Source organism: Heteronotia binoei, chromosome 18, assembly GCF_032191835.1.
Source record: "Heteronotia binoei isolate CCM8104 ecotype False Entrance Well chromosome 18, APGP_CSIRO_Hbin_v1, whole genome shotgun sequence".
Classification (NCBI taxonomy): domain Eukaryota; kingdom Metazoa; phylum Chordata; class Lepidosauria; order Squamata; family Gekkonidae; genus Heteronotia; species Heteronotia binoei.
The window spans coordinates 1,363,941-1,435,005 of NC_083240.1; positions in this window are offsets into that span (position 1 = coordinate 1,363,941).

The following is a 71,065-nucleotide window of genomic DNA, read 5'->3' on the forward strand; positions in this document are numbered from 1 at the left end:
CTTAACCTGAAGTGCCTGAGTAGTAGTTAACCCTGCCCCGATGGTATCCAAAGTATTTGGGGGCTGTAGACTGAATAATGTTGTATCTCTGTACTTTCTCACACTGACACCCTTTGAAGCCGAATCGTGTGGCCTTCAGAGTAAGGAGGCAACGTCTTTGCTGATAGCACTGGTGGGAAGACAGATGTGCCTGTAACGGTGTGAATTAAAGCTTTGTGGGTTGTTTGTTTTACTATATAAAACTGGGCCAGTGCTGGCTCTCGCCATCACTGTTATCTTGTACCTTGTATCTAACAGTTCTTAGTTCTCTCTAATAAAATCCTAGCTTGGAAACTAAGTATGGGATCTGCCTGGAGTTCTTAAGTTCTGACATTATAACAGTGATCCCATTGTTTCGGAGCTTATCTGAACTGGAAACCCGGCCCGATGGCTGCAAAGGTTCCAGACAACGGAGAGCCCACCACTCCAACGGAGGACCCGCCGCTCGACCCGAAGGTGACGGGGGTGAGGCGCAAGATTAAGGTGCCCGCACCTTTCTCGGTGGACGCGTTCGCCGCACCCCGATCCTGGAGCCCGCGGAAGTCCACGGCGGCGATCGACGCGGCGGAGCAGCGGTACAGAAGTATGCTGGGCGACGGGGCAAGCGGAGACGGAGACGACGACCAGGGCGAAGGTCCAGAACCGCGAGGCGGGGACGACCCGGTCCGGAGCCTCTGCAACGACCTGTTCGACTATGTACGGGAAATTCACAACGACGTACACGCCTCCCGAGTTATGATGGCCGAGGAGATGCAACAGAACCTAGGCGCGATCTACGACCAGCTCCGCACCTTGCAGACGGCGGTCCTGGGGATCCCCGTGGGAGGGCTGCCGCTGGGGCAACCGCCCGTGGCTCCACCGGCCCCGCTGGCTCCCGCGCCGCCGGTGGTGCCCGCTCCAGCCCCACCGGCCCCACAACCAGTGGCGCCTCCGGCCCCGGGGGCCCCCGCGCCGCCGGTCCCAGCGCCTCCGGCGCCGCCAGTTCCGGCGCCCCCGGCGGTCCCCGTGCCCGCACCGCCAGCGCCGCCGGCCCCAGCTGCACCAGCCCTACCGGCCCTGCCGGCCCCGGTGCCCCAACCCGCGGCACCCCCGGTCGCAGGGGGGGGGAGAGAGCTGAAAATTACATTCGACGGGAGCCCAGAGGACGTGGAGTACTTCACCATACAGTGCGACACGTTCTTTACCCACTGGGGTGCGGACTACCCGACCGAAGCCAGCCGAGTGTACCACATTGCGTCCCGACTGAGAGGTCCAGCCCGCAAATGGTACGTCGGGCTGTTCACCGCGAGGAAGCCCGAGCTAGCAACTGTAGCGGGGTTCCTGCACGCCATGCTCCGCCAGTACGGCGACCCGCTCCGCGAGGAGAAAGCCATCGCAGCCCTCCAGCGCATCGAACAAGGCAACCGATCCATTCGCGAGTATGCCACGGAGTTCCTGGGCTACTGCGCGGCAGTGAGAGGGTGGAACGAGATTATGAAATATACTGCTTTTTGTAACGGGCTGAACCCGAACGTCCTCGACCGCTGCTACAGCCACGGGCGACCCGACACCTTGGTCGGGTGGATCCAGCTAGCCGGAGAGGTCGAGACCAACATCCAGCACGTGGGGCTTCGCCGACAGCAACTGGCGAAGAAGGGGTTGAAATCCACACCCACCAAGGCGGAAGGGCGACGGGCCCCGACAACCTCGACCCCCACCACTGCCCGAAAGTGTTACCGGTGCGGCGACCCGGACCACCTCGCCTCCAACTGCCCAGCCAAAGCGGGGTCCACCCCGCCGACAGCCAGGCCAACCGCATCGGGGCCCAAGAAGAAAAAGAGTAGTCGGCCGAAAGAGCCCGGACGGGGCTCCGTCGCCACCACCTTGGCGACTGACGAGGATTTTACCGCCGAACCAGAAACCGTGGAAGAATCGACCGGGGAGTCGGACGACACCGAGTCGGCGGGAAACGACAACGACCTGCTTTAATGGGTGCCGCGAAGCAGGTCCAGCAACAGCCGGCACTCCTCACGGTGAGAGCCACTGGGGGTTTATTGTTTATGGCCGTAACCCTTCTCAACCCGAACCTAAAACGGTTCATGCATGCCCGAGCACTAATCGACTCGGGGTGCAACCGGGACTTAATCACCCCCCGCCTAGTAGAGGCGCTAGGATTAGCCACGTCCCCCCTCCCGCTACCCATGCTTTTCCAGCAGATGGACGGGGGGCCCATGAGGGGAGAGCCATGTAAGCTAGAAACGCAGGCGGTCCCCGTTGGGACCGAAGAGCATTGGGGGATCGAAACTTTTGTAATTGCCCCCTCTTGCTCGTTTGATGTGGTGATGGGCTCGGGTTGGCTCGCCCGCCACCAGCCAGACATAAGGTGGGAGGAGCAGATCGTCCGATTCCCGGACTGGAGGTGCGAACACCACCATTGGCGCCCCGAATGGGGGCCGCATCCGCCTCCCCGGAATGAGCGAGCCTGCCTCACCCTCGAGGAGGTCGCCTCGATCCCCAAAGAATACCGGGACTTAAAACTGGCCTTTAGTGAGAAGGAGGCGGATGAGTTACCACCTCACCGCCCCACGGACTGTGCAATCGAACTGATCCCGGGGCAGCAACTGCCAAAAGCGAAACTGTACTCCATGGGTTGGGCGGAGAAAGCGGAACTCCGCAAATTTTTGGACAAAAACCTGAAGCGGGGGTTCATACGACCGGCAACAGCCCCCCATGCCGCCCCCGTCCTCTTCAGAAAGAAAAAGGATGGGTCGCTTAGACTTTGCACAGATTTTCGCTCGATAAACGGGATTTCGATGTCTAATGCCTACCCGATCCCATTGATTAAGGACCTATTGAATACTGTGGCCACAGGGAAAATATTCACAAAACTCGACCTCCGAGACGCGTACTTCCGAGTCCGCATCAGGGAGGGGGACGAGTGGAAGACCGCGTTCAATACCCCGCTAGGACAATTTGAGTACTTGGTTATGCCTTTCGGGCTACAGGGGGCCCCTGGGGTATTCATGAACTTTATCAACGAGGTTCTGCGAGAGTTCCTGTTTAAGGGGGTGGTGGTGTACCTTGATGACATCATTATCTATTCGCCAGATCTCAAGTCACATGTACCACTAGTCAGAAAAGTGTTGAGCACCCTGTGCAAGCACAAGTTGTATGCCAAACTATCAAAATGTGAATTTCACAAGACTGAACTAGACTATCTAGGCTTCCGAGTATCGGGGGAAGGGTTGTCAATGGACCCAGCAAAGGTTCAAGCGGTGCTAGACTGGGAGCCCCCACGAACCCGCAAACAGCTCCAAAGTTTTCTCGGGTTCGCAAATTTTTACCGCGACTTCATAAAGGGGTTCGCCACCATCATGTTACCCCTTACGGAGCTCCTTAAAACAAAGGGGAAGGGGGCAGAGGCAAAAAAGCCGGGCGCGCGCCTAACGTGGACGCCCGAGTGTCAAAAAGCCTTTACAGAATTGAAACGCCTCTTCACCTCGGAGCCCGTGTTGGCCCACCCTGACGAGTTAAAACCTTTCGTGGTTCAATGTGATGCTTCCGACGCCGCCGTCGGAGCCATATTAATGCAAAGGGGGGACAACGGGGTTCTGCGCCCCTGCGCCTACATTTCACGAAAGTTCTCGAACGAGCAGAAAAATTGGTCAGTGTGGGACAAGGAGGCTTTTGCAGTCATGTTTGCCTTGAAAACCTGGCGCTCCTGGCTTGAAGGGGCCAGAGTCCCATTTGAAATCTGGACTGACCACAAAAATCTCGAGGCATTGACCGGGCGCCGCAAAATGACTGCAAAACAAATCCGGTGGGCTGGGTTTTTCGCCAAATTCGACTTTGTACTGAAACACATCCCAGGTACCAAGAATTTCTTGGCGGACGCCCTCTCCCGCCTGCCACAGCATGAGAGCCTCCGCGAGGAGGTGGTGGACTCCCTTATCCCCCCTTCGGCCATCGCGGGGGGGGTCACCACCCGCTCCGGGAAGAGGATCGGTCCCCCGGAGCCAGACCTCTTGTCTCAGTTAGTTGCGGAGACTGCTCGGGAAGCAGACCAACCACCGAACCTCCGTAAAAGCGAGGACGGCCTCCTGTTGCACAACGAAAAGATCTATGTGCCCTCCTCCCTCCGCAAGCAGATTTTAGAGCATTGTCATTCCAGCCGCCTGGCGGGCCATTTCGGCTATGTCAAAACCCTCAACCTCCTTACCCGACAGTTTTGGTGGCCTAGGCTCAAAAGAGACGTCTCCGAATTCGTCCTCTCATGTCCCACCTGTCTGATGGCTAAACGAAGAGGGGGTAAACCTCCCGGCCACCTAGTGCCCCTCCCAACAGCCACCCGGCCTTGGTCGGTAGTGTCTATGGATTTCATTGTGGAGCTCCCGCCGTCGCAGGGCAAAACTGTTATTTTGGTAGTGGTCGATACATTCTCCAAACAAGCCCACTTCATCCCCTGCAAGCAGCTCCCCACGGCTAAAAAACTTGCCCAACTTTTCTTTACACACATTGTACGCCTACACTCGTTCCCAGACAAGGTCATTAGCGACCGCGGGACGCAGTTCGTTGCCAACTTCTGGCGGGAGTTTTGCAAACTTGCGGGTATTGAGCAGGGCCTCAGCTCAGCCTACCACCCCCAGTCGGACGGACAGACGGAGAGGGTTAATAGCCTTCTAGAACAGTACCTCCGCTGTTTCATTAACTTCCAACAGTCCAACTGGGTGGACCTACTCCCATTCGCTGAATACGGCTACAACAACAGCCTTCACAGCTCTACTAAAACCTCTCCTTTCCAAATCATAAATGGCTATGAGGGCAAGCCTTTCCCAACGCTTCCCCTCCCTGCCACCCCCTCAGAACCCACATCGTGCCAACAATGGTGGGAAGGCCTTCGGGAGAGCTGGAAGGGAATTCAGGAGAACCTGGAGGAAGCGAAAAAGGCTTACAAAAAACAGTTTGATAAAAAACACTCTCCTGAATGGGAATTGAGAGTGGGAGACACTGTCTTTTTGTCCACAAAAAACCTCCCCCTTCCTCAGCCCTGCCGCAAACTTGCGTTGAAGTTTCTTGGGCCTTTTAGGATCAAACGAGTAATCAATAAGGTGACTGCAGAACTCGAGCTGCCCAAGTCTCTAAGCAAAATCCATCCTGTTTTTCATTGCAGCTTACTCCGGAAAGACCCTGGTGCCACGTCCTTCCATCCCAGGGCTCCGCCGCCCCCTCCGACGACAGTGAGGGGTCAGAGTCACCATGAAGTCCACGAAATCCTGGACTCCAAAGTCAAACGGGGGAAACTGTATTACTTAATCAGGTGGAAGCACTTCCCCCCGAGCTGTGATGAATGGGTCGAGTCTCAGAACGTAGCTGCGCCGCAATTGTTAAAAAAGTTTCACCTGCTGTACCCGCACAAGCCCAAGCCGCCACCCCCCGGGGGAGGGCGCTTAGGGGGGGCAGTATGTCAGAACTTGTAACTTTATTATTGCTAGCTTAATGTAGAACCAGTATAATTGATGGTTGGCAAGTATGCATAGAGTGGACCTGAGCGTTGAACCAGACCGACCCCATATTGTAACCTTTCTTAACCTGAAGTGCCTGAGTAGTAGTTAACCCTGCCCCGATGGTATCCAAAGTATTTGGGGGCTGTAGACTGAATAATGTTGTATCTCTGTACTTTCTCACACTGACACCCTTTGAAGCCGAATCGTGTGGCCTTCAGAGTAAGGAGGCAACGTCTTTGCTGATAGCACTGGTGGGAAGACAGATGTGCCTGTAACGGTGTGAATTAAAGCTTTGTGGGTTGTTTGTTTTACTATATAAAACTGGGCCAGTGCTGGCTCTCGCCATCACTGTTATCTTGTACCTTGTATCTAACAGTTCTTAGTTCTCTCTAATAAAATCCTAGCTTGGAAACTAAGTATGGGATCTGCCTGGAGTTCTTAAGTTCTGACATAGAGTTGCCAGGCCTGACTCAAGAAATATCTGGGAACTTTGGGGGTGGAGCCAGGAGACTTAGCAGTAGTCTGTGCAAAAAGGATCTCGGGGTCTTAATGGACCATACGCTGAACATGAGTCAACAGTGTGATGTGGTGGCTAAAAAAGGCAAATGCAATTTTGGGCTGTATCAACAGAAGTATCGTGTCCAGATCATGTGATGTGATGGTATCGCTTTACTCTGCTCTGGTAAGACCTCACCTGGAGTATTGTGTTCAGTTTTGGGTACCACATTTTAAGAAGGATCTAGACAAGCTGGAATGGGTTCAGAGGAGGGTGACGAAGATGGTGAGGGGTCTGGAGACCAAGTCCTATGAGGAAAGGTTGAAGGAGCTGGGCATGTTTAGCCTGGAGAGGAGGCGGCTGAGAGGTGATAGGATCACCATCTTCAAGTACTTGAAGGGCTGTCCTATAGAGAATGGTGTAGAATTGTTTTCTGTGGCCCCGGAAGGTAGGACCAGAACCAATGGGTTGAAATTAAATCAAAAGAGTTTCTGGCTCAACATTAGGAAGAACTTCCTGACCGTTAGAGCGATTCCTCAGTGGAACAGGCTTCCTCCTTGGGAGGTGGTGGGCTCTCCTTCCTTGGAGGTTTTTGAACACAGGCTAGATGGCCATTTGACATCAATGAAGATCCTGTGAATTTAGGGGGAGGTGTCTGTGAGTTTCCTGTATTGTGCAGGGGGTTGGACTAGATGACCCTAGAGGTCCCTTCCAACTCTATGACTTTGTGGGTGGAGCCAGGAGATTTTGGGGTGGAGCCAGGAGCAAGGGTGTGACAAGCACAACTGAACTCTGAAGGGAGTTCTGACAATTACATTTAATGGTATCACCCTCCTTTTAAATGCCTTCCCTCCACTTGGATTAATGAAGGATAGGGGCACCTTCTTTGGGTATTCACAGAATTGGACCCCCTGGTCCAATCCTTTTGAAACTTGGAGGGTGTTTTGAGAAGAGGCATCAGATCTATGGAGAAAATTTGGTGCCTCTACCTCAAAACACAGCACTCCCCACTGAGCCCCAAATACCCATGGATCAATTCTCCATTATACCCTATGGGAACTGGTCTCTGTAGGGAATAATGGAGTGCCCAGCAGACATTCCCCCCCCCCCCCGCTTTCTGATGACCCTGAAGTGGGGGGAGGATTCCCCTCCAAGCTGGGGAATCCCCTGCCTGCACATGGATATTGGCAACCCTACCTCAAAGAAGGGCATAAAAGCCATTGTCTGTGAGGCAAGTATCTGGGCCAGATGCCCACCTGCAGGGGGATCCTACCAGGTGGCAAGAAGGGAAGGCTCACATTGCTTCCTGCTGTTTGGGAGGGGGGTTGTTGCCACAAACTTTTGACTTGGGGAGGTGCCCACTTCAGCCCCAACTTGCCCACTGCAGCCCCAACTGGCTCAGGCCACAAGTGACCACTGAATAACCTCTGACCAGGATTCCGTGGCAATGGAGCCCCTGCAGAAGAAAAGAAAGGGGATTTGCAGTGTGGTGGGTCAGAAGGGTGGGCTGAGCCTACTTGAAAATTTAGCTACTCTCAGGCTGCAGACTTCTCTTTCCTTCCTTGAAGTGTTTTGGAAGCATCAAGCTTGTCAGCGAAGGGCAGGGGCTGTGGCTCAGTGGAAAAGCCTCTGCTTGACATGCAGAAGGTCCCAGGTTCAATCCCCAGCATCTCCAGTTTAGAAGGACATGGCAAGAGGTGATGTGAAAGACCTCTACCTGAGAACCTAAGAAGAAGAAGACTGCAGATTTATACCCTCCTTTCCCTCTGAATCAGAGACTCAGAGCGGCTTACAATCTCCTATCTCTTCGCCCCCCACAACAGACACCCTGTGAGGTGGATGGGGCTGAGAGGGCTCTCACAGCAGCTGCCCTTTCAAGCACAACTTTGTGAGAGTTATGGGTGACTCAAAGCTATTCCAGCAGCTGCAAGTGGTGGAATGGGGAATCAAACCCGGTTCTCCCAGATAAGAGTCCACACACTTAACCACTACACCAAAGTGGCTCTAGAGTGCCACTGCTGGTCTGAGGAAACAAGACTGGCTTTGAAGGGCCAAGTGGAGTCTGATTCAGCAGAAGGGAGCTTTCTGTGCATTTTGGGAAGAGGCTGTGGCGCGGTGGTAGAGCGTTTGCTTGGTGTTCAGAAGGTTCCCAGGTTCATTTCCTGGCACCTGCAGTTAAAAAGGACCAGGCAATAGGAGATGTGAAAGGCTTCACCAGAGCCTCTGGAGAGGCGCTGACTGTCTGAGTTGGCAATACTCCCCTAGATGGACCAGTGATCTGATTGCGTCTAAGGCACTGTTATGCGTAGTCATGTGTAAAGTTCCACTCTAGATGAAATGTGCTGGCAAGGCGTCATGTGTTCCAGCAGGCTGGAAAGAGAACCGTGTCGAACATGGGGTCTTGGGAGGATTGTCTCTTGCTGCAGTATGGTGGGGGGGGGCATCTTGAAGCCCTCCATCTGCAACAGGACACTTTTGCCAACCAGTTCAAACAGATGCTGTGCTGCCAACGTATTCCACCCACCTTTGCTATGGTTGGTATTGCTTGTGGGAAGACAGGCTTCTCTTTTTGAGATATCCCCGCTTTCTCTCACTTCTCACCCCTCAAGTGTGCGATCTACAGAGTGGCATTTGTCAAAGTGTGGCACCAAAGTGGCATTGTCTCCTGGCACTCACCCGGCGGGTACCAGCTTGTGATGAATAATCTTCCAAACTGGGAAGAAGAAACGAGGCGCAGGGAGGTGGCACCCTCTTCTTTGGTTCCCTTCCCTTCTCTCTCTCTCTCTGGTGTGTTTGTGGCGGCATTTTGTCACTTGCTGACAGCTTGATGAAAAGTCAGGAGAGGGAAGTGCTGAAAGTCTATTTCTACGAACAGAGGAGAAGGAGAAAGATGGTGGTGGTGGTGGGGGGTGACACCAAGTGATGGGGAGGGACTTTGTCCAGTCTCTTCATTTTTATCTCTTCTCTCCAAGGAGCTGAGAGGGCCATTCAAGTTTCCCCTTCCTCCATGACCATATGAGGCAAAAAGGTCAAGGTAGTCCCCTGTGCAAGCACCAGTCGTTTCCGACTCTGGGGTGACGCTGCTTTCACAACGTTTTCACGGCAGACTTTTTAAGGGGTGGTTTGCCATGGCCTTCCTCAGTCATCTACACTTACCCCCCAGCAAGCTGGTAGGCAGGGCTAAAAGAAAGGGATTGGCCCACAGTCCCCCCTCTTGGGCATCATGGGGATTTCAACCCAAGACTCCCTGGTCATTGCCCAGCTGTTGCATGGTTATACTGTGTTGGCTGCCTTGGCCTCCTGGGGATCCCAACCCCTTTTCTGAGGGGGGGGGAGGTGTTCTCTGCTTTGCTTTGTCCAGAGGATTTGCACCAGGGCCCCAAGGAAGGGGAGACAAAAGAATAAAGTGTTTCAGAGACAGGACTGCTCTGCAGAGAATGATCTTTCTGCCGCCCCTTTGTGCCCTTAAGATATGCTAGAGGCTCAGCTCTTTGTGGGGGGTCTGTCTTCAGGGGCAAAATATAGAACCAGAGGGCTGGAAGGCCCCCACTCCAGGATCCCTGGCCCAATCTCTCCCCCGCTCCCCTGCAATTTCCCATCTCTGTTTGCTGCTTGCTTCAGAGCCCTGTTTTTCATGTTTGGGACTCCCTTCTCCTTCTCAGAGGGATTAGGGTTGCCAGCCTCCAGGTGGGGCCTGGAGATCTCCAGCTTTTACAACTGATCTCCAGCTGTCAGAGATCAGCTCCCCTGGAGAAAAGGGCTGCTTGGAAGGAGGGACTCTCGGGCCCCGCACCATGCTGAGGCCCCTCCCCTCCCCAAACCCCGCCCTCTCCCGGATCCACCCCCAAACTCTCCAGGGATTTTCCAAACCAGACTTGGCAACCCTTAGAGGCCACTCTGAGATCAGGCAGGGAACGCGATGACATCATGACGTGACAGTAGCCAATCAGGAAGGGCTGCCTGCTGACATTGCTTCAGGCAAAGGGAGCCCTTTCGGAGCGAGGGCGCCGCTTCCAGAGCGGGCCAAGCATTTTGGCCCTCTTTGACCAAAGGCCCGGCCGAGGACTGCCTGGGGAAAGGGCGGCATTTGCAAAGGCTCCCCCTCCCGGCTGAGCCCCCTGCTTCTTCTTCTGGCTGGGCCTGCGAGCCAGCAGGGAGGCCGGCTTGTGGGATGCGCGAATGGCGGAGCGGCGGGGCCTTCACGGGGAGCGGCCCCGAGGACCAGGCGGCAAGAGGCGCGGCTGGCCTGGCCTGGGATTTGGTGCATTAGGCAGGCGCGGCTCATCTTTATGTTGGGGAGGAGCGCAGCCCCCCAGTCCGACGCTTCCCTTTGAATGGCCCACGGGGGTTGGGGGGGGATGGTGATGGGGGAGTTTCGCACCCCTGATTGTTGTCCCGCGGGCGGCCTCCCGGTGCCGACGGGGGCTCAGGAAAAGGCTTGCAAAAGAGGGCCGCGCCTTTGGAGGGGGAGGGGCGCATGCCGAAAGAGAGGGCCCTACAGACTCCCAAATGCAACCTAAATGCAGCCGGGTTGGTTGGTCCAGTAGTTAAGAATGCCCAGGGCGTGTTGTGTGAATCCTGGCGATGCGCGTCATCACTGGGACACGGGATCACCGTCTTTTCATCTCTCCAATCCTGACACGCCTTTCCAGATGCGCGCACACCACTTGCTGGAGGCACATGGAGCCATGAGGGTCCACACAGGCCCAGTTTGGTGTAATGCGCGGACTCTTATCTGGGAGAACCGGGTTCGATTCCCCACTCCTCCACCTGCAGCTGCTGGAATGGCCTTGGCTCAGCCATAGCTCTGGCAGAGGTTGTCCTTGAAAGGGCAACTGCTGTGAGAGCCCTCTCAGCCCCACCCACCTCACAGGGTGCCTGTTGTGGGGGGAGAAGATACAGGAGATTGTAAGCCGCTCTGATTCAGAGAGAAGGGTGGGGGAATTTGCAATTCTTCTTATCTGGGAGAACCGGGTTTGATTCCCCACTCCTCCATTTGCAGCTGCTGGAAGGGCCTTGGATCAGCCATACCTCTCTTAGGAGTTGTCCTTAAAAGGGCAGCTTCTGGGAGAGCTCTCTCAGCCCCACCCACCTCACAGGGTGTCTGCTGTGGGGGGAAAAGATTTAGAAAATTGTGAGCGGCTCTGTGTCTCTGATTTAGAGAGAAGGGAGGGGTATAAATTTGCAGTCTTCATCCCTCTGGCCCGCCCTCCCCTGGTGCTTCCCGGGCAACTGCCCCCCCCATCAAAGCACACCGCAGACCCCCGCAGATGGCTTTCTCCCCAAGCCCCCCTTTCGGATTTTGGCTGCTCCTCTCATCATTCAAGGGTGGGGTTCGGATCCTGCCACTACACGCCTGCAAAAGGCTCCCATGGCATGAGGGGCCAGCGCCCCTTTTCTCACGGGGGAGCGTGCCCGTGTCCCCCCGCCCAAGGCATGCTCTACATCATTGTCGCGCAGCCTCCTCGCCCAAGGCAGAGGCGGCGGCGGCGGCGTTATTATTTTTACAATCTCTCTCTCTCTCTCGCCTTCGCAGGATCCGCCGGGGCTATAAATAACTCCCCCAGACGACGCTGCCAGCCCCCCCTCCCCTCCCGCCATCCTTCTGTCGCTCCTGGCCTTTCCCTCCAGCCTGGCACCGCCAAAGGCCGCCTGCAGCACAAACCCGCCCGGCTGGCCTCGCACCCCTCCTCTGCCCCGCCCAGCACGCCCACATTGCCTGTCGCCACCCCCCCCCCCCGCGCCCTGCCAACCGCCTCTCCTCCCCCAGCCTCTCCAGCCTGCTTGGAAAAGCTCCAGAATGGCTCTTCCAGCCTTGCAGGGGGGGGGGGGGTCTGGCAGCGGTTCCATCCCGGGCTTGACCCAGGTGCCTCCTGAACAAAACCGGGTCAGGACAGGCCTGGAGAGCGTGCCCAGGTTCCTTCCTTCCTTCCTTCCTTCCTTCCTTCCTTCCTTCCTTCCTTCCTTCCTTCCTTCCTTCCTTCCTTCCTTCCTTCCTTCCTTCCTTCCCTCCTTCCCTCCTTCCCTCCCTCCCTCCCTCCCTCCCTTCCTTCCTTCCTTCCTTCCTTCCTTCCTTCCTTCCTTCCTTCCTTCCTTCCTTCCTTCCTTCCTTCCTTCCTTCCTTCCTTCCTTCCTTCCTTCCTTCCTTCCTTCCATTGGTTTCTGGTGGGCCTTTCTCCCTGGGATGACAGCTCTCCTTTTCCAGCCAATTGCTTTCCTGGGGATGGGGGCGGGGTTGTCCCAACTCACTTGCTTCTATTCAAAGGCATTTTGTCACGCATTTTATTGCCTCATGAAGCCCTTTTCAAGTCATTTGCCTCTCAGTTCTACAACAAGATGACATTAGAAAGTGCACACTTTTCATGGGGAAAATCTGGCAGGAGGAAAAAGAAAATGGGACAAATTAACTCCCTCCCTCTAAATTTTAACTTTAAAAAACTGGGAGGTTCAGTTTGTACCTGCAAGAGAAAGAACTGGAAGCTGGACTTTTCTAGTTGAAGCCAGGGCGGGGGGTTGTTTTCAAAATCCAGTAGCCACTTTAGCTGGAGGGGGTTGCCTGTGACTGAGCAGATGGTGGCTGCGGTAATGGCACGCTCCCTTGTGCCAGCACGGTTCCCTGCATGCAGAAAAGGAGGTGCTCAAGGGATGGCTGGGTTGGCATCCTTTTCCTGAATGTGCTCTTTTCCTTGGGGTGTGTGGAAATGTAGGGCCCTTTAGCCCTGCCCCTCCCACACTGGCTGAATTGTCTCCTGGCTTCAAGCAGTGCCTCAGGGAGTGTGGGATCGCTGGCCTCAAGAGCTGTGTGCACAGCTGCAAAGGGCAGAGGAGTGGGCAATACTGGCTGGCAGCACCACAAAGCCCAGGGAAATATCAGGAGTTCTTCTGCTTGTTTGTAGAGCTGTGATTTAGCCTCTTAAACCCAGTCCTGGATAAAAGGAGTTGCTTCATTCTAGGCCTGGATTCAGGTTCCACCATCTTGCTCCTTGGAGGTCTTTTGAAAATAGATGGAGGCTCCATAGTATAGAGGGCATCTTGGTTGACACCTTCCAAAGGGCACCCAGTTCAGTCTCTGGCTTCTGTTTTCTGGATCTCAGTAGCCATGTTGGGAATGACTTGCCTGGAGTGCTCTGGGCTTCAGCCAGCCAGGGGAGCTGGAACAAAGGGGCCCCAATCCGAGGATTCCCTGCTTAAAGAGGCCCGCTTGGCTCTGTCCAGGACTCATGCAGGAAAGAAGTTAAAAATGACTTCTCTTGTTGGATGTTTAGTGGTGAAATGGCTGCTTAGGATGATGAAGAAGATATTGGACTTATATCCTACACTATACTCTGAATCTCAGTATCAGAGTGGCTCACCATCTCCTTTATCTCCTTCCCCCACAACAGACACCCTGTGAGGTAGGTGGGGCTGAGAGAGCTCACACAGAAGCTACCCTTTCAAGGACAGCTCTGCAAGAGCTATGGCTGACCCAAGGCCATTCCAGCAGCTGCAAGTGGAGTGAGGAATCAAACCTGGTTCTCCCAGATAAGAGTCTGTGCACTTCACCACTACACTAAACTAGGAACCTGGCTGGGCCCAGGGCGTTTGGCAGGGAAGGAGAGAGAAGCCAGTTGTGGCTACAAACCCTGCTGCTGGATGGGCCAGGCTGGGTCATATCTGGCCCGGCCTGGTCAATGCTTGCATGAGAGACCACCAAAGAAGTCCAAGGGTCACCACATGGAGGTAGGCAGTGGCAAGTGGCAAGCCACCTCTGAAGGTCTCTTTCCTTGAAAAGCCAACAGGATCACCATATCCCCCTTGCTAAGTTGGACCTCCATGTTTAGAGGTAGTGAACCTCTGAAGGGGCTGGGGCCAGGGCTGGATTAAACCCTGTGCAATCCTGTAGGCAGTCATAAGAGAAGCCATGTTGGATCAGGCCAACGGCCCATCCAGTCCAACACTCTGTGTCACATAAGAGAAGCCATGTGGGATCAGGCCAGTGGCCCCTCTAGTCCAACACTCTGTGTCACATAAGAACATAAGAGAAGCCCTGTTGGATCAGGCCAATGGCCCCTCCAGTCCAACACTCAGTGTCACATAAGAACACAAGAGAAGCCCTGTTGGATCAGGCCAATGGCCCATCCAATCCAACACTCAGTGTCACATAAGAACATAAGAGAATCCATGTTGGATCAGGCCAATGGCCCCTTCAGTTCAACACTCAGTGTCACATAAGAACATAAGAGAAGCCATGTTGGATCAGGCCAATGGCCCATCCAATCCAACACTCTGTGTCACAGAAGAACAGAAGAGAAGCCCTGTTGGATCAGGCCAATGGCCCATCCAGTCCAAGACTCTGTGTCACACAGTGGCCAAAAAACCCAGGTGCCATCAGGAGGTCTACCAGTGGGGCTAGAAGCCCTCACAGTGTGCCCCCCCTGAACCAAGAATACAGAGCATCACTGCCCCAGACAGAGTTCCAACAATAGGCTGTGGCTAATAGCCACTGATGGACCTCTGCTCCATATGCTTATCCATTCCTCTCTTGAAGCTGGCTATGCTTGTTGCCTCCACCACCTCCTGCGGCAGTGAATTCCACGTTAATCACCCTTTGGGTGAAGAAGGACTTCCTTTTATCTGTTCTAACCCGACTGCTCTGCAATTTCACTGAATGCCCACGAGATCTCATATTGTGAGAAAGGGAGAAAAGTGCTTCTTTCTCTACTTTCTCCATCCCATGTATAATCTTGTAAACCTCTCTCATGTCACCCCGCAGTCCATGTTTCTCCAAGCTAAAGAGCCCCAAGTGTTTTAACTTTTTTTCATCGGGAAAGTGTTCCAACCCTTTAATCATTCTAGTTGCCCTTTTCTGTATAGTCAAAATCTTGGGAGTTCCCTTGGAAATTATCTCAGAGTTGGAGCACTCACCCCACCACCCACGGCCCCCGCTGCAGCCTGCAGGCCCCTTCTCAAAAGCCCCTTTAACAAAGCTGTGGCACACGGAGAAGTAGAGAGAGGTAAACTTGGAGACGACGCCAACAGCAGCCACACCAGGCAAGTCGGGCACAGAGCAGCTCAGTTGCTGGCTGCGCATGCAGAGGGCTGGGAGGGCTGCAAGCAGGGGGGAAACGGGGGTGGGGGAGCCAGCCCAGGAACCCTAAAGGTGTGGGGGCCCATAGGCCAATGCCTACTTGGCCTAATTATTGATCCAGCCTTGGCTGGGGGCCTGTAGCAGAAGGTCCCAGGTTCTGTCCTTGGTATCTGCTGCTGCCAATGAGAGCAAGCAGTGCTGAGATCGTCCCCCCTGACTCAATCGGAGACCATTTTGTGTGTCCTGAGCCAGGGGAAGGCAGCTCCCCCTGTGGGCATTCTAGAAGTCTAGAAAGTACCGTAGATGCTGCACTCCTGGTTTGATCCTGTGGGGCTGCTTGTATTTTCTGAAGATGCAGCATAAATCTGTACTGGAAAGAAACAGCCGGGTCTCCATTCGCTGCGAATATGTGGTGCAACAGGCCCTGTCGACTGGGCTTCCCCCGTGCTCTGCTTCCAGCAAACGGCTTTGGGCTCCTGGAGCTCCCTGAGTGAGGTGGTGGGTTTGCTTTCTGTTCTGGCTGGTGGGGTCACCATAGCCCCCTGCCCAGCTTTTCCCAAACAGGTTTTCCTTTTGCCTTCAGGGACCCTCCTGGGCGTAAACTTTCCTGTGCTGCTCTCAGGCCCATAAAGCAGATGTACGTCGGCTTGGCTTCGTGCCGACAGAAATCATATATCCTTGGCCCTTTTTGAAGCAATCGATCGTTCCAAGCTCTATAAAATAATGATTTCAGGTCTGGCTGGACAAATATGATCTTTTCTCTTTCTGCATGTCTAGCGGCAGAGCTGTAAGTGGGTGTGGGAAAGAGGACCCCCCCACACACACAACCACACACACCGGGGACAACTTGCAGAAAGTAGTGTGTGTGGCGGGGGACTCTGGCTCAAGTGATGCGGTCTGAGTGTTTCTCTGATGACGGCTGCTTAGGAGCCACGGGGAGCATCTCTCAAGGTTTTGCTCACTTTGATGCATCTTTAGGGGGGGCCCCAATTCGACTGCAGAGCCTCTGGGTGTGTGTTGTGTGCTCTACTTCACCATTTCCTCACCAGCTACTTCCCTGCCCCAAAACACCTGCCTCCTGGGATCAAGGTAGGAGTGCAAATTGTCTGTCTGTTGCAAACCTTGGGCTGGGTCACCCCATCTCAGCCTGGCCTACCTGCCTGGGTTATTGCGAGACTAAAGCGGAGGGGGGGAGACCACTGGGAGAAAGGCACGGTGATGGTCCGCTCACTGAAGAGCACCAAGTGCAAATGATACCATTTAGGAATAACAATGAGTTTTCCCCACTCTCTGTGCTCTATGAATTTGGATCCCACCCTTCTTCTTGCAGGCAGCGTGAGGGGGCATCCCTTGTCTCCTCCATCTTCACAGCATCCCTGTGGGGTAGAACAGGCTGGCACAAGGTGGCTCCATGTGTTTGGTGGGTGGCTGAGGAGGGCCCCCTGCCAGTTGGGTGTCGGGGTTATCTGGGAGAACGGGGTTTGATTCCCCACACCTCCCCTTGCAGCTGCTGGAATGGCCTTGGGGCAGCCATAGTGGTTAAGTGAGCGGACTCTTATCTGGGAGAACCAGGTTTGATTCCCCACTACTCCCCTTGCAGCTGCTGGAATGGCCTTGGGTCAGCCATAGTGGTTAAGTGAGCAGACTCTTATCTGGGAGAACCGGGTTTGACTCCCCACTCCTCCACTTGCACCTGCTGGAATGGCCTTGGGGCAGCCATAGTGGTTAAGTGAGCGGACTCTTATCTGGGAGAACCGGGTTTGACTCCCCACTCCTCCACTTGCACCTGCTGGAATGGCCTTGGGGCAGCCATAGTGGTTAAGTGAGCAGACTCTTATCTGGGAGAACCAGGTTTGACTCCCCACTCCTCCACTTGCACCTGCTGGAATGGCCTTGGGGCAGCCATAGTGGTTAAGTGAGTGGACTATTATCTGGGAGAACCAGGTTTGATTCCTCACTCCTCCACTTGCAGCTGCTGGAATGGCCTTGGGTCAGCCATAGTGGTTAAGTGAGCAGACTCTTATCTGGGAGAACCGGGTTTGATTCCCCACTCCTCCCCTTGCAGCTGCTGGAATGGCCCTGGGTCAGCCATAGTGGTTAAGTGAGCGGACTCTTATCTGGGAGAACCGGGTTTGATTCCCCACTCCTCCTCTTGCAGCTGCTGGAATGGCCTTGGGTCAGCCATAGTGGTTAAGTGAGCAGACTCTTATCTGGGAGAACTGGGTTTGATTCCCCACTCTTCCACTTGCAGCTGCTGGAATGGCCTTGGGTCAGCCATAGTGGTTAAGTGAGCAGACTCTTATCTGGGAGAACCGGGTTTGATTCCCCACTCTTCCACTTGCAGCTGCTGGAATGGCCTTGGGTCAGCCATAGTGGTTAAGTGTGTGGACTCTTATCTGGGAGAACCGGGTTTGATTCCCCACTCTTCCACTTGCAGCTGCTGGAATGGCCTTGGGTCAGCCATAGTGGTTAAGTGAGCAGACTCTTATCTGGGAGAACCGGGTTTGATTCCCCACTCGTTCACTTGCAGCTGCTGGAATGGCCTTGGGTCAGCCATAGTGGTTAAGTGAGCAGACTCTTATCTGGGAGAACCGGGTTTGATTCCCCACTCCTCCACTTGCAGCTGCTGGAATGGCCTTGGGACAGCCATAGTACTGAAGTGTGCGAACTCATCTGGGAGAACCAGGTTTGATTCCCCACTCCTCCCCTTGCAGCTGCTGGAATGGCCTTGGGTCAGCCATAGTGGTTAAGTGAGCGGACTCTTATCTGGGAGAACCGGATTTGATTCCCGACTCTTCCCCTTGCAGCTGCTGGAATGGCCTTGGGTCAGCCATAGCTCTCCTGTAGGAATTGTTCTTGAAAGGGCAGCTTATGTCAGAGCTCTCTCTCAGCCCCACCCATCTCACAGGGTGTCTGTTGTGGGAGAGGAAGATAAAGGAGATTGTGAGCTGCTCTGAGTCTCTGATTCAGAGTGAAGGACAGGGTATAAATCTCCGGTCTTCTTCTTCTTCTCCCCTCCCCACGTCCCAGGGCAACTGTGGGCAGCTGGGAAGAGCAGCGGCCTTGGGGCCCGAGCTGGGCTCTGGGGAGGATCCGGCTGGCCGCTGGGCAGAGAAGCCGCCCTCCTTGGTCGGGAGGGGGCTCGATGCGCTCCCCCCGCCCCGCCTAGGTCTTATTGGAGCACTGAGACTGGACTGATGGCAGAGGCGGCTGTGGAGGGGGAGGGGAGGAGGGAGGGCGAGGCTGGTGCCTGCTGCCTGCCCTGGCATCCGACAGCACCCCTCCCCACCCTCAGAGGAGGCCTGCAAAATCGGGGCCCGGGGGAATCTGCTGGGGCAGATGGAGGGCAGGTCTTGGAAGCTCCGGAACGCTTTTGCCTCCCTCCCCGGGAGGTTTGCGCTGTCAGCCGGTGCCACGTCCTCTTCTCGGTTAAGCGCCTCTGCACTTTGCACATGTTCAGAGGCTGGTGGGATGATGACGCCGCCTTCCAACGTGCAGTGCCTGGGGCAGTAAAAACTCCGTCTCTCTCCCCTCCCGCCGTTGCATTCAAAGCTTCAGCCCCGGGGACTCTGCAGTTCTTCCTGCTCCGGGTTTTCACATTTCCCAGCAAGCAAGAAGGAGAGCACCCCCCCCCCCGCCCCGGGGAAGAGGCAAATGAATTTCTCGTCCCCCCCCCCCCCGGCCCCCCTCCCGACTAGTCCCAAGTGGCTGCGGAAAGTTAGACAAGCATCGTGTTTACTGGATTGTCATTTTTCTATTTTTCAATTTGGCCGGGGAGGCTGTTAATCAATTCTCGGCGGAGCGCGCTCTGATGCAGCCCCGCTGGGTGCTTCTGCGGTCGGGGAGGCCGGATCGGGGATGAAAGTGGGCCAGAGCCTCCGCTTGCTCGCCCCCACCCCCAGTTCCTATCCGGGCTATTTCAGGGCTTCCTCGGGTGCAGAAGAAGAAGAAGAGATTGGATTTAAATCCCGCCTCCACTCCGAAGAGTCTCAGAGGGGCTCACAATCTCCTTTACCTTCCTCCCCCACAACAGACACCCTGTGAGGAGGGTGGGGCTGAGAGGGCTCTCACAGCAGCTGCCCTTTTAAGGACAACCTCTGCCAGAGCTATGGCTGACCCAAGGCCATGCTAGCAGGTGCACGTGGAGGAGGGGGGAATCAAACCCGGTTCTCCCAGATAAGAGTCTGCTCACTTCACCACTATGGCTGACCCAAGGCCATTCCAGCAGCTGCAAGGGGAGGAGTGGGGAATCAAACCCGGTTCTCCCAGATAAGGGTCCGCTCACTTCACCACTATGGCTGACCCAAGGCCATTCCAGCAGCTGCCAGGGGAGGAAGGGGGAATCAAACCCGGTTCTCCCAGATAAGAGTCCGCTCACTTCACCATTATGGCTGACCCAAGGCCATTCCAGCAGCTGCAAGGGGAGGAGTGGGGAATCAAACTCGGTTCTCCCAGATAAGGGTCCGCTCACTTCACCACTATGGCTGCCCCAAGGCCATTCCAGCAGCTGCAAGGGGAGGAGTGGGGAATCAAACCCTACCAGATGTGCACTGCAGCCCACCAAGGCTGGACGTGGAGGGGGGGGGGGCTAGAAAATTCACTCTGAAAGTCGAATGCGGAGCCCAAGCCAAGGGAGGTCTCCTTCTCTGGCAAATCTGGGAGGGGCACCAAGCAGGATTGGATCTATATGTTTTTTGAGGGGGGGGCAGAATTAAAAAATGGCACCCCCTTATGGGCCATTCTATGTTATGGTCCCATAGAATACAATGGACTCCATACCCAATTTGGGCCCCCCCTTCTGTCAACACCTGGGGCAAGCCCTCCCCTCTGCGCCCCCCTAGATCTGGCCCTGGCGCCACGACAGTTTCCAGAATTCCTGCTCTCCCGGTATGAGGCGGCCACACCCTGAAGGCCTGGCGTCCTGAGCCCCTGGAACAGAGATGCTGCCCACCTGTGGCTTGGAGCAGCCGCACTTCTGGGGAAAGTGCTGCACCCTCAGAGTTCTTCTCCAGAACAGATGTTGGCTTTGCCTTTGTTTAGGATATGCTCAGGAATCAGGTGCTTCTCTGCAGACCCGCTCGAGGTTCTCACAACTCAGGCCATGCAACAAAGCCCATTTGGACCTCGGGAAGAGTCCCTTTCCCTACTCTCCCAGTGTATTGGTTGTTGATGCAGCAGGTGCCCGCAGAGGGGTTGTGGCAGAGCATCTGCTTGGCTTGCAGAAGGTCCCACCAGGTTCAATCTCTGGCTTCTCCAGGTGAAAGGATCAGGTAGGAAGTGTTTGGAAAGACCTCAGCCTGAGACCCTGGAGAGTTGCTGCCAGTCTGTGCAGACAAGACTGACCATGATGGACGGAGGGTCTGATTCAGTATAGGAAAGGAAAGGTCCCCTGTGCAAGCACCAGTCGTTTCTGTTGGGGTTTACATATACCTTTAGCAGAGTAACGTGGAGAGAACCACACAAAGCAGCCAGGCACACGGTTTAGCTTAAGAATAAAAGTAGTTTGCTTTTCTAATGAGGAAAGGGTTAAGTGGGATTTCTAGAAAACAAAGGATTCAATATCCTTTCTACCTTCTAGACTACATCTGGACTCTCTTGAGTCTTAACTTCAACTGCATGGAGATCCAAGGGCTTAACACAAAGGGCTATAAAACTGACCAAATGGTTTCTCTCAGACCACCACCCAAATATATGGATTAGCCTATTAGGGCTCTCCCTGAATGGTCACTATGCAAATTGACACCTAGCCTTGGCGGGAAGTACGTGCACACATTCTTATTGGCTCTACATACTCACTGGCTAAACATCAGCATGCATATACAAACATTTAATTAACTCATGACAACAGGAAGTGAAATTGCATCAGAAACCCAACAGTTTCCGACTCTGGGATGATGTTGCTTTCACAACATTTTCACAGCAGACTTTTTACGGGGTGGTTTGCCATTGCAAATGTGAAAATGTGAAAACAACGTCACCCCAAGAGCCTAAGCTCTGCTCACAACCTAAATTCGCTCCCCGGTGGTAGCTGGGTTTTCAGGTAGCTGGCTTGAGGTTGACTCAGCATTCCAACCTTCCGAGGTCAGTAAAATGAGTACCCAGCTTGCTGGGGGAAAAGTGTAGATGACTGGGGAAAGCATTGGCAAACCACCCCGTAAAAGGTCTGCCGTGAAAAAGTTGTGAAAGCAATGTCACCCCAGAGTTGGAAACGACTGGTGCTTGCACAGGGGACCTTTCCTTTCTTTGCCATTGCCTTCCCCAGTCATCTACGCTTTCCCCACAGCAAGCTGAGTACTCATTTTACCAACCTCAGAAGGATGGAAGGCTGAGTCAACCTCGAGCCGACTACCTGAGCCCAGCTTCCACCAGGACCGAACTCATGTCATGAGCAGAGAATTCAGACTGCAGTACTGCAGCTTTACCACTCTGCGCCATGGGGCAGTATAAGGCAGCTTCATATGTTAATATTGGACAGGGGCAGACCCTTCCACCCATATCTTCACTTACCTTTTCCCCTCCCCCATTCAGATGCCCTGCATCAATGACACCCAAGGCAACCCAGGGAATGTATCTCTTGATGCCAGCTGTTCTGGGAACTAAAACTGGGCACCTCACCCTGAGGCAGGGAAAGTCATTGGGTCTATTGCCATGCCATCTAGAGTAGTGGTGGGAGGGGACTGGAGCTGTCAGAATCTGTGGTGCTCCCAGCATTCCTGGGAACGCTGCTGGGCTCTGCGCGCTCTGAGAGCTGTGAATTGGGGCCAGGATAGCCCAAGGTGAGCATGATGCTAACTGACTGTAGGCCACTTGGGTAGCATCACCAAGTTCTATACAACATCTGTCCTCCTGGTACAAAATGAATTCCTTTTCCCAAGGGAGTTTTGCCAGCATTATTAGATGTCTGTTGTTCATGCTAGTTTTATGAAAGAAAGGTTGCTGGTCTTCTGAATTCCCTCAGTAATCGTCAAGCTGTTTTTGCCTGGAGAGACATTTGGCATTTGTTCTGAATTTCATTGTCAGCCAGGTTTCACCGACAGTTTAGGAGTGTGCAAGAACTGTCGCCAGAAATCTTTTTGCATACGTCCTTAGCCTGCATAATCACATTTGCGCGTACGGGAAATGCTTTGATATTGTTCTCCTTGCCAGAGTGCCTCATGCTGTCCAGTTTTAAGACTACAGTACCCACAATGCCATGCAACTCCGTATTGCTACAGACTCTGTCATGCCACATCAGTGCAGAATAAATTTGTCATAACAGACATGGCAACCGCCTTGGGGGGTCAGCTGGGCGTGGAAAGTGTTGAATGGTATGACCCCCCCCCCCTCAGAATCCCGCCCTATGTTCCTCCTCCAGTAGTCGCACCCAAGGCCTCCTATGAATGTCGAAACCTCCCTCTGCCTGACAGCGGGGACTGGGAGCTGATTTAAAATCCAGACCCATCTGCCCAGAACAAGCAGATTTAATTAAACATAACCTTCCCCTCAGCAAGAAACTAAAATGCATTCTCCTGATAGAACAATTAGTATTTACCACTCCAGCCCCCTCACTCTTTTGTTCTGCCTCCTCCCTCCACCCCTTTTCCCTTTTTAATGCTTCTCCTTTTATTATCTCTGACTTGGAACAAGCTGGATCTGATTAACATAAATTAGCAGAGAAAACTCTGGAGGGAGAAATGGGGGAGGGCAACTCCCGGGAGGGGGCTTTGGTGGTCTTGCGGCTGAAGGGCTGCATTGGAGCACTAAAGGAACACCTAGAATCAGAGAATCCTAGAGTTGGAAGGGACCTCCAGGGTCATCTAGTCCAGCCCCCTGCGCAATGCAGGAAACTCACAAACACCTCCTCCTAAATTCACCTCTTCAAATTCACCTCTTCATTTCCCATTTTCCATTCCTTGGGGGGGGGGGGCGGGAATGGAACCCGTGGGGGGAAGGAGTTTTGATTCTGATGGGAAGGCCCAGAGAATAGTGGGAGGAGAGGCTGTGGCAGAAGAACACCTGCGTGGCATGCAGGAGGTCCCAGGTTCTACCCCCGGCAGCAGAAGGATGAGGTTTTTGAGCAGGGGCTAGATGGCCAACTGACAGCAAGGCTGATCCTGTGAACTTAGGGAGGGCAGGAAAGGATGACCCAGGGCTGGACACTCATTGCCTGTTCTGACACACCCAGGGGAATGCCAATTGCGACTTTGGGGTCAGGAGGGAGTTTTCCTCCAGGCCAGATTGACTTAGGGGTCCTTTTGCATAGAGCAGGGGTCACGGGGCGGGGGAGTTAGTTTAGAATTCCCTGTGTTGTACAGGAAGGGGATTCCTTGAAGCCCCTTCTAGCTCTGTGTTTCTGTGATGGGGAAAGCGGATGGGGGGGAGGGATGCACACGCCTGAGGTTCTGGTTCAGAAGAAGGTAGCATCATGTCCTTATCTCACAGGGGCCAGGAGCCCGCTTTAGATGTTCAGTCCTCACTCAGCATCCTCCATTCAAAGGGCCCCAGCCGTTGTTTGCTGGAAGTCGTGTCCTGTTGACTGTATCGAATGGCCCCCTGTAATCCACCTTGAGCCACAGTGCGAAAGGCAGACTGTGAGCGACAGAAATAAAGACATTTGCAAACAAATAAAGCCCTCTAATGGAGCCTGTGCTGGGGATACATACTGCTCAGTCATATTAAAGCTTATTATTTATTAAGTTTAGTATTTACTTAATTCATGGACTGCCTTTCTGGCTGACGCTCAAGGTGGGTGACAGAACACAAACAACAACGTATTCGCCCGGCAGAAGACATCCCGTTCGCATTGCCTTCTTACAGAATTAAGACAAGACAAACAACAAACTGCCGGAGGACAGATATACTCGAAACAGTGCAGTAATTGGAATTCCAAAGGTGGAAGCTGGAGCAGTCAGAACAGGCTAAAACGAATAATAAGCATTGGAATAGCTGATAACCCTGTTCCTTGGATAAAGAGGTGCCCTCCTGGGCAATGCCCATCCAGCAAGGGCAGGGAGGCAAAGAGTTAAAACTAAGGACTAGAACCTTGTCCAGAATGGGTTCTATCATTTCTGTTGGTGGCTCAGGTTTTTTTGATGTGCTGCATTTGAACGTGTTTTGCATACAAAACAAGTTAATATAAGTAAGATGATCCCCTTTTAGCCACTGATGACAACGTTTCAACTACTGCCTAATATAAAACCTTCTGAAATGTCCAAGGTAGAATTTGGTGCCCCACATAAATGCCCAGTGGAGATCTTGAACAATGTGAACCCCAGGTCTGGCTCTTCTTGGGTAATCCTTGTGGGTATACTGGCTTATTTAAAGGGAGGATTGGTTGTTTTCCTCCTCCGAGGGCCCCCGCAACAAGCATGAGTGTGTTTGGGATATAACTTGGTGTGAGAGTTTGGCAGGAGCCTTCCTATCGGGTAGAGACCCCCCTCCTGCCCTCCCTGCCCCCTCTCGTTTCCCACCCCCTGAACGTGTCCGTAGTCTCTGGCTTCAGAAGCAGTTATGCCATCTCAGCAGGGAAAGAAATGTTTGAGCTGAGAAGTGGAGAGATGGTGTTTAAAGACGTGAATGTGATTCGGGCTGAATGTGTGAATGAAGCAGAGGTGAAAAGAAGGGGAGAAACGGGGACTGTGTGTGTGTGTGTGTGGGGGGGGATTACAGTGTTTAAAGTTCACGTGGTCTCCAGGGCTCCTTAAGGCAAAGCAGCTTTGCCCGGGCCGGGCAGGGAGCCAATGAACTCTGTTTGTTTGAACGTGCTGTAAAATATTATCTTCTTGGGAGCGGCTAATTCCTCCTTGGGCAGGAGAGAGGAGAACTGCTGTGTGGCGCTTCTCCTGTTTGAGCCTACAAAATGTCAAGCCCGAAGCGAAGGGGCGTTGTGCCACTTAGCCCTCTGTATGACACCCGTGGGGACCCCTTTGCTTCTGGGGGAGCTCTGGACAGGTGCTGTTCCTTGAGAAATATGGATTTGTTTGATGGCAAAGGGAGAAGAGCTTCGTGTCTCTGCTCTAGATTTATATCTCTGCTTTTCACCATTAGGTCAAGCAGATTTCAAAAATCACATTTACTCCCTTTATCCCCCGCCTTTCTCACCAGTGAAGACCCAAGACGGCTTACATTCTTCTCCTTTCCTCCATCTGCTCTGTACAACAACCTTGCAAGGGATGTCAGGCTGAGAGAGAGTAACTGGACCACCATCACCCATTGGGCTTCCATGGCAGTGTGGGGATTCGAACTTGGGTCTCCCAGATCCTGTTCTGAGACTCTGACCACTACACTGCACACTGTCACAGGCAGCGGTCATTTTGTAGAAAAATAGGTGGTGGAGCTCATCCAGGGATTGTTATGCAGCTGCACCTACTATTCAATGGACAAGGAGGTGGAACTCTCAGAAGGAGGAGGAGGAACTCTCAGAAAGGTTCAGGAGCTGTGCTCCTGTGAGCTCCCACTGAATCTGAGGCCTGGTTACAGGTAATGAAGACACACTGTTACAGGTACACACTGTCACAGGTAATGAAGACATTGTTTGTATGCGCAGTGTCTGTTGTTTGGTCTGACCTGGAAGGCCTCACTAAGCAGGTTTGGCTGAGGAGAGTTCGTGGATAGGAGACTCCCAAGGAAGTCCAGGGCTCTAAGGGAGAGGCAGGCAACAGCAAACCACCTCAACGTCTCTGTCTTGAAAACTCTCAAGACATTGCCTCAAAAACCCTCTGGAGTCAGCTTGACTTGATGGCAAGCGGGAAAGAAATAATAAAATGTGTTGTTTATACCCACCGTCTGTAATGCTGACCTGCAATTATCACTGTGTACATTTTAGAGGAAAAACTGGAGCAGGCAAACGGAAAATGGCACGGTAATGAAGGTGCGCTTGGATCCTTCCACTCACGGAGAGGCTTTTTGCTGACGGAGGGAGTCTTCCCTGAGGAGAGGCAGAAGCAGAGAATGGTCTCTTGGGCCCAGACAAAGTCTCTCGGAATTTCAGCAGGAATCTGGCCCACATCAACCCCCCCCCCCACTCAAAGACCAACCCAACATGGGAGGCCCCAATGCCTCCCCCCTTAGCTGGATTCCAGTTCCAGCAGAGATTCCAGTTCCACCCCTGGAAAGGTAAGACACCTGGGCCACGTCATTCCCCCCCCCCACACTTGGATCTCATGTCTTTTATTAAGCAAGCAATGTGGGAGGAGCTTGGGAATATCTGCCAGAGCCTCACTCACTCCTTTCCTACTAGGGGGTGTAGGAGATCCAAATCTGGTTTAAGATCCCCTGTAAGATCCCCCTCCCCTTCTGCCAAGTGCTCCATCAAAGAGTGGATCTGGGTGGGTTTGCCTTTTATGGAATAGCAGCAGTTCAGATACATACAGGACCCTGGGCTATCAGGGAGGGGGTGTGCTTATGTGTTCATGGGCATGTATTCACATTTGGGTCAAGAGCATTACCCCCCCCCCCCCCTTCAAGAGCTGAAATTTCACTGTAATACCTGTTATTGTGTGAGTGTGTCTGTGGGGGGATCTCATTCAGGAGAGAGGCCCCACACACAGTGGTGGAGCATGTACTTTGTACCGAGAGGCTTGGGTGTGAAGGACCCTGGCTGAAGGAGGGGACAGGGCAGAACTTTGGTGTAGTGGTTAAGTGTGAGGACTCTTTTCTGGGAGAACCGGGTTTGATTCCCCACTCCTCCACTTGCAGCTGCTGGAATGGCCTTGGGTCAACCATAGTGGTTAAGTGAGCAGAATCTTATCTGGGAGAACTGGGTTTGATTCCCCACTCCTTCACCTGCACCTGCTGGAATGGCCTTGGGTCAGCCATAGCTCTAATAGAGAGCCAGTTCAGTGTAGTGATTAAGTGTGCGGATTCTTATCTGGGAGAACCGGGTTTGATTCCCCACTCCTCCACTTGCAGCTGCTGGAATGGCCTTGGGTCAGCCCTAGTGGTTAAGTGTGCGGACTCTTATCTGGGAGAACCGGGTTTGATTCCCCACTCCTCCCCTCGCAGCTGCTGGAATGGCCTTGGATCAGCCATAGCTCTCGCAGGAGTCGTCCTTGAAAGGGCAACTGCTGGGAGAGTCCTCTCAGCCTCATCCACCTCACAGGGTGTCTGTTGTGGGGGGAGAAGATAAAAGGAGATTGTAAGCCACTCTGAGGCTCTGATTCAGAGAGAAGGGTGGGGTATAAATCTGCAATTCTTCTTCTTCTTCTGACATGAGAAGCCTGGCTCACAGGTGGCTGAGGGTGCTCGGCTCTTTCCCCCAAAGGCCAAATCAGGGCAAGGAGTGATTTCCCTGGGGAGGTTTTAGAAGAGGAGGTCTGAACGTGGCCTGCTCTTTGGGACATTTGGCATTAAAAGCTTAGCCCTCAAACCAGCTGAGAACCACATGCGCCAAAGACCCTCTTCTCGAAATGGCTGCTGCAGGCTCTCCCTCTCCATCTCCCAGAGTTTACTTGTGGAATCCAAAGGCTCACAAGTCTATTTTGAGCATTGCTGGGAGGACCTTTGTTTTGGGGGCTCACTGACCCATGGATCTCTTTCCCATACATGCACATTCAGTTCTCTCTCTCTTTTAAAAAGCACCCATTTCTGTCCTCCCTTTGCTCCGATAATCCTACTGAACGCTTCTTTCCCTCCATACATAAATCCCCACAGCTGTTAAAGCTTCAGAAATCCTTGATCCATCAAGAGTTTTGTGGGGGGTGGGGGTGGGGGGAGGAATGAGAAGGCCACCGTGGCAAATGCAGCGGGGGAAAAACCCAACCCAAACACTGACAATGGTGTTAATACGTTAACCAGTGAAATGTCTGGCATTCGGCGTATCATTAATCTGTCTAAAGTGGCTTTGATCTTCTCAGCTTTAATTAACTTATAATTATAATGTGATGATATTTTTTGTCAGGAGGAAATGGGGAGGGGGAAACAGCCTTCTTGAACACGGCAGTGTTGGAAAGCGACGTTTGCAGAGATGGGCATATCTCCCCACCCTGCTCTCTCTCTCTCTCTCTCCCCCTGTCATCAGGAGTTATTGGGCATGGTCACACATGGAAGGCTTATTGGAGGGGCATGTGTGAAAGAGACGGGAAGCAGCAGCGGGTGGGGAGTGGGAGGCAATTTGGGATGCCCGTTTCGTTTCCACCACGCATTTCCTGGGCAGGAAGGGGAGTTGCTGCCAGGGTCCCTCTGAAGCTGCCAGGGTTTCAGGCCTGGGGGATCAGCTTCAGGGATGTTGAAGGGTCCATCTGGGAGCGAGCTGGGAAACCAGGAGGGTTTTTGCAGCCTCACTTTTGGCTGCTGGTTGGTCTTGGTAGCCAAATGCGCATTGCATTTCAAGGGGAGGGAGAAGGCTGGTCTCAGTAAAAACTTGTGAAATTTACTTGGAAGGCCCTTCAGATTCTTCAGCTGCCAGTCAGCTTTACTGAGAGTGAAACTTGAAAGAGCCCAAGATCTTGGGCACGGGGCCTGCGGGGCTTCTTTCATTTCATCCTGGGGGGTGGGGGAGGTGTCCGTTGTCTTCCCTAAACCAGGCTGGAGCTTCCCCCAGCGCCATTCAAAGCCCTCCAGATATCCTGTGGGCTGTGGGTAAAACCCACTGCGAAGGAACTGCAGTGTGTCCATGCTTTGCCTGCCTTGTGTGTATCCATGGCTTCCTTCGAGAGTCAGTTTGGTGTTGTGGTTAAGAGTGGCAGACTTTAATTTGGGAGAACTGGGTTTGATTCCCCGCTCCTCTTCTACATGCAGCCAGCTGGGTGACCTTAGGTCAGTCACAAGTTCTCTCAGAGCTGTTCTCTCAAGAACAGTTCTCAAAAGAGCCCTCTCAGCCCCACCTACCCCACAGGTGTCTGTTGTAGGGAGAGGAAGGGAAGGGGATTGGAAGCTGCTCTGAAACTCTATGTGAAGAGTAGTATGTAAACGGTGGCCAGGTCCGACTCAGGAAATATCTGGAGAGTTTGGGGGTAGGACCAGAAGACTTTGGGGGTGGAGCCGGGAGCATGGTAGCAATAAGCACAATTGAACTTCAAAGGGAGTTCTGGCCATCATAAATGTGATACATTCCTTTTAAATGTCAGTTCAGAGTAGTGGTTAAGTGTCCGGACTCTTATCTGGGAGAACCGGGTTTGATTCCCCACTTCTCCACATACACCTGCTGATGTGACCTTGAGTCAGTCACAAGTTCTTGCAGAGCTGTTCCTCTCACGTGCAGTTTCTGTCAGAGCTCTCTCATGCCCACCTATCTCACAAAGTGTCTGTTGTGGGAAGGGGAAGGGAAAGGAGATTGGAAGCTGCTCTGGGCTTCTTTGGGTCGTAAAGAGCAGGGTATAAATCCAATCTCCTCCTCCTCTCCTTCATGAGGATGGTGTGGGAGCAAGGTCTGTCCTCTTTGCCATGAAAGCCTAAAGGTGGGGGCGGGGAGGCCTGATGCTCTTTACGCCACCTTCCTCCATAGTCATTGCCCCCCTCCCCCGTACAACAGGGCTCAGAGAAGAAGAAGAAGATATTGGATTTATATCCCACCCTCCACTTCGAAGAGTCTCAGAGCGGTTCACAATCTCTTTTACCTTCCCCTCCCCACAACAGACACCCTGTGAGGTGGGTGGGGCTGGAGAGGGCTCTCACAGCAGCTGCCCTTTCAAGGACAACCTCTGCCAGAGCTATGGCTGACCCAAGGCCATGCCAGCAGCTGCAAGTGGAGGAGTGGGGAATCAAACCCAGTTCTCCCAGATAAGAGTCCGCTCACTTAACCACTATGGCTGACCCAAGGCCATGCTAGCAGGTGCAAGTGGAGGAGTGGGGAATCAAACCCAGTTCTCCCAGATAAGAGTCCACGCACTTAACCACTATGGCTGACCCAAGGCCATGCTAGCAGGTGCAAGTGGAGGAGTGGGGAATCAAACCCGGTTCTCCCAGGTAAGAGAACTATGGCTGACCTAAGGCCATTCCAGCAGCTGCAAGTGGAGGAGCAGGGAATCAAACCCGGTTCTCCCAGATAAGAGAGGTATGGCTGACCCAAGGCCATTCCAGCAGCTGAAAGTGGAGGAGCGGGGAATCAAACCCGGTTCTCCCAGATAAGAGAGGTATGGCTGACCCAAGGCCATTCCAGCAGCTGCAAGTGGAGGAGTGGGGAATCAAACCCGGTTCTCCCAGACAAGAGTCTGCACACTTAACCACTACACCAAACTGGCTCTCCAGAGCAGGTAACAACAGTATTCATAAAGCAACATCTATAAAATTGAACTATGAAACTATGACCTATGAGAACAATTCTTGAGAGCGGCAGCTGGTGCCCTTCGTTCCCAGCCAGCCCCCCCCCCCCTCCCTGTGTTGTCCTCTCTCCTCCGGCAACCTTTCCTTTGTCTCATTTCCTTGAGGCAGCAGGGTGGGGGTGGTGGCAGCCTGTCTTTCTGGCTTGCAAAGCTGTGCCCATGGGCAAATAACACCCCTTGACGGCCTGGTCACCCCACTGAGAGCCTGATGAGGAGGGAGGGAGCAGCAGAGGGGAGAATTGGCCTGGCTTTGAACTTGCCTAGATGCTTCCAGCCTCTTGATAGGGTTGCCAGGTCTGTGTAGGGAAATACTGGGAGACTTTGGGGGTGGATCCAGGAGAGGGAGGGGTTTGAGGAGGGGAGGGGCCTCAGCGTGGCGCAATGCCACAGAGTCCACCCTCCAAAGCAGCCATTTTCTCCAGGGGAGCTGATCTCTGCCAGCTGGAGGTCAGTTGTGAAAGTGGGAGAGTCTGCAGCTTCCGACCTTGCCTGGGCCTTTCCCAGTGGTGGCTCAGGCCTGTTTTCTTTGGGGCCAGCCATGAGGAGAAGGGGGGGGGGAGAGGTGTGTGTGATTTGGAGGCGAGGCGAGAAGCACATTCTCCTGAGAGAGCTTCCCGAGATTGGAATGACGGCCCATTAGGCATGGAGTGCTGAGGCTCCAGGAACTGGCTGTCCCCTTGCGCCTCTTATGGGAACCGAGTGTGAAAAATAGTCCCCCCCCTCCCCATCGCAGCGCGCCTCCCAGGGCCCATCAGCTTGCCTCTTTCTTTTGCAGCCAGGCAGGCTCATTTCTCTCACCCCAAACTTTTGTGCTGAGGCCGGAGAAAATGGTGGGATTCCTTGCAAGGGCTTTGGTGGGCACTTCTGCCAAAGGTGGAGAGTTTTGCTTGGGAGGGGGAGAAGATTTTGTGAAGTTTGCCTCTGAGGAAGGTTTGGAACCAAGAGTCTGGTCAGAGTTTGGGTTTTCCCCACACATGCATCAACCGCGCAAATCTTTCGTTTCACACCATTTCCTGTTTCCTCATGTCTATTTCTTTTAATGGTTAAGTGCATTTATTTGGTTTTTAATCTTATTTATTTACTTTATTTCTATCCTAGCTGTCATTTCCATGGGGACCCTAAAGTGACTGACATCATTCTCCTGTCTTTTGTTTCATCTTTTCAACAGCCCCGTGAGGTCACTCAGGCGGAGAGTTTGTGACTGGCCCAACATCACCCAGCAGATGTCCACAGCAGAGTGGGAATCTCAACCTGGGTTTTGCGAATCCTAGGCCGACACTTTACCCACTACACCATGCTGGCTTTCAGTTTGGTGTGGAGAGCCAGTTTGGTGTAGTGGTTAAGTGCGCGGACTCTTATCTGGGAGAACCGGGTTTGATTCCCCACTCCTCCACTTGCAGCTGCTGGAATGGCCTTGGGTCAGCCATAGTGGTTAAGTGAGCGGACTCTTATCTGGGAGAACCGGGTTTGATTCCCCACTCCTCCACTTGCAGCTGCTGGAATGGCCTTGGGTCAGCCATAGTGGTTAAGTGAGCGGACTCTTATCTGGGAGAACCGGGTTTGATTCCCCACTCCTCCACTTGCAGCTGCTGGAATGGCCTTGGGTCAGCCATAGTGGTTAAGTGAGCGGACTCTTATCTGGGAGAACCGGGTTTGATTCCCCACTCCTCCCCTTGCAGCTGCTGGAATGGCCTTGGGTCAGCCATAGTGGTTAAGTGAGCGGACTCTTATCTGGGAGAACCGGGTTTGATTCCCCACTCCTCCACTTGCAGCTGCTGGAATGGCCTTGGGTCAGCCATAATGGTTAAGTGAGCGGACTCTTATCTGGGAGAACCGGGTTTGATTCCCCACTCCTCCACTTGCAGCTGCTGGAATGGCCTTGGGTCAGCCCTAGTGGTTAAGTGCGCGGACTCTTATCTGGAAGAACCGGGTTTGATTCCCCACTCCTCCCCTTGCAGCTGCTGGAATGGCCTTGGGTCAGCCACAGTGGTTGAGTGAGCGGACTCTTATCTGGGAGAACCGGGTTTGATTCCCCACTCCTCCACTTGCAGCTTCTGGAATGGCCTTGGGTCAGCCAGAGCTCTGTCTGTTGTGGGGGGAGAAGATATAGGAGATTGTGAGCTGCTCTGAGTCTCTGATTCAGAGAGAAGGGCAGGGTATAAATCTGCAATTCTTCTTCTTCTTCCCCTTGCCCTGAACCTGGCAGGTGTCCCTCCTAAGGAGCAGGGAACTGGCGGCCACCTCCTTCCTTCTGCTGCTGGTGTTTCTCTGGCCTCCCCCCCCCCCCGCAAGGATCTGTCTTTCTGTCCCCAGAAGCTGCTGCTGGCCTGCCAGTCTCCAGAGTCTTCGCATGAGGAGCTGCTGGAGGGAGCCTGCCTGCCTGCCTGCCAACACCCCCTGGGCTCTGCCAAAGGCGGAGGGGAGCATTCTTTCCTTTCCTTCAAGAAGCATCCAGACAACTGCCACCGGGATCAATATGTCAGCACGAGTTATGGAGCGAAATCGCTGGCCGGCTTTTGACAAGGTGTTAGACAATGAGTATATTTACCCCAGGACGTCAGCAGTCAGATTGATTGATGGTGAACAATGGGGGGAGGGAGGGGGTTTCTCTGAGCGCGCCAGCAGCGGGGCCCTGGGCTTTGTCAGAGGCCTGCAGGGCTGGGTCTGCCGGTCACAGCAGAGTGGCCAATTTCCAGGTGCTGGCTGGAGCTCTCCTCCGATTGCAGCTGAACTCCAGACTGCAGGGATCAGTTCCCCTGGAGGAAATGGCAGCTTTGGAGGGCAGATTCTATAGCAGGGGTGGCCACACTGTGGTTCGGGAGCCAAATGGGGAGGGACGGTGGCTCACTGCTAGAGCATCTGCTTGGTAAGCAGGAGGTCCCAGGTTCAATCCCTGGCATCTCCAAAAAAGGGTCCAGGCAAATAGGTGTGAAAAACCTCAGCTTGAGACCCTGGAGAGCCGTTGCCAGTCTGAGAAGACAATACTGACTTTGATGGACCAAAGGTCTGATTCAGTATAAGGCAGCTTCATATGTTCAAATGTGGCTCTTTCACACAAATTGTGTGGCTCTCAAAGTGTGTGTTGGCCAGCTTCGAGAAGGTGTCTGTCCCTTTAAATCACTTCTCCAAGCCAAGTCAGCTAGTGGCTTGAAGGATGCATTTAAAGTTGCTTTCCTTCCTTCCTTCCTTCCTTCCTTCCTTCCTTCCTTCCTTCCTTCCTTCCTTCCTTCCTTCCTTCCTTCCTTCCTTCCTCCCTTCCTCCCTCCCTCCCTCCCTCCCTTCCTTCCTTCCTTCCTTCCTTCCTTCCTTCCTTCCTTCCTTCCTTCCTTCCTTCCTTCCTTCCTTCCTTCCTTCCTTCCTTCCTTCCTTCCTTCCTTCCGGCTCTCAAACATCAGATGTTTATTCTATGTGGCTCTTACATAAAGGAAGTTTGGCCACCGCTGTGCTATAGCATTCTATCCCCCCCCTCTATTTTGGCCTCACAACAGGCCTTTGAGGTAGGCTAGCCTGAGTGATCAGTACTGGTCCAAGGGCATTGAATGACAAATGGGGGGTGGGGGGGCTGAGCCAGCATCTCCTTCGTTCTAGCCTCAGCCCCCAGCCACTGCACCATGCTGGCTGTGTAGCCACCTCTCCATGTCTTTACTGCTGCTGGCCACAGAAGTCTGTCCAGAGCTCTCTGCCCCCTCGGCAAAAGCTATAACAGCAAAAGCTGTAAGTCTGTCCAGAGCTCTCTGCCCCCTCCCTTCACCTTTATGTTGACTGCATTGCTTTGGCTTTCAAAATGCAGCCATTTGTCTGTTGGCTAAAAGTTCTTTTTCATAATTCACCCAGAATGTCTCCAATGGTTTTGGACCACCATGAATTTCATCCCTGAAGTGAAATCTCTTCTTTCACCCCATCAGAATTGTACCTTTTCCAAGCAGGAAGGGTAAAGGATGCAAACGCCCCTGCTCCTGAGCTCCAGTGTGACATCCTTGTGGGTTCTCCGGATCATAGAGTGAAGAGGCAGGAAGGTCCCTACGAAGGCTCCCATTTAAGAACCTTGCGATGAGACCATCTAGGCCAGCACCTTGTTTTCAACAGCACACTGAAAGAGTTTTAAACTTAAAGCCGATATGGTAGAATTGATTCTGGAAGCACATTTTGGAGAAGGAGAATGCCACTTGCAAATTCAGACACCCCCCTCCCCAGTTTATGTTGGCTGTGGTGCAGCTCAGAGAGCAGAGCCGGGTGGCGCCTTTGAGAGGCCGTGCAGAGCAGCTTGGCAAAGGGCTCCGGTTGTGGATGTGCAGAACTTCCGGCCACCTGGATGTGTCCTTGGGAGGCAGCGTATTAGGTGAACTGAGGTGAGGTTGTGCTGACAGCAGGCAGTCTCCTGCTGGGGAGTCGGTAAGACAAAAGAGCAAAGTGTATCCACACAGTTTTACTTGTAGGTAATTGATTGGTACATGATCCGTGTGAGAGCAAGCATTGAAAGCCAAAGCCCAGAGCCATTTTAAAACAACCAGAATGCAGTCTCCCAGACAGCAGATGAGAAGGTCAGCTGAGGGGGGAGACATCTCATGGAAGGAATGCCTTTTAAAAGGCATTAATACTTTTCTGTCCCCAGACCAAGGGAGGCCAGACAGTGCTCTACATGGGCTAGGCCAGGGCCTTCTCAGTGGCAGCACCAACAAAGTGGAACGCCCTCCCAGAGGCCATAAGAGCCCTGCGGGATCTCTCCCAATTCCACAGGGCCTGTAAAACTGAACTATTTCGACAGGCCTTTAATATCTAAATGGGAGAAAGCTGCCACCCTACATTGCTGAGTGACATCCGTCATGAGGAATTATGATCACTATAGGATCACTGTCAGAAGAAGGAACATTATGATCCTGCCTATACTGAAGTTTTTAGCAGTATCATGAAATGTATTTTCATTGTTATTTTATTGTTTTAAATTGTAATCTTAAAATTGTTTTAAATTGACTGTTGGCCGCTCTGAGTCCACTTGCGGAGACGGCGGGATAAAAAAAAAAATCTAAGTAAAAAAAATAAAATATAGAAGAACATGTGAACAAACCAACATCATAGGTTTCGAGCCTGTTTTTCTCTTATGTGAGCTAAGTTTCTGGGAGCAAGATATTTTTGTTGTGGTTAGGTTTGGTTTGGAGGGTTCTGGCCATTCATTTGGCCTGCCAGGAGTCTGGCGTTTGGAGATCCAGAGTGAGGCAAAAGGCTGTAAGAATGACTGGGGGGGGGGGGAGTGTTTGGAATGTCTCTTCCCTGCAGGACTTCACCCCAGTCCCCCCTCCCCATTTTGAGTTGCTGCAAATTCAACCTGGGATTCCCAATTCTTGCGTTATTTTCTGGTTTCCTCCCGGTGGGGTTTTCTCTGTGAGATGTATCATTTTTTCAGCATTATTTGAAAGGGGGAGAAGAGGAGACTATGAATGACTATCAAGGACCCAAAGACGGGACCCTCACATAATCCCCAGGCCCATGGTGATCTAAGCGTGGAGGCTGGCATCTCATGGGGGGGGGGAGGAAGCATGGCCTCCCAGTCTCGGCAATGATAACCTCGCACCAGATGTTCCCGGAACAGCTGCTGAGTTGGCTGGGGAATGTGTGCAGCGCTTGAAAAGAGGCCAACAGCTGTTGCCGGAAGCTCTTGGAAAAGGTGGTTTAGAAGTCGGGGGTTCAAAGCAGAAGATGAGGGATATTCAAGACACTTTTTAAAAAGAGGGGGGTCTATTTGGCTTCACCCTGTTGGGCAAACAGACCGAGGACTAAGCTGCCGTCCAGAGCATCATCTGCGTGACGCTCACTTGTGCTGCATTCATTTCTGCTGAGTGGAGTGGGGCAAAGGAGAGGTCTGTTCCCTTTGACTGGGCCTCGAAGCTCTCCTCTTGTCCTGATCTCCTCCTCCTCCGCTTTGGAGACTGAACAGCTTCACTGTTGGTTTCTGCTCTCCGGATCTCTCTCCCTCTTCTTTCCTCTCTAATCTCCCTTCCCTTCTCTCCACAGGCCCCCAGGCACCGGGAAACAAATTAAATTAATACCTATTCATTTTTGTCACTCCAACAGACCCAAGGAACCAGGCATTTTCAATCTCTGTTTTTTTTAAAAGAAAACTGTTTTCAGACCAATGCACACCCCTGCCTCTTGAGAGACAGCCCCATGGTCTCCTGGGAGAAATCCTACTCAGTTTCCCCGTTGAGAGCTCTGTCTGAAGCTGTGAGTGCTGAAGAGGTTTGCCTGGGACCAAAGGCACATTGGAAAGGAGTTGATGGGGGGGCTTTCAGCAGGACCCAGCCCCCCCCCCCATTCAAATGACCCACACCTCAGAAGGCTGCCAGTCTCTGACGTGAGCCCCAGGGCTTTAGCCGGGATTTTAAAAGTTGGGGGGCCTTTAAAAAGTCAGGGGACACCCTTTTCCATCCCCTGCAGGGCTTGCTGCTTCTCAGAAGCTTTCTGGGGTGGGGGCAAAAGCTGGAGGTTCTGAAAGTGACCACGTCAAGGCAGCCAACCCCAAACCTTTGGAGTCAAGAAGGGATTGCACTTTGCATGCAAGTGGGGGGTTTTCTTCCCCCTCCCTCTCCCCCAGCCAGGCACTTTGCAGCCTGCAGCTCTCTACAACCCCCCTCCAGCCCATTCCACACAGCTCCCTCCAGCTCCTGCTCCTTCACCTCCCTCCTCTCTGCATGCTGCTGTTGCTGCTGCACTGCACTGCACTGTGCCCGGCTCAGCTCTCCCAGCTCCAGCTGCTGAGACTTCGTTGGCCCAGCATGGCGGAAGGGAGGGAGGGTGGGCCTCAGAGGGCCCTCTGGAGGTCAGGGGCTGTGTCCCCACAGGCCCCCTGTGGCTACAGGCCTGGTGAGCCCTAGCCACGGAGTGCTGTTGCAAAGCTGAAAGAGGCCAGGAGGGGAAAGAGGCAGTTTGGGGACCTTGCAGGTTCTCCTCTGGGATTACTAGAGCCTGCCAGCCAGCCATGCTCTTGTTCCTTGAAGAGACCAATCCCTCTTACTCATCCTTGGCTACTTTGCAGGGTTGTTGTGAGGAGACAGAGGGGGAAGCAAAAACACGTCTGTCTGCCAGAGCAAACTGGAGGATGGGTGAGATAACAATGGGTTGTGCCCAAGGGAATAGTGTTGCTTTGGGGGAGCCACAAATGCCCATTAGACTTTCAGCCAATCGGCACACTCACCTCACATTCAGTTTATTTCAATTTATATCACGCCCTTCCCACCGAAGCGGCTCAGGGCGGCTCACAACATATAAAATCTAACATAAAGTTTGGCTTTAAAATACATCAATTTTTCAACAATGGCTTTAAAAATACACCAATTTAGACAATTTAAAACAGTAAAATAACAAAACATATAGAACAAGCGATCTCAAATCTATTTGCATGCTGAGAAACCAAACTGCGGTGCTTAAGGTGAGCTGGGAGCAAACCTACCAGAATAGCCAGGAGGGCAGCTTGTGGTTCTGTTTCCATGTGCTTTGGGGTTGTTTGTTGTCCTTGCTTAGGGACTCCGGGGGCAGAGGCTGAAGCCGCAGGGAGCTGATAGGCCTGTGGCCGGGCAAAGCAGATGGAGAAGTCTATTCCAGCCACGCTTCCTTTAGGGGCCACACTCTGGACTGGCGGGCCCGGCCGGTACCATGGCTTGCGCAGCCCGGATACGAGGCTGGCCTCCTGGCACGGTTGTCATGGCGAGTCTCTCATGCACCTGCTTTTAGCATACATTTCAGACTGTGGCTTTGAATGAGTGCTCAAGCTTCAAATACCTGACCTAGTTTTTGTTGGCTGTACTTTGAGCCTGCAGCGGCCTCCTTGGGATTTCCACATCTTGCCAGGGCCGGGGCTCTTGGGGTCAGGTTTAAGTCCAGACAGCTTGATGGAAAAGTGAGTAGCATTTGTGGGAGACGCTTTCTGGGACCGGGGCTGCAGACAGCATGGTGGGCTTGAAAGGCGCCCTTTAGAAGGTGCTGCTGCCTCCCGCCTGGTCAGCTCCTTGTTTGCTGAACTCAGCGCTGCCTCCTTAGACTGGCAGCTGCTCTCGTGGGGCTTGGGCAGAGGAGGGGTCTTCCCAGCCAGGGGTGGAATTCTAGCAGGAGCTCCTTTGCATATTAGGCCACACACCCCTGATGTAACCAACAGCTCACAAGGCTCTTTTTTGTAAGCTCTTGGAGGATTGGTGTGTGGCCTAATACGCAAAGCAGCTCCTGCTAGAATTCCACCCCTGTTCTCAGCTCCTGCAGCTTGAGGTCCTTGAGCTGAGGATGGCAGGGACTGATCCAGGAACCTCCTGCCTACTGCGTGTCTGCTTGCAGTTGGCCGGGGTCTTGTGGCAGCAGCAGGACAGCGGCTTCTTTGATGCGTGCTCTGCTTTCTTCAAGGAGCAGAGGGTGGCACCCACCCCCTGCCATTCTCCACACGACAGTCCTGTGAGGTTGGTAAATGATTGGCCGAGGACCCCCGGTGAGCTTTGGTGGCAGAACGGTGTGCCTTCTTTGTGGGTCTCTCTCCCAGGGGCATTTCTGGCTGGACGGTGTTGGAAAGAGGATGCGGCACCACAATGGCTCAGCAGTCTGACCCAGCCAGGTTGCTGTTTGGGCCTCACAGTTGCATTTCTCCCCTCCCCCACTTGGTCCCCTTTGTTGCTTTGAGAACAGTTTGTGCCTCAAAACTGAGGCGTCTTGAGAAGAGCAGCCAGCTGCATTCCCTGCTGATATGGATCATCTCCCCATTTCCAAGCATAGGAAACATCTGGGAAGGTGGAAGGGGAAGGTCAAGGAAGAGGAGCGTCTGTTTTCCCCCTCTGCTCCCAGATGGGGGAGCTCCAGAGCCCTAGAGGGGAACTGCTCCATAAGCAGTGGCCAAGGGACAAAGCGAGGCAACCCCTGCTGGAGAAACGGCACACAAATCTGATGGTTTCCTTTGAGCGACTTGGCTGGAGAACAGCTCTGTGCTCTGCCTGTGCTGATCTCCCCCACGTTCAGGTTGAATCAATAGACAAGAAGAGTCGAAGCACCATTTGAACTGTGACTTTGCCCCAGCATCTCTTTGCAGTGAGTGGTGAATTGATCTTCACAAATAAGATGCTCAGAAATCGGCTGGAACTTGAGAGACTCACCAGCAGGCTGAGCTCTGCGTTGACGGCTTGTTCATGATGTGACGAATTCCAAGCCAAGTAGCAGTTTGCACAGTTTTGCTTTGGACCGGTTGGCGAAGTACCCGCTGTAATGCTGGTATGTCTGCTCCTGGTTTGTTGGATTTTGTTGGTCCCTGAGGGCATGTCGCTCAGAACTGGCAACTTTTGCTCCTTCGTAGCCAGTAGAGGTGGAACTCCGTTGTGCCAGTCGAGGTGGAACTACAGTTCCCAGGGTGCACTGCTGGAGCCCTCAAAGTATTTGCAATCCAGTTTAGAGCACCTGATGAACAGAAATGCACCTTGCTTTGGAAGTCTGCCTTATACTTGGCTAATGAAACTGCATTATACTGAATCAGTCCACAGATCAATGAAGGTGAGTATTGCTTACTCAGATTGGCAGCAAATCTCCAGGGTCTCAGGCAGAGGTCTTCCTCATCACCTCCTGCTTGAACCCTTTTAGTGAGAGATGCTGGGGACTGAACCTGGGACCTTCTGCATGCTAGGCAGATGCTCAACCATTGAGCCATGCCCCCCCTGTGTCTTAAACCTCTACCTGAAAGTCAAAAGAGGAAGGGGAAGGCAAGCATCCTTGTGCAGAGAGTTCCAGAATCTTGGTGCCACTACCGAGAGCACCCTGTCCTACATATCCTCCAGCTATGCTTCTGATGGTGGGGAATTTGTAATGGTGACCCAATGGCATAAGAACATAAGAGAAGCCATGTTGGATCAGGCCAGTGGCCCATCCAGTCCAATACTCTGTGTCACATAGTGGCCAAAAACCCCCAGGTGTCATCAGGAGGCCCACCAGTGGGGCCAGAACTCCAGAAGCCCTCCCACTGTTGCCCCCCACCCCAAGCACTAAGAATACAGAGCATCACTGCCCCAGACAGAGAGTTCCAACAATACACTGTGGCTAGTGGCTAATAGCCACTGATGGACCTCTGCTCCGGATGCTTATCCAATCCCCTCTTGAAGCTGGCTATGTTTGCAGCCACCACCACTTCCTGTGGCAGTGAATTCCACATATTAATCACCCTTTGGATGAAGAGGGACTTCTAACTTGCTCAGCAATTTCATGGAGTGCCCATGAGTTCTTGTATTGTGAGAAAGGGAGAAAAGTACTTCTTTCTCTGCCTTCTCTATCCCATGCATAAGCTTGTAAACCTCTATCAAGTCACCCCTCAGTCAACATTTCTCCAAGCTAAAGAGCCCCAAGCGTTTTATCCTTTCTTCATAGGGAAAGTGTTCCAAACCTTTTATCATTCTACTTGCCCTTTTCTGGAACTCAGCCAAAAAACCCAGGTGCCATCTGGAGGTCCCTCAGTGGGGCCCCCTCACTGTGCCCCCCCCCCCCAAGCACCAAGACTACAGAGCATCACTGCCCCAGACAGAGAGTTTCCACAATACGCTGTGGCTAAGAGCCACTGATGGGCTTCTCTCCAGATGTTGATGCAATCGCCTCTTGCAGCTGCCTACGCCTGCAGCCATCACCACCTCCTGACCTGAACCTGGGCTGGAGGAAATGACTCTGGGCCATGAGTGGCATTAAGCATCAAGCCCAGAACTTCAAAAGGGGCTTCAGTCCCAGCCAGCAGTCATCCTTGCAGAACCAGAAGGAACATCTGATGAAGGGGGCAGCCAGACCCCGTCTGCAGTCTGGGAGCTGCATGTTGAAGAAGGCTGTGGCTGAAAGCCATGAACGCTTTGGATTTTAAAATCCCAGTTTCTCCTTCTATGGAATGAAACTGCAGCAATGTTCCCCCCCCCCACCCCCTGGCTATGTTAACAAAATTTGATAGAACTGCTAACACTAAAATGCACGCCTGTTTTTGTGCCAGTTGCTTCTGAAAGGCATAAAAGGAACAAGTGGCCGGGAACACAAAGCCACAGGATGGCTGGGAACCAGAGCATACGCAGATAGAAAGGAAGACAAAAATTCTGCTTTGGTTCATCTCTAATTTTGGACACTTCTCAAAAGCAGCACCAGGAAGAGCAGGAAGGGGAGGGGAGAACTGTACCCAGTGCCCTGAGCTCTGCGGAGGGAGGCAACTGTGCCTCTCTTGGCCAACGTCCTTGCCCTTTCAGCTGGTGCAGCTACCGCTCTCTTCTCATGACCTGCCTTGCTCAGAATCCAGAACTGACTCCAGAATTATCCCTGCGGATGGAGGGTATCTTTCAGAGGCTGGGTGAGAATTGACCCAGGCCTCCAAGCAAGCCTCCCCAATCTAAAAAGAGTACAAGGTGTTCTTTTGTCTGAGCCTCTGGTCCACTTACTCATGGCCTGCCCACAGAGAGGTGAAGAGAGGTTTGGTGAGATGTCTGACCATGTTTGCAGAGAGGAGGCAGATCTGGTAATCCAGCTTTCCTTGGTGCAAGAGGCCTCCCCCTCTTGAGTGGCAGAGGCAGGAAGGTGGTGGAGGGCATCCACCTGCACCTGCCCATCCAGGCACCAAGCTCTACCCACATCACATTGCTCCTTCTTTTGACGGAGAGAGGAAGTTGGCTGGAAAGCCCAGCAACCCAAGGACGCTCTGCATTTGGATTTCAGAGTCTGCCAATTAGTATTCCTGTTCAGATTTGGGAAGCAGCAAACGCCCACTTCCAATATCCATCTGGGCACGGAACAAGCCGGTGCCCATATGCTCCCCGCCGCTTCCTGTCGTTCTGCCGTGTGGGCTTCTGTCTGGGCCAAACGTCTGGCGTGTGGCAGCTATCGAGGTGCTAATGAGAACCTGCACAGTTGGCTCCAGTCCGTTGGAAAGTGGGTGCCATTTTGGCAGCCGAGACATGCTGTGACGACATTGCATTTCAAGCGATGACTGGAAATGGTCCCGGAACGTCTCCGTGTGCCGGGGAGGGGATGGTGGAGTGCTCTTGGAGCTCACACCTGCCCACTTTGCGGCTGCTGCTGCATCATCAAGGGGAGGGAACTGGCACAGACTGGGATGATGGTGGGTTTGCGGCGGGGGGGGGGGGGAGGCTCTATTTCTCTTCCAGAGTTGAGCCCAATGGGAACGGCACCTGATCCTCAGGGCCAGATCACAAGCTCCGCCTTGGCCTTTGAGATGCCACTCACCAGTCTTGAAACAGGGACATAATTCCAAGTGCTTCCCAAGCCGAGGGGGCTCCAGGGATCATCAGCTTCCCTGGGAACCTTCCCAATCGAGAAGGCTTAATACAAGAACTCGTGGACATTCAATGAAATTGCTGAGCAGTTTGTTAGAACAGATAAAAGGAAGTCCTTCTTCACACAAAGGGTGATTAACTTGGAATTCACTGCCACAGGAGGTGGCGGCGGCTACAACCCAGTTCTCCCAGGTAAGAGTCCGCACACTTAATCGCTACACCAAACTGGCTCTCATCATCTACTAGCTGTGAGGTTTTCTCCTCTCCTATGTAAATTCTGGCTGGCAAACAGAGGGCCTCTGAGCATATGCAGAAAGCCCTCTTGAATAACCACAGCCAAATCCTGTATCATGAATGAGTGAAAGCTCAGTGCCCCAGTATTGAAAACCCCAGTGACAGGTGATCCCTCCTCTGCGGAGCCTAAGAAACGGCTTAATACAGAGTCAGATTCTTGGTCCATCTGCCTCAGTCTTCTCTGCAGTGCCCAGCAGCAGCACTCTGAGGTCTCCGGCAGAGAAAGGCCTGGAGCTGCTGCCAGGCCACGATCCGGGGCTCTCCTGCATGCAGAGGAGCTGCTCTGTCCCTGAGCCCCAGCCATTTGGAGAAATGAGCCGGCCCCTTTTGTTTGCCTGTGGTCTGGAGGCAATTCCTGACTTGGAGTGAGCAGGGCTGTGGGTTCAGGAACACACCCTCAGGCCCCACCCCTCCCAATGAGGTGCTGAAGTCTAGGGCAGATGGAGGGGGAATATACTGTCTGGGTGCCCAAGAGGCACATGGCCTTGCCTAGGCATGAATCTCCATCTCAATTAATTCTGGTTTGAGGCTCTGAATTGAGACCCACTTTGCATCTCAGGCCACTGCTGGGCATCCCCACGTCCTTCAGCATTTTGTCCTTTCTCTCCTTAATCAAAAGGAAGAGTCCTGCAGCCAGCGAGGAAGTTCTCTTCTTTAAATTTCCTGCAGCCATCCAGAGCTGATTTCTGTGTGCAGCAGCTGCCGGAGGCGCTGAGTTTTGGCGTGGCGAGAGCGGTAAAGACAGTTATTCTGCTGCTTCCCTCCACTGCTCTTGAACGGCACATCACCTATAATCAGAGCATCTTCTCTGTATCGCCTGCACGCCGTACTCTGTACTTAACTTTGGGAAGGGGAAAAAATAAAGAGGGAGGGAGGAGAAATCAAGGAACAAGAATAGAAAAGGTGAGAGAAGAACTAGCGGTTGGACGAAGGTGGGGTGGGACAAGAAGAATGCCAGGCTTGTGCTTCTGAGTTGGGGAGAAAAACAGAGAAGGGGTCTCCCGCTGTGGGTGAGGGGCTTCTGTTGGACAGGACAAGTGGAAGGTTGCATGGAGAGCCAGTTTGGTGTTGTGGTTAAGTGCACAGACTCTTACCTGGGAGAACTGGGTTTGAATCCTCACTCCTTCATCTGCCCCTGCTGGTATGACCTTAACTCTCAGATCTGTTCCTCTCAAGAGCCGTTTCTGTCAGAGCTCTCTCAGCCTCACCTACCTCACAGGGTATCTTTTGTTTGGAAGGGAAGGGAAAGGAAATTATAAACCACTCTGAGACTCCAGTTGAAGGGCGAAATCTCTTCTCTCTCTTCTGTCTTCTTCATTGCAGTTTTCCTAACATCTAGGAAGCTGTCCATGTTTAGGCTTGACCCCCTGCTGCCTTCCTGCCCCCTGTTTGGTTTGTCAGCTGGTGGGCATCTTGTTCTAAGGGCTGGCTAGAAAGCGTGGGTCAGGGCATCTGCCATAGCCCCACCTGGAGGGGAAAATGTGGCCTTGGAGAAGTGTCTGCACTCCCCCTGCTGGGATGCTACCAGTGACTGCAGCAGTGACCTGGATGTGGTGGTCAGAGAGGGAGGACCCAGACAGAGCCCTGGCAAAGTGATGCCCTGATCTGCAAGGGAGCAGTTAGGGGTGGAGAGGTGGCAACCTTGGCAAACCACCAGCCTGGTCCCCTGAGCCAGCAAAACCAGGCCACTGCCTGCCCTGGATGCTGAGGCTGTTGGGGTTTAGAAACACTTTAGCAGAGTTGTGTGGTGAGAACCACAGTAATAAACAGCCAGGCACACAGTTTAGCTTAAGAACAAAGTAGTTTACTTTTACTATGAGGAAAGGGTTACTGGGATCACTAGAAAACAAAGAAGGACTCAATATCCTATCTAGCTCTCTAAGCTACATCTCGACACTGAGATGTCCAAACTCTAACTGCAAGGAGATCTGAGGACTTACACAAAGGGCAATAAAACTGACCAAATGGTTTCCCCCAGACCACCTCCCAAATATATGGATTAACCAATTAGGGCATTGCTTCAATGGTCACTTTACATTTTGACACCTAGTCTGAGTGGGAAATACGTGCACACATTCTCATTGGCTCTATCTCTCACTGGCTAAGCATCAGCATGCATATACATTCATTTAATTAACTCATGACAACAGGAAGTGAAATTGCAATAGAAAACCCAACAGAGGCCTGCTGAGAAAGCCTTGCGCTTGCTCCGCCCTGAGCGCTGGGAAGTAGCAAAAGCAGGGGTGGGTGACCCAAACGGAGAAGCAAGTCAGGAACCTGGAAGGTTCAGCAGCTAAAAAGAAGAAGAAGTAGAAGAAGAAGAAGAAGAAGATGACCTCTGTTTGTTATGCAGTGCACAGTGAATCTAGATTTCAAACAAAGCTAAAACCCAAGAGGTAGTGGGTATCCCATTACATCCACACAGCAACACATGTCAGCGACATGTACAGTACCTAAGACCAAAACATGGGATACACAAAACAACCACTAGATCAAATGCATTTCACCCCACAGGGTCTAAATCATGACAACATACACTAGAACTGTGCATATATATATATATATATATATCTTGGCTTGACTTCGCGAACGAAGATTTAAGAAAGGTGCAGTAGTCCACATCTGTTGCAGGCTCGCTGGTGGCTAACAAGACCAATGCGGGACAGGCAGATCCGGCCACAGTGGCTGCAGGGAAAAGTCTGATTTGGGGTTGGTGCTGTAGCAGTGCGATTCTTCCTCAATCTCCTTTTGTCCTCAAGACCAGCTATGCGTGTGTTCTCAAAGGAAGAGACAGCCTGGTGGATGGTGTATATATATATATAATTGCTCCAGACCAGGCAGGTTGTGTGTGTATCTTAAGCATAAAATAATATTATTGATGATGATGATTGATGACGTAAGGATATTATAACACACTAACACACTTGGTCTAGTTGTTGTTTTGTGTAACCCATGTTTTGGTCTTAGGTGCTGTGTGTGCCGTTGACATGTGTTGCTGTGTGCCCTGTGGATGTAAGGGGATGACCACTACCATGTGCGTTTCATCACTGTTATAAATCTAGATTCGCTGTGCACTTTGGGATAAACAGATGCATCTTCTTCTTTTGCTCACCTTCCGTGCTGCTGTCAGAAGGGGCTGGCTCAGAGTTCGGAGCCTGCTGCAGCTTCCGGGAGTGAAGCTCCGTCTATGGAGCTGTCCAGGGTGCTGCGGCCGGAGCCCACCCTCTCACCGACCGGCTACCTGTTCTGTTCTGCAGCCCATTGTCAGATGCTGCGGCCCACCTGCCCTAGGGGGCTCAGCACCCGCATGTGGATCCTCCCAGCATGTTCTGGATTTGGAACTCTCTCCCCAGGGAGATGCTTCTGTCCCCTTCTGTTGTCAGTGGGTGAAGACTTGCTTGTTTCATTTGGCCACCCCCTCCACTTTCCCTATGAAGAAAGGTTAAAACGCTTGGGGCTCTTTAGCTTGGAGAAACATCGACTGCGGGGTGACATGATGGAGGTTTATAAGATTATGCATGGGATGGAGAAAGTAGAGAAAGAAGTACTTTTCTCCCTTTCTCACAATACGAGAACTCATGAGCATTCAATGAAATTGCTGAGCAGTCGGGTCAGAATGGATAAAAGGAAGTCCTTCTTCACTCAAAGGGTGATTGGCATGTGGAATTCACTGCCACAGGAGGTGATGGCTACAAGCATAGGCAGCTTTAAGAGGGGATTGGATAAAAATATGGAACAGAGGTCCATCAGTAGCTATTAGCCACAGTATTAGCACCCAGCCACCTACATAGAAAGGTATCACTGTTCATTACCTATCTTTAGCCAAGGGTTATTTAAAAAAAAAATTCTGTTCTCTTCCACTCCATCACTTTGTGCTATTTTGTTCATTTGGTTTATGCTTTTTTTAAAGCCCTGTCTAGCTACCCTTCACATTTTGATCACACCCGGGAACACACAAGCTGTCTTGTGCTCAATCAGACCTCCCCCCACACCTCCCCCCCGCGGTGTCTAATCAGGTCAGTCTCCTCTCCCCAGACTGGCAGCATCACCCCGGAAGGCTCTCAGGAACAGGATGGTCTTTTGCCTGACTTGCTCCCTTCTCCTTCTAACTGGAGATGCTGCTGGGGATTGAGCCTCAGACCTTCAGAATGCCAAGCAGAGGCTCTGCCAAGAAGGCCCCACCTCCTCCTCCAAAGAGGCCAGGCTACTGTGCGTGGCCCTTCCCTCTGCCGCTTTACCCTCACAATGACCCCGTGAGGTGGATCGGGCTGAAACGGAATGACTGGCCCAAGAGTGTGCACTGAGCGTCGTGGATGATGCTGGTTTGAACGCAGTCCTGATTCACTCTACACTGGCTGCAGTTTCTTTATTTAATTCTATACATTAGCTGGATGGGTTTTCCAACAAATGTAAAGCATATTGGAGGAACTCCACCAAAAAGGAACATCTGAATAATTTCTGGGAAGATAAAAGCATCATAAGAAGACTAAGGAGACTCTCTGTACACTCCCAATTTTTGTGGGTGTTTTTCCTCCCAACAAGACTGTTGCCTCTTGCTGGTTTCTTGTTGTTCAGTTATGTGACTCACCCAACCTGGCCACAATTGTCAAAGCAACAGAGAGGACAAGGCTTCCTGCATCCCCCCCCCCCCACCAAATCCACAGGCTGCTTGGCCTACTGGTGAAACTGGGAACAGTGTGTGTGTGTGTATGTGTGTGTGTATGTGTGATTTCATTAGAGCTCCATCCTACACTGGACAAAGATGGGCCACATGACTAAGCTTAACAACCCAAGCCACATATCAGGAAAAGGCATTTCTTGGTGCCCAAACTGCGTCCTCTCTCATTCCCCTCCAGCAATGGAGATGTGGACTTTGGCTGGGCTCTTGTCTTTTAGCAGAAAGGAGTTGAGGTCAGCTTTCCAGCCGTATGCCCCACTGGGCCACGGCATTTCAATAATGCTCACAGCCCTTAAGAGATCAATACATCACCATGTAATAGAGTGCATTCTGTGTTCACTCATCCTAGAATCATTGGTTAAAAATGTATTGCAGCTCTGAATCAGAAGGTGCGCACTGGTGAGTTATTAATGTACCAGACTATGTTTATCATCTCATTTTTAAAAAGAAAAAGAACTGGGAAGGATTCTCAGCACAGTACATTTCATTCCTAGCGGCGGCTCCACAAACGAGAGCACACGCCTCGTCTTGGAGATGCTGAGTTGTTCCTTGACAATCTGTGTCTTTGGCTGATCTAAAATACAAATGGGATTAAATCAGTAGTCTGGGTGGAAGTCCGTCACCCTGCCTCCGAGACTGTCTTGCCTGGGCCATGGACGACCTCAAAGGTGAAGCAAAGTCTTGGAGAAAACCAAGAGCCAGCTGCCCATCAAATGCCAAACAGCCCTGACCGTGGGATGTCAAACCAAGCATAGCCCTTTCCCAGGGTTACAAAAGCTCATGCCGAGAGGCAACCACCTGTGCCTATCAGGAGGGCATATGAGTGGACACCGTTTCATCTGAAAGGGGCAACATGCAGGTTCTGAGCACATGCTGAGTTTTCTGTACACGCTGCACAAAACACTGATCACTCCTAGCAAACCACATGGCAACTGCACATCTAGTTTAGTTTAAAAAATTGGTATCCCACCTTTCTGCTGCCCTTATAAGGGCCACCAAGGAGGCTAACAAATCAAAGCATACATGATGGAGATGGTGAGAGGTCTGGAGACCAAGTTGAAAGTCCTATGAAGAAAGGCTGAAGGAGCTGGGCATGTTTTGTCTGGAGAGGAGGTGGCTGAGCGGTGATAGGACCACCATCGTCAAGTGCTTGAAGAGCTGTCATCTAGAGCAGTGTTTCCCATTTGCAGGGTCATGACCAGGTACCGGGCCATGGAAACCTCACTACCGAGTCACAAGAAAAGCCAAAGCTAGCCCTGGCCCCAGCAAAGCTAGCCCCACCCTCAGCAAAGCTAGCCCCACCCTCAGCAAAGCATGACCTCTGCTCTGCTTCCTTCCTTCCCCCGTCTCTGTGTCATGCAGAGAAAAGCTAGCCTTGAAGACTGACACAGGCTGCAAAGCCTGCACTCCATTTGGCTTCCTTCCTTCCCTCGTCTCTGTGTTGTGCAGAGAAAAGCTAGCCTTGAAGACTGACACAGGCCGCAAAGCCTGAGCTCTGTTTGGCTTCCTTCCTTCCACCGTCTCTGTGTTGTGCAGAGAGGAGCTGGGCTGCCTCTCCTTCCTTCTCCCCCCACTCCCAATGTTTAAGAGAAAAGCTGGAGTCCACTGGCACTTTAGGCCCATGAAGTGTTCTTCAAGGTATGAGCTTTCATGCGCCTTGCAGTATGCTCTTTTGGGGAGATTTCCCTGGGAGGCCTGGGTGGCAAAGAAGGGTGTGTGTGTTTTTTTCAGCTGGGAGGGGCGGGGAGTGGGCATTCCAATAGCTATCTTTTTTACCAAACAACCCCTGGGCAGAATTGTTGCTGTCTGGGGTCATCTGATGGTGAGGAAGGCTTTTTTTACTTTGTCCCCTTTCTTTCTTTCTTTCTTTCTTTCTTTCTTTCTTTCTTTCTTTCTTTCTTTCTTTCTTTCTTTCTTTCTTTCTTTCTTTCTTTCTTTCTTTCTTTCTTTCTTTCTTTCTTTCTTTCTTTCTTTCTTTCTTTCTTTCTTTCTTTCTTTCTTTCTTTCTTTCTCTGCAAGTGATGCTCTGTCTGTATTCTTGGTGCTGGGAGCGGGGGTGGGGAGCAACAGTGGGAGGGCTTCTAATGCCCTGGCACCACTGGTGGACATTCTAGTGCTTTTTGGGCATTGTATGAGAGAATTTTGGTCTGGATGGTCCAGTGGCCTGATCCAACATAGCTTCTCTTATGTTCGTATGTTCTTTCTATCCATGTCTTCTTTTATTCTCCTTCCATTTCATTCTTTCCCTTTCTTTCTTTCCTTCCATTTTTACTGGATGAAACTTTTCTGTTCATCATACTGTAGTTGCAGACCCAGGAGCTCTACCAATGAAAAGTTGGCACCCCCAGTAGTAGCCAGCTGGCCTTTCTATGAGATTTCTGTGTGAGTGAGTGAGAGTGAGAGGTGTGGGGCAGAAAGAGATTATTGGAGATTACTGCAGAAGAAGAAGATATTGGATTTATATCCCGCCCTCTGCTCCAAAGAGTCTCAGAGCGGCTCACAATCTCCTTTCCCTTCCTCCCCCACAACAGACACCCTGTGAGGTAGATGAAGATATTGGATTTATATCCCGCCCTCCACTCTGAAGAGTCTCAGAGCGGCTCAGAATCTCCTTTCCCTTCCTCCCCCACAACAGACACCCTGTGAGGTAGATGAAGATATTGGATTTATATCCCGCCCTCCACTCCGAAGAGTCTCAGAGCGGCTCAGAATCTCCTTTACCTTCCTCCCCCACAACAGACAACCTGTGAGGTGGGTGGGGCTGGAGAGGGCTCTCACAGCAGCTGCCCTTTCAAGGACAACCTCTGCCAGGGCTATGGCTGACCCAAGGCCATGCTAGCAGGTGCAAGTGGAGGAGTGGGGAATCAAACCTGGTTCTCCCAGATAAGAGTCCATACACTTAACCACTACACCAAACTGGCTCTCAACTGCAGTATATCTCAACAGCACTGGAAGTGATGGTACTATGAACTTGGCACCATTTTACTGGTCCTGCTTTTAACAGGTGTCTGACACCCAAATTAAACTCCTCCTGTAGATATTAAAAAGGATGAAAGAAGTTCACTTGCTAAATATCTGCAAAACCTCCCTCACAGGCCCTGGGGGAGGCTGGCCAGGGGTGGGGAGGGGAGGGGGGCTGTCCCCTCCCTCATTCAAGGCTTCCTGACAGTGAATGGATTTCCAGATGTTGAGCCTTTATTGATACCTGATCAACATCTTGAAGGTTTATTGCTTTGCTGGCCAAGCGCACTGGATCACTAGACGTCCCTGCCTTGTGGATTCTGATACTGATAAGGCTCAGAGTCCCCCCTTTCTCTCACCCCCCCCATTTGCCTCCAACTAATGTAAACTCAGAGAGCATTTCTAGCTGCCTTGATCTAAGTCTCCAGTCCACTGTGTGCTGCTGGGGCAAAGGTCACTGGGTGGTTTCGGGGGGAGCCACTGCTTTGCACACTAAAGGTCTCAGGTTCAAGTCCTGCCATCACCAGCTCTGGGTTGGGAAATACTTGGAGATTTTGAGGATGGGTGGGGTTTGAGGAGGAGAGGGGTCTCAGCAGTATACAATGCCATAGAACCCATCTTCCAAAGCAGCCATTTTCTCCAGGGGACTGATCTCTATACTCTGGAGCAGGGGTGTCGAACTCATGAGGGCTGGATCTGACCTAAAAGAGACCTTGTTGGGCCGGGCCATGTCGGGTTAGGGTTAGGGTTAGGGTAGCAGATATAAATGTTATAAAGAACACAAACACATATTTTTAAAAACTTAAAACATGCTTAAAACGTTAGCACTCATTGGTCTTTAAAGATGCTTTCTTTGTATTTCTTCCATGGGATCCAGGGAACTGGGCGAAGGAAGCTCTGGCTCTTTCCTTCCTTCTCCAGGGGACTGGGAGTGGAGCCTCAGCCAACAGAAGGAAGAGAAGATTAGCTCAGTAGTGATGTTGTGCTATTGAGAGACCCTGGCAAAGCAAGCTCTTCCTCCCTATGGGAGGAGCCTCAGCCAGTGGAGAAAACAGAGGTTTTGCTCTGTAGCTCCTGTGCAATTGAGCAAGCCTTGCAAAGCAAGCTGTGATGCAGAAGGAGGCAAGATACAGGGAGAAGGAAGCAGATGACAGCCAGTTGTTTGGGGGGGCCTGATAGGAGCCCTCTGGGGCCTGATTCGGCCCCCAAACTGTATGTTTGGCACCCCTGCCCTGGAGAGTAGCAGTAATCCCAGGAGATCTCCAGCCTCCACCTGGAGGCTGGCAACTATAATATCAGGTAGTGGATATTGCTGAAGATGGAGGCTCCACAGGCACTTAGTTGGTTCCCAGCCGTGAGGGACAGGAGCAGAGACTGGCCTCCTGCAGTGTTGCCTGGTGGATGCAGGCCATGCGGGGTGTGCCTTGCTTGAGGGGGCTGGATCTCTGGCCCTGGTGAGGCTGACCCCCCCCCCCCACCTCATAGATCCTGTGGAAAAGTCATTAAGGGTCTTTGCAGTCCTGAGACAGGTTAAAAGGCAAAAGAGATCAATGTTGATTTCCCTCCACACCACAAGCCAATTTCATAACTTTTTATGGCAAAATCAATGCAAATCTTGGTGAATGAAATGATGGCAGGTATACATTAAGGGCGGGGGGAGGAGGAGAACAGAGGGGGTCATTTTTGCTTAAAGGCACCATGGACAGCAAAGGAGAGGGCTGCAACATACAGTTTTGCTGTCTGCACAACCACCGAGGCCAGCCTGACCTCCTCTCACCAGCAGGGGGAGCCCTCTGGGGCCCCAGGAAGAGAAGAGAAGAAAAGGAAAGGTCCCCTGTGCAAGCACCAGTCGTTTCCAACTCTGGAGTGACGTTGCTTTCACAACATTTTCACGGCAGACTTTTTACGGGGTGGTTTGCCATTGCCTTCCCCAGTCATCTACGCTTTCCTCCAGCAAGCTGGGGACTCATTTTACCAACCTCGGAAGGATGGAAGGCTGAGTCAACCTCAAGCCAACTACCTGAAAACCCAGCTTCCACCGGGGATCGAACTCAGGTCGTGAGCAGAGCTTAGGACTGCAGTACTGCAGCTTTAACACTCTGCACCACGGGGCTCTTAAGAAGAGAAGGACCTTCCCTTAAACTCAGGTGTCTTGAATTGAGAGGCTTCGAGGGACTGAACCTGAGGCTCTGGGCATGGGGGCTTTTCCACTGAGCCATGGCCAGTGAGTCTCCTTCCTTGCCCCCATTCTGGTGCAGCCCCTCCTACCTTCTCTGGATTGCACTGCCTCGTCCATGCCTGCACCATCTGTTTCATGGATAGCTCAGCCACAATGCAATATATTTGAGATACCCTCTATTGGCATCCTGCCTCCATCTCTCTGGAAGCAAAATCCAGCCATTGTCAAACTGCTGACCTTTCTTCCTCAATTTCCTTGCTCTTTTTCAGACACTAAACCTTTGACGTGGGAAGGTTGTTCAGCGATTGGGTGCTTTGAGCCTGTGAAAAGCTCTTCCTGAATTCTTACCCCTCCCCCCAATGACTTCTAATAATAAGCCCTGAGTGTCTAAGAAGTTTGCTGGTTCCTTCCTGGGTTCATTTTATTTTATTCTAAAAAGGGAGCCGGCAAAGGCAGGAGCCAAAAGGGAATGCGTAAATCTCATTTGTCAATTGCAAAAGGGGAAAATATAACAAATGAAAAGCCCTTTTACTTCTCTTCTTCCCCCCCTTTCTCCGAGTCTTTGTGATGTGAGATATTTTTCTAAGAGAATAAACCCCAAGCAAATTTAAAGAGAAGACTCCTGGAGAAAGCTGAGCAAAATGCAATTCAGGGGCCCTAAATGAAGACAAAGGTGCCAATGCAATATTAAATCCATTCCCAGAGGAGCTGGATTCATTTCAGCTCTGAACCGGGGCAGAATTAGGTTTTGAAGTGGAACCGGTTCCTTCACACATCTCCATCTACGCACCGCCCACCCCCCCGCCCCGTCAGTTGGAAACTCTGCTCAGAAGATTAATTTTCCACCAGTTGGCTGGCAATATCCCCACCAGCCAAGCTGGAATAATCGGTTTTGAAACAGGGAACTGCTGCAAGATGGCAGAAGAGGCTGGGAGGTGAAGTCTCCTCCAAGCCAGCTTCTGGCCAGTGGTAGCCAGCCATGGCAAATTGCCATCTGTTTCACATTGCCAGTTGATTGCCAAATGCAAGCCCCACCTGCTGACCTGAGGAAGAGATCTGCTTTTTCTTGAATGCCCACAACGGTCCCCTTTGGTTTGGGGCAGGTTTTTTGTAGCTCTCCCTGTCCTTCTCCTCCATTACTGCTGCAAGAAGATCTTTCCTCCATTGTTTCAAGCGCTTGGGTGGGGATGGTGGGTGCCATGTGACTTCTTCTTGTCCCCATGGCCATTCTGCCCGCCTGACTCCCAGAGCTGAGCATGTGCATGTGACATAAAAACATCAGAAGAGCTCTGCTAGATTGTTGGAACTCTCTGGGGCAGTGATGCTCTGTCTTCTTGGTGCTTGGGGGGCACAGTGGGAGGGCTTCTAGTGTCCTGGCTCCACTGATGGACCTCCTGATGGTGCCTGGATTTTTGGCCACTGTGTGACAGAGTATTGAACTGGATGAGCCATTGGCCTGATCCAGCATGGCTTCTTTTATGTTCTTAGATCACACCATGGAGGGTCCATCTAGTCCAGCTTCCTGTCTCACACAGTGGCTGATCAGTTCCTCTGGAGGGCCAACAACAGGGCAGAGAGACCAAAGCCTTCCCCTGAGAAGAGCATCAGAAGAGCCCTGCTGGGTCTGACCAGTGAGGGTCCATCTAGTCCAGCCTCCTGTCTCACACAGTGGCCAGCCAGTTCCTCTGGAGGGGCAACAACAGGGCAGAGAGGCCGAGGCCTTCCCCTGAGAAGAGCATCAGAAGATCCCTGCTGGGTCAGACTAGTGAGGGTTCATCTAGTCCAGCCTCCTGTCTCACACAGTGGCCAGCCAGTTCCTCTGGAGGGCCAACAACAGGGCATGGAGGCCGAGGCCTTCCCCTGAGAAGAGCATCAGAAGAGCCCTCCTGGGTCAGACTAGTGAGGGTCCATCTAGTCCAACCTCCTGTCTCACACAGTGGCCAGCCAGTTCCTCTGGAGGGCCAGCAACAGGGCAGAGAGGCCAAGACCTTCATAAGAACATCAGAAGAGCCCTGCTGGGTCAGACCAGAGAGGGTCCATCTAGTCCAGCCTCCTGTCTCACACAGTGGCCAGCCAGTTCCTCTGGAGGGGCAGCAACAGGCCAGAGAGGCCAAGGCCTTCATAAGAACCTCAGAAGAACCCTGCTGGGTCTGACCAGTGAGGTTCCACGTAGTCCAACCTCCTGTCTCACACAGTGGCCAACCAGGTCCTGTGGAGGGCCAACAACAGGGCAGAGAGGCCGAGGCCTTCCCCTGAGAAGAGCATCAGAAGAGCCCTGCTGGGTCAGACTAGTGAGGGTCCATCTAGTCCAACCTCCTGTCTCACACAATGGCCAGCCAGTTCCTCTGGAGGGCCAGCAACAGGGCAGAGATGCTGAGGCCTTCATAAGAACCTCAGAAGAGCTCTGCTGGGTCTGACCAGTGAGGGTCCACCTAGTCCAGCCTCCTGTCTCACACAGTGGCCAGCCAGTTCCACTGCAGGGCCAGCAACAGGGCAGAGAGGCTGAGGTCTTCTCCTGATGCTGCCTCCTGGCGCTGGGATTCAGAGGTTAACTGCCTCTGAAAGTGGAGGTTCCCTTTAGCCACCATGTAGTAGCCACTAACAGATCTACCCTCCATATTCATGCATATTCTATATGCCTTGGCACTGCCTTTCAGGAACTGTCACTGGAGCCAGTAAGCCTTGAATGCACACCACCCTGATGAATGTAGGCCCACAAGCAGCTGTGAATATAGTAGATTTTCAGTGATGCATGACCTGTATGTGTGAGTGTCTTGTGGGTGGGGAATGGAAGCAGGTGTCAAAAGCACCCGACGAAAGCACCAACACAGCCAGCTGCCATGCAGAGCGTCACCACCAACTGTGCAGACAGAAAACTTCTTGTAATTGAGCTTGTTTTAAATTGCAAGCAAACCTTCCGCGGAATTGCATCGGTGTGCTCAATTCAAATGAAAAAGCAGCTTTGCGAGCAAAATTGGAGCTGGGGCGGGGAGTGGCAGCTCGGCAGCATATGGCAGGGTAACCAAGGCATGGTCCAAGAGTCCAGTGCCACAAGATCAGAAACTGTGATTGTGCCAAGTCTTCAGCTGGCAGCCAAAGTTGCCACTAAGGCCAGAGGCCAGGTGTCAGAAGATCAGAAGTCCACAAAAGAGCCTGGGTCATGAAGGCATTCAAAGGTCAGAGTAACAGAAATGGCAGAAGCCCAAATAATGCTGAATGGTCGCCTGGGAGGTGAAGCCACCACTGACCCCAGGAGCAGCCAGAACAAGCTACCAAGACCAGCTGAGAGGACTGCTGAGCAGACAAAAACTCCCAGGTTTCCTTGGGGTTTTCTAGTGGCTTCATGCTCCAAGGAACCAATGGCAGAATCTGTGGGGGGAGCCCCAAGCTTCCAGTAGCCCTTGGAAGAAGAAGATGATATTGGATTTATATCCTGCCCTATACTCTGATTCTCAGAATCTCAGAGTGGCCACAATCTCCTTTATCCCCCCCCCCCAAAACAGACACCCTGTGAGGTAGGTGGGGCTGAGAGAGCTCTTACAGCAGCTGTCCTTTCAAGGACAACCTCTGCCAGAGCTATTGCTGCCCCAAGGCCATTCCAGCAGCTGCAAGTGGAGGAGTGAGGAATCAAACCCGGTTCTCCCAGATAAGAGTCCGCTCACTTCACCACTATGGCTGACCCAAGGCCATTCCAGCAGCTGCAAGTGGAGGAGTGGGGAATCAAATCTGGCTCTCCCAGATAAGAGTCCGCTCACTTCACCACTATGGCTGACCCAAGGCCATTCCAGCAGCTGCAAGTGGAGGAGTGGGGAATCAAACCCGGTTCTCCCAGATAAGAGTGTGCACACTTAACCAAACTGGTGTAGAAGAAGAGGAGGAGATTGGATACCACTACACCAATCTGGCTTCCTCCTTTGTTCTGAGAAGATGCAGCTTTGCCTCCTCCCAATGCTGAATGGAGAGGACTCATTGTTTCTCAGAAGCCTTTCCCCCCCTTCCAAATACCCCCTTTTGACATTTTGGGCATTGCTTGCAGAAATGTTTTTCTATTAGTTGACACTGCCCTCTCTTTGCCCTCCTCCGCTGACTTCACTTGCCCTCACTGATGCCCTCCTGCTGCCAGATATGACCGGCTGATCCTCCTGTCCCTGATTGAGCAGAAGGGCACATGTGACTTCTCTAGGCACAGAGGTGTATTGGTAACCGGAGGGGAAAGGAGTGCTGCCATTGTGGGGTGGGAAGTGTCGGGGCTGAGCAGGGCTGGGGAAAGATGACTCTTTGCCCCGTCCAGGATGGAGGCCCAGCCCTGAGATCTCGCCGGCCTCTCCTTGGTTTCCCTTCTGGTTCTGCCTTCAGCAGAGTGAAAGAGTTTTGTCCGGAGAGGGAGTCTCTGCAGATGGGCCCGCCACGGAGGGATTGTTTTTTCCTGGCCTCTCATCCCTTTCCATATGTATACAGCTGATGGAAGCCTGCAAAATATCATAATAATATCTTACAATTATAGTGTGGCCTCTCGCACCACAGCACTTTATTATAAGCTGTGTGTACTGAGGAGCGGCTCCAGCCACCAGTGAAATACAATCACCGCTCGACTGGAAAGCTAATCCGCAGCAACAGAGCGGCAGGTGATAATTTCTGCGTGGTGCGAGCTGCTCGGGATTGTTTGTGGGCAGTCGGACCCAAACACACACCAGGGCTGGCTAATCTGGGAGAGTTGGCCTGCGTGTTTGCTGCAGGGCTGGGGGTTACCTCCTTGAGGGCTTTGAGCCAGGACTGGGCAGCTTGTAGGGCCTACTGGGTCAGAAGCAGACAGCCCTAGAGAGGCCCAGAGAACTGGAAGAGTGAGGTGACTTCCTAGAGAGGCCAGACACAGCATCCCAAGGATTGAAAGGAAGACACACAGCGGACCTCCTTGCGGAGCCCGTTCTGAGAAAGTGGGGCCTGTAATGGGAAGCAGCTGCCACCCGACAGGGGATGCTGGTCCTTCTTGAGCAGACGTCTTGGAGAGGAGAATCAGGTCAGAGGACCTGAATCCTTTGAGGGTGGGGGTCTGCACGCCCACCTTCCAAGCAGTTCAGGGCAGCCCCCACAGGGACTCCTCCCCCGGCTGTAAGAGTGTGAAGAAGAAGAAGATATTGGATTTATATCCTGCTCTATACTCAGTCTGAATCTCAGAGTCTTATAGCAGCTCACAATCTCCTTTTACCTCCCACCCCCCGCAGCAGACACCTTGTGAAGTGGGTGGGGCTGAGAGAGCTTTCTCAGAAGCCGCCCTTTCAAGGACATCTCTATGAGAGCTATGGCTGACCCAAGGCCATTCCAGCAGGTGCATGTGGAGGAGTGGGGAATCAAGCAGACAGATCTCCAAGTCTGCGCACTTAACCACTACATCAAGGCTGGCTGAAGGACACGGTAGTGACGTAATTTATTTTTAAGGACATTCCCTTGTATCTGATGAAGAGAGCTTTGACTTTTGGAAGCTCATACACTGAAAACCTTTTTGGTGTCTTAAGTTGCTACTGGACGTGAATCTCCTGTATTCTTAGCTGCATAAGATACTTCTGTTACACTTCCAGAGGATACAGGCTGCAATATTGTTGGTAACCTGACCTTTTCTGGCTGAATTATGTTGTCTCCATTCCTACTAAATCTTTCTTATGTGCCATCAGAGCTGCGAGATTAATGTTTGCCAGTTTTTGGGAACAAAGAAAATTTCAACAAGATGGTCTTTCCTGGACAGAGTTAAAGGTGTTTACTTATACATGAAATCATCAGACTTCCAGGACAACTGAAAACTTTACGAGGATTGGTTTAATTTGGAAACAAGCCTTAAAACGTGTGGAGCAAACAATGCGATCTCTCCTCACCTTTTCTCTTTACATTTTTCTGATGAGTAAATAGATTCTTTTTTTTTTAATCAGGTAATGGTATTTTGTAAATTATTATGCTTTAGCTGCTGTTTGAATATTTATGTATCATGTCCCCATCTCCCCAACCACTGAATTGTGTGAATTGCTAGTCAAAACAATATTATTTTTAAAAAGATATTCTAGTTGCTGTTGCTGTTAACGGTTATTCTGAGTCATTCTTGTCTGTGGACCCAGAAATATTACTATCACTAGAGTGACTTGAACCCAGACCTCCAGTGCTCTATCCACTACTTTGAGTTGCTAACCTCCAGGTGGTGACTGGAGATCTCCTGCTGTTACAACTGACCTCCAGGGTACAGAGATCTGTTCCCCTGGAGAAAATGGCTTCTTTGGGAGGTGGAGTCAATGGCATTTTACCCCTGCGGAGGCCCCTCCCCTCCCAAACCCCCACCCTCAAATCTCCAAGTATTTCTCAACCCAGAACTGGCAGCCCTAAGTCTATGCCTTCCCCACACTGGAAGCAAGGGATGGTTAACTGGGGAGTGCTCTTGGGCTTGCTCCTGAGAAGGGCAGAGCTTAGTGGGGAGCTGCGGGAAGAGGTAAGGTTGCCAGGTCCAATTCAAGAAATATCTGGGAACTTTGGGGGTGGAGCCAGGAGACTTTGGGGGTGGAGCCAGGAGCAAAGGTGTGATGAGCACAATTCAACTCCAAAGGGAGTTCTGGCCATCACCTTTAAAGGGAATGCACACCTTTTAAATGCCTTCCCTGAAAGTGACATCTAGCCATCTTGATATATATATATATATATATATATATATGTACTGTACTGTAGCACCTTTAATTTGTAGTGGTTTTAATTAATTTATTTATCTAATGTCTTTTAACTGTATTTTATTGTATAATTGTATTTATTATAATCATAGTACACTCCATGTCTTGTGAGCCGCCCTGAGCCTGCCTTGGCGGGGAGGGTGGGATATAAATAAAAGTTTATTATTATTATTATTGTTATTATTCCCTCCACTGGAAAGAATGAAGGACGGGGGCACCTTGTTCTGGGGCTCATAGAATTCAACCCCCTGGTCCAATCTTTTTGAAACCTGTTTTGAGGAGAGGCACCGAATGCTATGCTGAAAATTTGGTGCCTTTGTCTCAAAATACAGCCCTCCCCCCAAGCCCCAGATACCTGCAGATCAATTCTCCATTATACCTTATGGGAATCAGTCTCCATAGGGAATAATGGAGTGCCCAGCAGACATTTCTCTCGCTTCGCTCCTGCCTTCTGATGACCCTGATGTGGGGGAGGGCCTCCAAACTGGGGGATCCCCTGCCCCCACCTGGGGATTGCCATCCCTAAGAAGAGGGCTATAACAGCACCCACCTCACAGTCCCTCTGGATCGCTTCTATGTGCTGTTCATGGCCACCCCAGCCCCTCAGTTTCTCCTCAGTTCTTCCTTTTAAAACTTTTACCTCAGGAAAATATAACTGAAGGGGTGGGTATGATATAGATTTCTCTGTACAAGTCTCTTCGGGGTATTTGATTTGGTTTGGCTTTCAGTTGGATGTATAATGTACTTCGTAGGGGACCACAGCAGCTTTGTCAGTTTTCCCAAATTATAGGCACCAGAGAACTTTAACGTAAACCACAGATATTTATTTTAAACACAAAGTCTTAACTGGGGATATGGGAGATATATACACGGGCTATAAAGTATCTCACCCAGTTAACAAGTTGCTCAGTTGTTTCAGGCTTTCTAATATAACCTTTTCTTTCTCTTAGGTCTCTCAGGTTTTCAGTTCACATATAATACACCCTCCAACACTAGCAAAGGCTGGCCTCTTAGGTATACTGTGCCAAGTCTCTCAAGTCGACTGGAGCCTCTACTCCCAGCCCTTAAGACTCTTAGACCCACATCCATTCCCTCAACCACCTCTCTAGATCTTAAGAGATGTAAATATGTGTCTGTGACCGCTCAGGTCTTCACGGTGACTCTCCTTTTAGTCATACACACAGCCCCTTGGCTGTTTTATAGAGCTAGCAGTCAGCTTTGCTTCTCACGAAGACTCTCCACAGCTACTGTCTCAGCTCCCTCAAAGACCAACTCTCTCAGACTCCGTCCAATGCTAACAACTCTCTCCGGCTCTGTCAGGCACTAACTGACTCCCTCAGCCGTTAGCTGACAATCCACTGAGAGTTCCGAGCACTCTGGCCCCCACCCTCAGGTCACCTGACGCAGGCTCTGTGCGTCTTCAGTTTTCTGTTTAACCCATACCTTACCGTCACAAGGGCACAGGAAGTCTCCAGGGTTCCAGGAAGCACAAAGAGTGGCCTTCGTCATTTTAGGAGATGAAAGCTGCTTGGATTCTGATCCTAAGTGGGGCTTAAACTCATTAGCTGCCGCTCCGTTGAAGTCCGGTGCAAAATGCTGGCTGCCTCATGTAGTCTTGCAAGCAGTGGCCTTGGGCCAACAGGCTGTCTCATCGTTGGAGGTCGTTTTGGGCTCATCCTTCCCTCAGTTTCTCCATTCTCTCGGGAGGCCCTCAGCAACATTTATCAGTCTTGCCCTTTCTTCAGAAGAGGACCTTAAATGAAGCCTCGAGTCTGTCAGGGGCAAGAGTCCAATCTGGTGTTGGGGGTAGCCAGGGCTTTTTTTGTAGCAGGAACTCCTTTGCATGTTAGGCCACACCCCCTAGTGTAACCAATCCTCCAAGAGCTTACAGGGCTCTTCTTACAGGGCCTACTGTAAGCTCTTGGAGGATTGGCTACATCAGGGAGGTGTGGCCTAACATGCAAAAGAGTTCCTGCTACAAGAAAAAAGCCCTGGGTGTAGCGATCCCTACTGTTTGGTCCCAGACCTAATGAACACCTGCAGGGGCCCTCTGTCTGCATCTGTGTCAAGCTTCTAGTCCTCACTGTTAAACCTTTCCTCGAGAACTTTCCTGCACTATTGTTCCCGTTATCATTCTTAGTACTGTCTCCTGCCTCCAGGTATGACTTTTTTGTGCCTTTTGGTGTTTTCTTATGAACCCCCCTTCCTGTTTATGTTTTTTAATTGCTGGTTTATGCATGTGTATCACCTTCAGCTTGAAGGCCCAAACTGGGTGGAAAAGGAGAATAAAAATGTTTCGAAAAACTCTTCCTCACACTGTCTTGTCATTTAAGGTTCAGACAAGCTAGAGAGGTGCACTTCTTTGATGCACATTGTGGGCACTTTCTCACTCTCTTTTTTAGAGATGCCATACAATTGGCAGCAAACTTCATTGACAGCTGAATATCCTGTGGCAATAAGATGCAAGCCAATCATGAGGGTGACTGATCCAGCACTTGCTGAACAGGTTCGCATTGCACTTTTGTAAAAGTACACATGTACTCAAGTGCTGGTTGAAACAGCCCAGTTACTTAGATGATCACTGAGCTGTGGGATTTTTTACTTTAAAAACCAGAATTTATTTATGACTGATTATTATGACTTATTGCTGCTTTAACTGTCTATTTAAGTCACTGCCCGCTGAACAGAGCAGCAGCACAGAGGGAGATGGGCATAGCCAGGGCTTTTTTGGGTGCAGGAACTCCTTTGCATATTAGGCCACCACCACCACCCCGATGTAGCCAATCCTCCGGGAGCTTACAGTAGGCCCTGTAAGCTCTTGGAGGATTGGCTACATCAGGGGTGTGTGGCCTAATATGCAAAGGAGTTCCTGCTACCAAAAAAGGCCTTGGCACAGCACAACTTCATCACGCTGTGAGAGAATTTGCACACGTGCACAAAAGCTGATTGAGCTGTTCAGAAGGAAGATGCCGACACAACCTGCTGAACAGCCATGAACAGATAAACCGTCCTTTGAAAAATCAGCTATCGGCTACCCAATCACAGCCAATGGACAGGCTGCGAGCCACTCTGGCAGGTATTCAGGGCTCCCTTTGCCTTCTCTATTTGGAGCAAGGGGGAAGCTCAAAATGGCACTCCTGTTGCCAAATGCAGACAACCAGCAAGAGGGAGATGTTAGGCTCCCCTCCCCCCCCCCGCCCTTGAATTCTTCCCTCCCTTTCCCTGCGGCTTGACCCTTCCTGAAAGAGAGCCTGCAAACCTGGTGAGAGATTTGACTCTTGACATTCATTCCTCTTACAGAGATGGCCAGGGAGTGTTGCTTATGTTGGGGGTTTTTCAGGGGCTCAGTGAAAACAGCTTCCCTGTAGGGCAAGAGTTCTCTTTTGGCTCCTGGTGCCACCACTTGCCCCACTCCTCCACTTGCAGCTGCTGGAATGGCCTTGGGTCAGTCATAGCTCTCGTAAGGGCAGCTGCTGTGAGAGCGCTCTCAGCCCCACCCACCTCACAGGGTGCCTGTTGTGGGGGGAGAAGATACAGGAGATTGTGAGCCGCTCTGAGTTTCTGATTCAGAGCAAAGGGCGGGGTATAAATCTGCAATCTTCTTCAATTGTTTTGCTCCCCTGGGCATAATTGCCGGTGTCTCTGCTCTGCAGGGAGGAATCAACCCTGGGTGAGAGGGTAGGAATATTCCACACACTTCTGGATTTCCAGGAAGGCACAGCTCAGACGGCATGCCCATTGCTATAACCTATACAATCGTTTGAGAGATGAATAAAGAAACTGAGGAGAGGCTGTGGCTCAGTGGTAGAGCATCTGCATGGCATACAGAAGGCCCCTGGTTCAATTCCTGGCATCTCTGCTTAAAAAGCAGCAGGCAGGAAGTGAGACCCACAGCCAGTCCGAGCAGACAAGAGTGGCCTTGAGGACCAAGTGGGGTCTGAGTCAAGGGGAGCTTCATGTGTCTGAATTGTTCTTTCGTTATTTGCAAGAAAGCTGTGCAGACGGATGAGGTCCGGGGTGTCTTGCATGCTTGCACTGGATCGAGGAGAATCGGACTCCAGCTCCCATCCCACAAAAGCAGCCATTCTCCAGCCACTAGGAAATGCAGCCTCTCCTCCCACAATCCATGCACCTTGGGAAGAAAAGGGGGTGGGTGAGATCTGGATGGGGATATCAATCACGTGGCCATTTGCAAGAGGTGATGAAAAGGATTGTCTTTGACTTGCCAAGAAAAAGTCCCTTTGCTTGGATTAACATAAGAGCAGCCATGTTGGATCAGGCCAATGGCCCATCCAGTCCAGCACTCTGTGTCACACAGTGGCCAAAAAAACCAAGTGCCATCAGGAGGTCCACCAGTGAGGCTAGAAGCCCTCCCACTGTGCCCGCTCCAAGCACCAAGAATACAGAGCATCCCTGCCTCAGACAGAAAGTTCCAACAATACGGTGTGGCTAATATTTGCTTGGATTCTTTGGGGTCCTGGTTCTCAGCAGTCAATGAGGGGGTGAGGTCATTTTAGCAGAGAGTTTCTGCTCACAGGATTCTAAAGCCCCTGGCGTTGGGTGCGAGGGATGCCAGCCTCCAGGGCAGGGGTGGCCAAACTGCGGCTCAGGAGCCACATGTGGCTCTTTCACACATATTGTGTGGCTCTTGAAGCTCTGGCTGTCCTGGAGAAGGCATTTATCTCTTTAAATCACTTCTCCAAGCCAGCCAGCGGCTCGGAGAATGCATTTAAAGTTAAAGCTGCTTTCTTCCCTCTTCTCCCTCTCTCCTCCCTCCTCCCCCATCTGGCATTCATGTCGTGCAGCTCTCAAACACCTGACATTTATTCTCTGTGGCTCTTATATTAAGCAAGTTTGGCCACCCCTCCTCCAGGGTGTGAGGGATGCCAGCCTCCAGGTGGGACCTGGGGTTCTCCCGGAATAACTCCTCATCTCCAGACTACGGCGATCCATTCCCCTGGAGAAAAGGGATGCTTTGGAGGCTGGGCTCTGTGGCATTGTACCGCACTCAGCTGCCTGCCCTCCCCAGGCTCCATGCCCAAACCTCCAGGGGGCAACCCTCCCCTCCCCACCCCCTGCCAGTGGCCAGGGCCCCCCACCCCCACGGCAACCTGCCCTGATCTGCTGACTGCCTTCCAAGGGGAAGAAGAACTACCAAGGAGAACAGGCAGACTCTGGGAGGCGGCTGAGCCGTCAGAAGTTGGAGGCCTTGGTGTCCAGAACTGGGTAAGTGACGTTTGGCAGCATCATTAATACTTATTAGTTTAGACTGAGCTGTAGCTTTTCTGCCTTTTCATCCTGCTTTCTGGAGGAGAAGGGAGTAATGAAGCAGCAAAATGGCAGCGAAGGAGGAGAAGTTGCTCAGGCCTGCACCAGTCCCAGGTTGCCTCCTGACCCAGCGAACACCAGCCTTACTCCGCGACACGCCGGCCTGCCTGGCAAATGGCTTCCCCTTTCATCTGTCCCATGATTCTGGCCTTGCCAAAGAGACCTTTAAATAGCACCATCCGCCTAGTTTGAAAAGCCTCCACAAAGGGGGAAAGCGAGGAAGAGAAGAGTGAGGCAGGGAGGTGAGGTTTCAAAGCGGGAGGCAGGGAGGGGAGGCGTCGGCCTTAAAAACCAGCTGTCTTCGGCTCAAAGAAGGAGGCTTGCCAAGTGGGAAGCATTTGAAATGAAAGGGAATTTGAAATAAATAGACGGGTGCAGAGGAGAGAGGGGATGAGTCCAACTCTCCCCAGCTGAGCCAGTGAGTGGGGCAGGGGAGGGGGAGGGGAATGCTTATGACAGTTCCTTGGCTACTACTGAGTTTTCCTGTCCCCTTCCCACTTTGCTTTACCAGAAGCACACTTTTCACATGGATATTCCCAGGTTCCAACCTGGGTGATTCCCAGGTTCCAGTCTGGTGCTGCCGGGCCAAATGACACCTAGTCCCCCTTCGCCTTCTGTAGTCAGGGCAATGTGTGCTAATAAAACCCACTTGTTGGTGCCATATTAATTTTAAGGAAACACGTGCCGCTGGGGTAAGCAATGTTGTGCGTGCCACACAATTGCTTCCAAAGGCATTGTTCTGCATTTTTTAAGGAAAGGGAAATGCGAGTTGTCTTCAACAATATCTTGTCAGAGGATTAATTTGTAAAACATTCCATTTGGGCCCCCATGGTTCTCCCTCATGCATGTCAAAAGTGGAAAGCGGGGTGGGGGGGGTGGGAGAAGCTTCCAGTCATTTTGTGTTAATCAGCCTCTTTTGTAACAATTGGAAAGGACACTCCAAGGCCAGGGAAACTCTGGGCAAAGAAAGGCAGAGCAGAACAGCTTTTTCCTCGCTTGAAGAGGTCCCCCTTGTTTTCTCTGCATCGCTGAGACTTATATGAAGAAATTCAAAGCGCCATTTTAAGCACTCTTGGCACCCCTCAGGCATTTGAAGCTAGAGCCCTCCTCTGCACTTCACTCATTAACATGCACAAAAAACCCCACATCCTGATCCAGGTGCCCTTGGGAAGGTTCCAGCCCTTACCTGTTCTTTGCCCTGTAGTGACTGGTATTCAGAGGTAGATTGCCTCTGAAAATGGAGGTTCTGTATGGGAGGGATAGTTTGGGATCTCCAGGGTTCTCTTAACCTCCTCCTCCACCCCTGCCATGTTTCCAAAATGGAACCGATCCAATAGATATCCTTCATTCTTCTGTTTGATCTTGCCACATGCCATCATTGCATGTCATCCCCATCACTTTCAGTGCCTTCCATTTATTTCCCACAGCTTGGCTTTGGTGTGCACAAAATGCTGTAAGACATCAGTCTTGATTTGCTTCCAATTACAGCTGCAGCTTGATCTTTGTGCGTGTGCTGTTTTACAGCACACACCTGTGTGTCCGTGAACAACTCCGCAGATCCTTGATGTTGTCGGTACTTATGCATTGATACCACAGAATTGTGTGGGGGAGGGAAGAAGGTGCCATTTCACTGTGACATAATTACGGAACGAGTTTCAGAAACTGCTCTAGTTAATCCAGAGTGAAGCAAGCGTGGAAAGCGGAGCAAAGGAATTAGTTGTGCAGGCATTGTGGGCAAAAAGAGATGCAGGCACCCGCTTGGGGAAGATCTAACCTGTCGAAACCCTTTCTGCCATCATCAGTTACACACCAGATAGCTTCTTGGCCTAACTCAATGTATCATTAGGACACTAAATGCAAAACTGTACTGTGGGTGTAGCCCATTTGGAACAACAAAGTCCGCAGTGAGAATCAACTCTCATGTCAGCACAGGGATGCAAGGGCTTGAACGTCATTGGAGTGTGAGACAGAAGGCTGAGGAGAAGTCACTCATGGCAGCCTGGCCCAAATTTAAGGAACCAGAAGCACCAAATATTGGATGGGTTTGAGTGAGGCAGGAGGATTCCCAGATGATTTTCCAATGGGTTGGGGACCTCTGGCTTTTGGAGCTGCTGCTGGGGACTGAACCAGAGACCTTCTGCAGGCCAAGCCACTGCTTTTCCCAGAGCCCCAGCCCCAAGGGAAAGAGTCCTCCTTGTGGGTGGGGCCCTGTTCTGTCCATCGGCTTCTTGGGATGAAGGAAACCAGCTGCAAGAGGAGAGGGCTTTCGGAGAGCTGCCTGCACAAACTCAAATCTTCTTTTCTCTTTTTTTTATTACATTCCTAATTTTTTCCTCTGGCTGCCAAAGGATTTACCAATTAAGTGGCTGTTTAGAAGTCTTTAAAGCCACTAATCAAACCTGCCAAAACCCTTAATGAGGGCTTTTTATTTCCCCTTTCCATTTTTAAAAGCATGTTTAAGGGTTCATTAAAGATCCACAAAGAAACACAAAGTGCTTCTCAAGCCTGGCTCTTCTCCCGCTAAATAATTCACAAGGTTGCAGGTTCTTCTCCCTCCTGGGGGGGTGGGTGGGGCTTGGGACGGGCTCCCTCTTCCTTCCTGCTCCCCAGAATGCCCCGCCCTCTGGCCAAAGGCAGGAGCACATTTGCTGCTTTGATCTATTTCCGGCCAATCACAGATACCCCACGTTGCTGTAAGGGCAGGGGCTGTTCCGGGGTTGACCCTTCTAGCCTTTGGGAATTGGAGTGATTTTGGATTTCTCATCTCTGCTGTTTCATCCAAAATATGTGTGTGTGTCACAATTTTGCCTCTCCCTTGGTTGAATCAGCGCTGTGATTCTTTTTTTTTTTGTAGCCTTTGTGCATTCTTCAGATGAATTTTCCCATAAAATGTATGCATTTTAAATGGCATTTGTTCATTGATAAACTGTCACGACATGTGTGTTAAGAGTGTATAAATGCAACATGAATTGTGCATATTCAAAACCTGCACAGCTCATGCAATACAAACAAATCTACAAAACCATGGCGAAGATCAGAGAACCAAAACCATTGTCAAAATTACAAATCAACAGGATAGAGAGCATTGGTTCATCGCTAATCTTTGTCGATTTTTGCAATTACCACACCATCTCGGTGGGGGATTTCCAAACGCTGTGCCTCCAATCAGAGTGTCGGCTGCATCACGGATTGGGCCCCTTGAGACATGCTCGGACCATTTGACTCTCGATGTTCAGCAGCTGCAGAAGTTAAAAAACGTATTCGGGGAAACTGATGGGCACTCTTGCCTCACTAACATTCTGTCCACAAGGCAGACTTGAACTGGTTCGAAATGCAACCACAATACAAACTAATCTTCAAAACCTAGAGTGAAAAGTGGGGCATTACTAATGCGCTGATGACATGATGAACAAAGAAGTGTGTGTGTGTATGGGGGGGAGGTGTAAGGATCTGCAAGGGGTGGGGTCTCATTTTCTCTTGAACCCCCCCCTCCCCCGCACTGCTTCTTGTTTGGCTTGCCCCAGAGCCTGTCCTCTTTTCCTGCCCTCCTTCCTGTCCACCAGCCAACTGCTGGTGCTGCTGGCTGGGCTGGGCCCCGTTCTATGGGCAGTTAGGCTTAGTGGTTGCAGCTGGGCCTGTGTCCCCAGGGAGTCTCCCCATGTGATTCTCCCCCATAGGACTGCCGATCCCCAGGTGGGGACAGGGGATCCCCTGGTTTGGAGGCCCTCTCCCCACTTCAGGGTCATCAGAAGGTGTGTGGGGGGAAATATCTGCTGGGCACTCCATTATACCGTATGGAGACTGATTCCTATAGGTATAATGGAGAATTGATCCACAGGTATCTGGGGCTCTGGGAGTCTGTTTTTTGAGGTAGATGCACCAAATTTTCAGCATAGCATTTGGTGACTCTCTTCAAAACACACCCCAAGTTTCAAAAAGATTGGACTGTGGGGTCCAATTCTATGAGCCCCAAAAGAAGACGCCCCATCCTCCATTATTTCCAATGGAGGGGAGGCATTTAAAAGGAGTGTGGTCCCTTTAAATGTGATGGCCAGAACTCCCTTCAGAGTTCAGTCCTGCTTGTCACAACATTTCTCATGGCTCCACCCCAAAGTCTCCTGGCTTCACCCCCAAAGTCCCCAGATATTTCTTGAATCAGACTTGGCAACCCTGCTCCCCCCACACTTTGCTTTACAAAAACCAAGGCTTTGATGGTTCTATACAGGTGCTGTGGTTGCCTGACAACATCCAGCGTGGCCACTGACAACTCAGTGGGCATTCATTTCTTAGAGCTACTGGCATTGTTTCTATTATTGTCAAGAGCTGGGGATCTCCGTTTTGTTTTTAAGTCAGAGTTATCTCTAGGGAAATCTACCCTAGCTGTTCCTAGCTCCATATAGACTTCCTTCTGGTTTGTAGAGAAATCTACCCCAGTTCCATTTGACGGGTCCATTAATCCAAGCTCTAGGGCTAGGTAATCAGATATATGATATATTTACTTTTCCTCAGCAGATTTGCATGAGTAGGCATTAAATATATTGGTGCAAGATTACAGCCCAAACTGTCTAGATCCCTACAGCCTGTTAATTTGTTGAGATATTCCCATAAACAGGGCTTTTTTTAAAAAAAGAAGCAGGAATGCAGTTCTGGCTGGCTTGGCATCAGGGGGTGTGGCCTAATATGTACACGAGTTCACCCATGAGTGAAACATGCATGTCCAGAGACAACAAATTGTTTGTACAGAAGTAAGAGTACAAAATCCACAAATCACTGAAGGAAGCAGAGCTTTTTTTGATCAGGAACCGCAGTCCCATCTGGCTTGGCATCAGGGGGTGTGGCCTAATATGCAAATGAGTTCCTGCTGGGCTTTTTAAAGAAGGAAGTATGTTTTTGTGTGGGGGAGTCAGTTTAGGGCCTTAGAGGACTGGTGGCCCACGGAGTAGGCTAAAATCTGAATGGGGCAATTTTTCTATAGGCACCAGATGCTTGGGGCTGTGAGAATACAGCTGAAAAATAGGTTTCCTCGGCTGGCTTTCACACATGTTTATCTCAGACTGGGCGGCGGCAGCCACCCCAGAGTCCCATCCGCTAGCATCTGCAGGCTGCTCTTTTCAGGGCCAGCTTTGCATCTGAACGGAGCGTGTGGCTTGACTGACAATAGTGGTGCCAAAGCATTTCAGGGAAATTGTTCCTTCGAAGCGAACCATATTGGTAGTGAAATCTGTTTTTGTCTGTATTTTTATCCCAGGCTCCTCTTTGGGGCTTGGAGCCTTCTGCCTGCTGTTTACATTCACTTGCAGCAAATAAAGTTTCCATGCGGCAAAATATTCCAGCTTGTAAATTTGCAAAACGATAAATACGTGGCATCAAGCAAGAGCCGGCGTGGGCTAGAAGAGGACTTTGGAGGCTCTTCCTTGTTGAAATGGGCAGGATTCACAGATGTGATCTTGTTTTAGAAAAGAAAACCTCCCCAATTTATTTATTTATTTCAAACATCTACACCCTGCCATTTGATGAAGCACGTCCTCAAGGTGGTTTCCAGAATAAAATGATTGTGTAAAGCAATCCCAAGAAAACCGCCTATGTTAGAAAAAAAACAATTCTAAGCGCATTACAAAAAAAAAATCCCAGCCAGCAGATAAGAATTAAAATGCATAAAATGTTTTAAAATAAGCTGAACTTGCAAGCAGCTCACAGATGAAGGTTAAACGCAGGGATGCTGCTGGATTTCATCTCCCTCTCCCCCCACTGTTCTGCCTTGAAGGTCCCTCTTTTGATTTCCTTTCTCCCTCCTTGCACCAATGGAGTCTTTACGATGTTCTCTGCTTCCTTCTGCCATTTCCCTCCCTGTTAAATTTATGCTATTTCTAATATTATTTTTGCATCCATTTGCATACAGAGGTGTAAAAAATGCATTAAATGAAGGGATGCTTCAGGAGCAGCAGCAGCAAGAAAAACCAGAAGAAAGCCTTGAAGCAGAGGTTTCCCCTTCCATTGTCAGGTCTGGATCTCACCTGCTTTGGGTGGTGACGGGAGGCGGTTGGGTGTTAGGATTAGCAAGTCTGCCACACGTCAGTAATGATAGAGTTAACCTTGCTGTTATTGTTAATCAACAGGAAGTCACATGTGTTTACGGTAATCTATCTGAACAAAGCAGGAGTCAAGTTTCACCTTTAAGACCAACCCATTTTTATTTAGAACGTCAGCTTTTGTGCGCTCTTAAGCACAGGTCATCAGACGAAGAGTCCAGCACAGTGAGCAAAGCCTCACTCACTCAAAGGCTTTGCTCACTGTCCTGGATTCCTCCTCTGATGACGTGTGCTTAAGAGCACAC